General features: G+C 40.4%; 3 protein-coding genes across 6 annotated transcripts; all 3 read left to right on the top strand.

Moving 5' to 3' along the window:
- Positions 1-5,879: 5,879 nt before the first annotated feature.
- Positions 5,880-18,291, top strand: TLR3 (toll like receptor 3). Its single transcript, XM_048304662.1, has 5 exons — positions 5,880-5,990; positions 9,374-9,822; positions 11,020-11,211; positions 12,798-14,623; positions 15,420-18,291. The coding sequence occupies exons 2-5, from the start codon at positions 9,379-9,381 to the stop codon at positions 15,646-15,648; spliced, it is 2,691 nt and encodes an 896-aa protein (XP_048160619.1). The 5' UTR covers positions 5,880-5,990; positions 9,374-9,378; the 3' UTR covers positions 15,649-18,291.
- Positions 18,292-20,242: 1,951 nt separating this feature from the next.
- Positions 20,243-45,676, top strand: FAM149A (family with sequence similarity 149 member A). 2 transcript variants are annotated; one of them, XM_048304784.1, is made up of 14 exons: positions 20,243-20,264; positions 33,913-34,023; positions 34,980-35,112; positions 36,615-36,757; positions 37,540-37,665; positions 37,823-37,999; positions 39,430-39,620; positions 41,030-41,184; positions 42,295-42,398; positions 42,605-42,823; positions 43,136-43,256; positions 43,932-44,060; positions 44,446-44,527; positions 45,370-45,676. In XM_048304784.1, the coding sequence occupies exons 4-14, from the start codon at positions 36,672-36,674 to the stop codon at positions 45,441-45,443; spliced, it is 1,464 nt and encodes a 487-aa protein (XP_048160741.1). In that variant the 5' UTR covers positions 20,243-20,264; positions 33,913-34,023; positions 34,980-35,112; positions 36,615-36,671; the 3' UTR covers positions 45,444-45,676. The 2 variants fall into 2 exon arrangements, with proteins under 2 accessions (XP_048160741.1, XP_048160740.1); XM_048304783.1 differs by lacking the exon at positions 20,243-20,264 and adding an exon at positions 31,964-32,067.
- A 3,560-nt stretch (positions 45,677-49,236) lies between these two features.
- On the top strand, positions 49,237-68,289 carry LOC125326246 (cytochrome P450 4V2). 3 transcript variants are annotated; one of them, XM_048304311.1, is made up of 14 exons: positions 49,237-49,368; positions 49,610-49,719; positions 50,504-50,576; positions 52,849-53,011; positions 56,237-56,349; positions 56,914-56,999; positions 58,509-58,699; positions 59,104-59,173; positions 61,069-61,195; positions 62,976-63,167; positions 64,939-65,041; positions 65,380-65,514; positions 65,679-65,858; positions 67,426-68,289. In XM_048304311.1, exons 3-14 carry the CDS (start codon positions 50,571-50,573, stop codon positions 67,599-67,601), a joined length of 1,542 nt encoding a protein of 513 aa, XP_048160268.1. In that variant the 5' UTR covers positions 49,237-49,368; positions 49,610-49,719; positions 50,504-50,570; the 3' UTR covers positions 67,602-68,289. The 3 variants fall into 3 exon arrangements, with proteins under 3 accessions (XP_048160268.1, XP_048160265.1, XP_048160266.1); XM_048304308.1 differs by lacking the exons at positions 49,237-49,368; positions 49,610-49,719; positions 50,504-50,576 and having other exon boundaries at positions 52,720-53,011; XM_048304309.1 differs by lacking the exons at positions 49,237-49,368; positions 49,610-49,719; positions 50,504-50,576; positions 52,849-53,011 and adding an exon at positions 53,632-53,944.
- Positions 68,290-70,176: the final 1,887 nt, after the last annotated feature.

Below are 70,176 nucleotides of genomic sequence, written 5' to 3'. Positions count from 1 at the left end.
GGAGAGAAGATCCAGCAGGCAGGAATTGTGCAGCAAGATTGTTTTATTTAATTATTTTACAAACTCTTTTATAGACTTTTTTCTTCACAGTCTAATTGGACAAAGGATCAGCCACCCCTTGGGGGTGATTGACTAAAATCCTAAAACATCCATTATCAAAATATTTTTCTACTGTACCATAAACAAGACGTCTCAAGGTTGCAGGTGTTTGGTTGTTTACATAACTCTGCTACCTCTTCTGTGAGAGAGAAAAGTCTCTCATGGACTTAGAAAGTAGCAAGAAAATCCTTGCTAGCAGCATTTTTGTATCTACAATTGACCTTCCTTTTTTTCTTTGTGAACGATTTTCTAACTGTTTGTCTTGCAAAGAGTGGGCTACAATGGCACTGTTGACAATGGACCTAAAAAAGCTGTTCATTGGATTCAAATAGCTGCTGTGTTCTCTTGGATTCAGAATGAAAAATAGAAATTTTAAATACCTGTAGAACACAAGTTTTGTTTTAAGAACATTGAATCATGGTGCTTCATCCTATACTTTTACTGAATTCATAATTTTTGTGTTATATTTGTTACATTTAAGATTATATATGTCACATTTACCACCACTAAAATAAATTCTAACATGTCAAAATTTAATGAGGAAGTTGAAATTATTTGGTATTTCTTCTTCAAAAACTTCATCCAAATGGTGGTTCAGATACCAGAAAATATCTGGTTTTCTAAGGAGTGTTACAATTTCTTTGGCTATCCTGCTCAGCAACCTCAAAACTACAACTAAAATTGTATTATGTTGATTTTAGTAGTTAATCTAAGACAAAAAAAACCTATTGAGAGCAATGTGCAAATGTTCTTCACAATAAAACAAGGCGTTGCCAAAAATCCCACACAGTTAGGTAGAATACACAGAAGAAGGATCATCTGTGTGAAGTCCATGTAAACAGTGATATTTGCAGAAGGCTCACAATCAATATTCACTGCATTTAAAAGCATGCTCATGATTTGCTTGCTACCTTCTAAGTGAAGTTAGATGCAGCAACTTGTGTATGTGTCTGTTGTGATACACCTTAGAAACTTTTTAATACCTAGCAGCTGATAGTGTCTCCTTTCATACCACTGAAATTTGATAGGGTATGAAATACATTTATTTTCATGAGAAAAAAAATCTAAAGAATAACTTCTTGCTACTGTTTCCATGTTTTCATGAGACACATTAGAAAATAGGTGTGGACAAGACATGTACTTGGGCCATTTTAAAGAAGCAATTTTGGATTTGAAGTCAGCTGTCAGCCTGGGGATGAGGAATTAAACAGTGTGGACAATCTGGTGGTGTTTGCACAGTTATTTACTTCTGTGCATCTTACCTTCTGTGAGCTCGAAGGGAATCTGAGCATTTAGGGCTTTGAGGCCACACCGACTCCTCAGGAAAAAAAATCAGTGCAAAAATATACTGGATATAACTGGATAGAGGTTTTAGTAAATGGAAAGCTAAAATGCAGCTGTGGCTCTTTTAAATACAGCTTACTTTCAGAAGACAGAGATTACATTGCCTTCAAAGCATAGTGGGAAAATATTTCTAAAAGTGGTAGGCTTGTCCTAATGTTTGCTATTTGTATTGCAAGTGTGAGTATAAATCAAATGATGGAATTTCTACTTTATTATTAAAGTTTCCTGTGTTCACAGTGAAACTACTTGGCATGGCAGCCACTGTATATAACCTGCAATGGGATATAGATTTCCTGTTGGAAATATACTGTGAAAACATGCATGACAATGTGCCAGAAAAAGGGGGAACAGCAAAAAAAGGAAGGGATTCTGAAACCAGACAACTAAATACTGTGGGGAGATGCTGTTAAATAGAAACTATTGCAAATCAATGTTTAATATGCATGCTTAATTGAGAAATCTGGATAAGAACAAGATTTTAGGAAGGCTGTCACCTTTTAGTGAGAGTTCTTGGCGGTACAAAAATATTTCCACAACACAAGAATATCTAAGTCCTAAATTCTAGCTTCTTTACTACTTCCTTATGAAAAAAGGCTAAAACATTTAAGAGCAATTCATTTATGCAATGAATCCATTGTTGCAAACATGAAACATTGAGAGACCTCTTTTATAAAATGGTGACATAATGAAGTGAAATGTTTTGCCCTTCTTTAATCCTTTTGATCTTCTCTAATCTAAAGGGTTAACTTAAAAGTTACTGACTTCTCCTTTGTCCCGCTCCAGGGTTCTCTCTTTGGGATTAGAATGCACTAGATGGAAAGCAAAGGCATTGACATAATATGTGTGCTAGTATTGATGCATCCTTGCTGGAGCAGTGGAAGATGAAGAGAAAAGGGTTGCAAAGGTTGCTTTTGTAACTGTCCCAATAAAGAGAGGAGAGGTGGTGTTTGAACAGGAATCCATCCTAGAGCTGAATTCTCAGTTCTCTAATTTGCCTCCTGGCTAGGCTGGGCAAAGCAACCTAACTGTAGTGAAATGAGTTTTGTGAATGCTCTTACAGGCCAGAATATTTCAGATACCTGTTCTGCTCAGGTAATGTGACCTATTCTGCAGTTGCAGTTGATCTTTTCAGTCAGTGCAACACATCAGAAAAGTGTACACCACAGTGTCAAAGCTGATGAGTCAATGCTGTACTTTATCTGTGCATGTTCACTAGCAGTTTGAATGTTGCTTCCAGGTGACAAACACTTTAGTCAGAGCCACTGCTCTTGGCTGGCTATAAGATAGTTTAAATCCCAAACAATGGGTGGAGTTCTCAGCTACCTGCCCAGGTCATGTGATTTTATTCACAAACTTTTTTTTTTTTTTTTTTATTCCACAAAAGGAATTTTAAAAAGAAATTCATGGAAGAAATTCTTCTGTCTTTGAGGTTTGGGAGAACGCTAATGAACATATTCTGTCTGTGAATCCTCACATACTCTTTTCCACTTTTGTGTCAACAAAAAGGTAATGAAATTTAATTCTTGCAACACGTAAATTAGCAGTATTGACTGAGCAGCCTTAGAGGAACTATTGCAACTAAAAGTCATGTGACCTGCTAGATACTTCAACAGTAAGTTAACTTAGCCAAATTCATGTAATAACAAGAGAAGAAGCATCTATTCTTGTCTCGGGAGGCAGATCCAAGCTAAATCTGTCTGCCACACTGTCCTCCCTTCTAGCTGCCTTGCTGTTGCAGGAAGTCTCCTGTCAAGACTGTTCAGGTCTGCTCTTTCCTGCTTCCTTTCTCCTGGTAGCTGTGCTCACTTCCAGATGTCTCTAAATTCTGTTTCCATGAACCTGTCCATTGCTGCATAGGATGTCTGAATCCAACCACAATGCTTTCACCTTTTGAGAGGCTGACAGTCACTGGAAGAGTCGACATGGGTTCCCTCATTTTGGGTCTTCCCCCTGATGCTTGCAGCATGATTTGCAGTTTACAAAAACACTGAAGCCCCATCAGCCATGTGCTAAGCTAATACACTTTTTTTGTATCTGAAGATCAGGTAAGATCTGTAGACTTCCTTTTTTCCTTGGCTCAGTTTTGGAGGCATGTTAGCTCCGGGAGTGTTCCGTGAGACACTGCACATACGTCCCCACCCTTCTGTGTTTATAGCCCGAATAAGCTTAAGCTGGGTCTGTGCAGCTGCTGGTTACTCTGCTCTTAAACACCTAAGTGAAATGGCTACATCTCCAGTTGTTTGCCTGACTGTGTTTTGTCACTATTCAGAACCACCTCACTTAAGCTTACTGTGAGCACAATGTGAGAGCCTTGCCTAAGTTTTGTGCTGCTTTTGTATACTAAATTATTCTCTGGACATGTGAATTGCTTGACTATGCCCTTCACTATGTGATGTCCTGTTCTTTTCAGCACTTGAAAACATAAGTATGGGGTAAAGTAAGTTACGCGGTGGAGTTATGGCAACTTGGGAACCTGATGAGATTGCACACCACTGAAATAGGCACGGATGTATCCACTTTGTTGTCTGCCTCAGAACTGCCAACCATGCTTGCTGAATCTGTACTGGTTCCATATGCCCCAGAGTGTAACTTGCACAGTACTATCTGCTGGCTCTTGTAAACCACACTGCAAAATGTTTACAAGAGCTTCATTGCTTTGAAATTTTCTGTACTAAAAATAAATGTTCTTACCCCCAGTGCAAGAGCTCCAAAAGAGTGGAGCTTTTGAACATCCATGTGCTGTTCTCTCCCTGAGCCACTGATATTTTTGTAAGGCTAGAGTGTTGAAAAGGCCTTACTGAAAAAATTAACAGCTTCATCAGCATTAGATGGTTTTCCTCCATTGTGCCTGGGACAACTGTAGCTTCTTAATAGTCTCCTATGTGTACAGGGAAGAGAGGTTTGAGAAGCAATAAACTGTGAGGTGAGATCAAAGAGTACATTTTATCTCTAGTATGAGTAGGGTGTAGGGAGAGATAAAATACCTGACAGTATTGCTATGTTGGAATAGTGATCTGAAAAGGCTGTTAATTATTATGTTTCTTACCATCAATGTGATCTTCTATGTTCTAAAGCAACAGAATTACAATACACAAAGCTAAAATCCTCTTCAGATTAACTTAATGTGACTTCAGGTGGCTGTGCTTCTGATCAAATGACCTTATCCTGACACAAGCCCACAGGACAGCATGGAACAGAAATTTACTCTTCCCACAGCAAGAGGAAAGAGAGGATCAAGGTTTACTCATGAAATGGGAATGAAAGGCTTTAGAGCCTTTCAGCTCCAAAGGAACTTGGTTCTGGTCTCAGTTTGCATCCCAACTCCAAGAATAAAAATTAATTTATATTCGGCAATTGCTGAAAGAATTCAGAGAAGAGAAGTAGGAAGTAAGGGCTGCAACCTCTTAGTCACCCAGCCTATCTCCCAGCCAGCCTCCTTCACAGCAAATCTGTTGATAGATAGATTTAATGGGATAAAGTGTAGAAACCAGCACAAGGTCCCTCCCTCCCCAGAGCTCCTGATGGGCAGGCAGTTAACACATTCCTGTAGGTTATAATTTCAAACACTTCCAATGAAGAATTAAAGCCCAAGTTTATTATTTTCTGGGTTAGTCTGCAGCTACTTGCTCTTCACTTAAAAGGGGACCATGCAACTACCTAAAAATGTAAGCTGACCTCAGGTGTTGGTGTGTCCTAAGTACAGCTGGATGAATTCGGCAGAATATTTATGAATACCAATGTAGTTGAAGCAATAGCACTTCTTGTCATGTCCAGAAGCTGGTACTGAGAAAGTCCCCGCCAGGAAACTGATGGTCAGGTCCTTGGGAAAGTAGGGACACACAAATTCACAAACAGTATGAAGACAACACACATCTGAAAGCTGAACCTGAAACTTTAACTTGGACTTTTAAAAACAATTTGTTGGTTTGATCTTTTTAAATACAAAATATTTTATTTTCTCTCTTGGAAAGGAAATATACTTCTCTCTCACATAATCAAATTCCCTTTTAAAAGGAATACTGTACATGGCTCTGTAGGAAACATTGGTGCTGTGTTTCTACTTTAAAAACTAATATTCCTATGTCAGTAATCTGTTGGTCAGGACATCTGCTTTCAGGATATGCCCTTGAGGATTTTCAGAGACACTGGCAATAGCCAGGAATAAATTGTAACTGAGTTTTAAATAGGATGGTGAGATGTGCTCACTTGTGCACATCTGCATGCTTAAATCGGTTTCCTTGTGGTCAGCAACCACAAGCAGCAGCCCAGCTCTGAGGTTAGGAGCCATCTCTCCCCTCAGCACCCCCGAAACCGTTCATGCCAGGACGGCTCGGGGCGGATGGGGGAGCCGCGGCTGCCGCTGCTCGGGGGATGCTCGTCCCGCCAGCTGCGGAGCCGCCCCCCCGCTCGCCCGCTGCCGACGCCGCGCCCGGCCACACTTTCGGTTTCACTTCTTCCGGCAGTGGGCAGAGTGTTTCCTCATGGTTTTCGTGTGCTGAGGAACTAGTGCAGATGCTTCCAGACAGAAGGAGATAAAGCCTGCAGAGGTGAGTCGGTAAAATTCTTCACTTCTTAGTAATAAATGTGAATATCGAGGTGCAAAGGCAAAGTGCTGCTCAGGAGTTTGGGTGATTTCCTTGATCCTGGATTTTAGCCAAGTCTGTGCCAGATTTTAAAGTTCTTGTTCGTAATGCTAAATCTGTAGTTCTTTCTTTTGCCCATCTGAAACGCTGTCCTTGAAGTTTGGTAACGGATGTGTGCTTTCTTCATTGGATCCCCAGCCAAAGCTAAACCACCGAAAGCTGATTCCAGATTTCTTGCAATGAAAAAAAACAGGAAAAGGCAACCCGTTGGGCCTTGCTGGAAGTCAGCTAAAGAACCCGTTTTGTGATTGTGCAGTACATTTCTTCTGCCTTTCAAACTTAAAGATGAGCTGGCAACAACTGCTGCAGAACCCAGCAGCAATCACTTCTGGGTGATTCTCTGATCACCCTAAAACAAACCCTGAGAATTATGCAGATCAGGATGCAAGCTTCTGTCACAGACAAGCTTCTCTTTTGTTTTCCTTAGTGTTTCCAGCAGTTGGGGTGCAGAGGAAAGAGGTAGGACAACAGTCCTTTGTTTTCTTCAGCTACAGGGGCAGGGATGTTGTGTTTGGCAGCAGCTGTAGCAGGACTGAGAGTTTACTGCTCTTCCCCATTAGCCAGTGGCAGATGAGTGGAGAACCAGGCTATAGGAGCTGCAGGATGTGGGTCACCCTGACATGCAGTACCCAGCAGGGAATTGTTTTTTCATTAAGGTTTATTTTAAACCATCTTTTGTAGTCCTTTGTGTGTGTGCCTTTGCAATGTTTCAGGTCCCTCTATCCCTTGCTTGTATCCCCATTCCCACTGGATTTTACAAATGTTTCTCCTTAGATGGCCAGGTTGCTCCCACAAAGGCAGTCATGTGGTTCCCCTCTGGCCACTATAATGTGACGTTTTGTCACCAGAGCAGTCCTAATGTGTCCCTTCTGAAAAGGCAGGTCAGCTATGGAGTCAAACTCTGCTGGGATCAGACCTGCTCAGCTCCTGCTTGGCTGCAGGTTACAGTGTCAATTCCTTAGAGTGTTTTGTTATGCTAGTGGAAATCCATCTCTTTAGAAAACATCAGTTATGAAGAATTTTTCTTTTTTTCTATACAAATGTGTTGGTTTAATTTCTCTTCTAATTTCTTGTTTCATTGTTTGCTAATGTGCAATACTCTGTCAAGGCTCGATCATATTAATTAAACACAGGTTCCTAGTGTTATAAACATATATTATAATGTTGGCTTCTCGCAAGTATAAAGGTAGATATTATATAATGTTAGAAATGCTTTTTGCTGTGTGGATGTAGTTTTCTCTCTTTTTAGCAAGAATGTTAGCAAGTGTGAGCAAGTAAGATAACCTCCAAGCGAGCAGAGGATGAGGCCCGAGAAGCTGTTAATCAACACTTTGTCCAGGGAACAAAAGGGCCCAAAGGCTGCTCCGCCCGGAGAACGGGCGGCCAGGAGGGTCCGAGAGCCCTTATCACCGCTCTGCCCGGGGGGCAAAGAGGCCAAAGCTGCAATCAGCCCTGACTGTCTGGAGAATTAAGAGATCCACCCTACCATCCACTTTTACCTAGCGAACCCCAAGAATCAAAAGAAATAAAACCGCGAGGCAGAAGAATACGCGTGCTCTAAAAAGGCAGAACCAAGGAGTGGCCATGCAGAACAGCTCCAGGAAAAGTTTGAATATGCATAAAGAGCAGACAGTAAAAATGGTATAAAAAGAACTATCCCCGAGCATCAGGGGTGCTCTTGGCAGAGCGCCAAGGCACCCGGCCGTTATCCCTTTGCTTTATTTTATGTGTCTCTTATTGTCTTTATATTAAATCCTTTAAATTCTCACAGGAGAGTGAACCTAGTTTTTCACACTAGCAAAGGAAAATGGGAGTTGTAGAAGTAAGAAAGCTCACAATTCCTGTGAATTAGTCATTTGAGAAGCTCTTCTAGCTTCCTGTTAAGTCTAGGAAGGTTTATTCCCATCTATAGCCTGTTCTGTACTGGGGCACTAATGGCCTTCTCTGCCTGGGAGCCCATCCTGCTGAGACTGAACTCATTGGTAAACTGAGGTTGTTAGGTAGGTTCCAAGTTTATTGGCAGAAGGCCATACAGATATGTGTGTATCAAAATTGTGGAGACGCTTAAAGCTTCCGAATTGAAATTATAGGCGTTTTATTTTTTAAAAAAGAAAAAATTGAAGACAGGAACCTAAGCTTACTGTGCTCTGCTAAAGCATGAAAAAACCATTCTGCAAAGCACTCACAAAATATGTTGTCCCTCTACTAAAGAATAATTCTGTAGAGAAAAATATGGAAAATATTTTAATTTAAAGATTTAATTTAATTAAAAGAGGACTCTTCTTTTGATTAGCAGAAATGCCATTTAATTAGACAAGCTCTATGACTCAGAAGGCTTGTCAAACCCTTCTGCGCTCTTACAGCTTCGTTCTGGTCAGAATTTATATGGAATTAATTTTCTTCCTTGTGCAGTAGTCTCGTTACAAGATTACCAGGTGAATTTAAATCTAATGGATACTAAATTGTCAGTGAACAAACTATGAAAAAGCCCAAGATTCATTAGAAATGTAATGACCAAACAGGTAGAGCCATTGAAAATTAGTTTCAATGTTGATGTAAATGACCAAAAGATATAGGGTGGAGTATATAAGTTCTCAAATGTGTAAGTTTTCCTGAAAGTATATGGATAAATGTATTGAACCTATGGGCAGTGTCTTCTCTACACCTTGGCTCTTCTCCATTTCTTTCTCTGATTAGGTTTGTACTGATTTATTTTGTGTGCTCTTACTGTCTCATACATGTTTCTATAGCCTGGTATTCCTTCTTTCTCTATAAGATGGAAAGACAGAATTTTGGGTGATTGACTTGTAAAATAAACACTGTCAAGAACAGTAAAAGAAATAAATGGTATACTATGTATTTTTACTGCATATAAGTATAAATATTTTACATGCAGTTAAGCTCAGCTCAATGGCTAACATTGAGAGGCTTGTGTAGAATTTGTCATACTTATTGTATTTTCTGCATGTTAAAGCAATGCAAAATTAATTAGAAAAGAGAAAGTGATTGGAAATTTTCATTGATAATAGATAAAGTTGGCAGCTTTCTGAACATACCTATTTTTATGTAAGACTATATTATTGCTTTTAAATAAAAGTCATTATTTAGAGAGATTATTAAACATAACTCTTCTGCAGAAGTGAATGCGACTGTATGGGTTAGAAACACCGAGTGTTTGCTCAGTGTGAAATTATATAGTTTTTAAGCCTTGCTTGCTTAGCTTTCAGTTTAAGATGCAAGTTGTGTCAAAATGATTGTAATTTGCAGTGTTCATTTTGCCTTTGCAGATAGAATGATGCGAAATGCCATTCTTTGGTGGAGCAGCTTATATGTCAGACTGATGTTTGTCTTCTGGCCATGTGCATCAGTTGGAAAGCAATGTCATATCCAAAATGAAACAGCTGACTGCAGTCACCTAAAGCTGACTCAAATTCCCTCTGATCTTCCAAACAATATAACAATTTTGGACATCTCTCATAATCAGCTAAGACAGCTAGGTCCTGCAAATCTGACCAAGTACAGCCAGCTGGTTTACTTGAATGCAGGCTACAACAGCATCTCTAAACTGCAACCAGAATTATGCCAAAGTGTGCCCCTGCTGCAGATTCTGAAGTTACACCATAATGAATTGTATAAGCTCCCTGACAAAGTCTTTTCTTCCTGCACCAACCTGACTGAGCTCAATCTAGGATACAACAGACTAAATATAAATAATGATCCTTTCAAAACCCTGAAGGTAAGATCATGTAAATAAAATATAAATGGGGAATTTATGGTATTTTCCAATGTGTGTACAGAACTGCTACCTTTGTATCTCAAAATACCCAACATATAAACTTCCACTGATTTTTTCTGAAGCAGAGGATTTGTGGCTTCTTCTGTTAAAGCACGTTGGAGTCTCAGTAATCTTTGTGAGTCAGTGCTCTCCATTCCCTTTTCCCTATTGCATCCTTTTGAGACACCTCTCCATACAGGATATGTGCTGAGAGAATAACAGCAGCAGATGATAACAGCGAAGTGGATGGTGTGGAATCTCAGCTGCCTGGGTAGCTGGAAGCCTAAATTCTCAAGGTTGAGGTGTAATTATTCAAACCAGGAAGGCCAGTGCTTAGGCTGAATGTAGTGTCTGTCAGGACTTCAAGAACTGAGAAAAAGTAAAAAGGTTTTTATTGTACCTTCATTTTCCCTGGTAGTTCATATGGGGTTAAATATTCTTGTCTGTAGCAGAGATTGGGGGACCACCACAGAAGGCAGGAAAGGACTATTCCACTGTCTTTGCACCAGGCAAGAAATCATGCAAAAGGAAGAGCCTAAGGACAAAAGAAAGTAAAGTAAAGACAATGTGTGGGTACTAATTGTCACTCAGTGTTCTAATGAGTGTGCATGTGATTTTGAGTAGTCTGAACTTTTCTGCTAAACTCAGTTCAGTTACATAAAGTGTACCTGCTTGCATTGTAGGACTGCTGACACAACTAAATACGATTGAGTGCAGCCAGCCTCCATGCTGGGAACTTCACCTTCCTCATGTCCGTTTACTGGGCTGGACCACGCTGAAAAAGGGCGGAATGTAATGTTCAGTACTGTGGTAGTTATAACAGCAGCCAGCTGTAGGCTTCTGCATTTATCATTTTATCTGAGGCAGGAGGGCCTTCAGTGAATTAAGGAACTTTAGCTAAAGTAATTTTTTGGTTTCCAGTAGGTACTTTATCAGGTTAATACCGTGAATACCATGAAAGTTACTGGTGTGAAAGATACAGAATACTTCTTCGCAGGAGCTTGAAAGCTGCCATTTCTCTATTACAAATCTAGTTTAAGTGTAGTATTGCAACAAATTTCTGATCAGTTATACTCTAATGAAATATTTCTAAATTCGTTGCGTGTATTATATATATAAAAAAAAATTGTACTTTTTTTTCTTGCATCTTCTCTCCAGAACTTGAATATTTTGGACTTATCTCATAATTCTTTGAAGTCAGCCAATTTAGGATTGGAGCAACAGTTGGAGAAACTCCATGAGCTCATGCTGAGTAGCAACCAAATCACTGAGTTGAAAAAAGAAGACTTCAGTTTTCTTAGCAATACCTCATTGAATAGTCTTGATTTGTCATCAAATCCACTAAAAGAGGTAGGAAGCATGTTAACAGAAATTCAATAGGTGTAAGTATAAAATGAAACTATCCTGATTTACCCTGTATGGTTGTATGGCATTTACACTACAATTTTGATCCACTGAGGTCCAAAACCCATTCTATTTTATACAGCATTACTCCTAACCTCCAGTAGTGATTTAGAGAATTATTGTTTTGCCACTGAAATCATCACAGGCTAGTTTCATAGAGGCTTGTTCCATGTAGATCAGAGGTCTCAAGCAGACTTAGATGCTCTGAGAATCCTTACTGGGTATTTTCTATGCAGAATTTTTTTTGCACGCGCTGAAGGTGAAGGGCTGACATACTCTCCAAGTGGGTAAAGATCTCACTTCCCTGTTAATCAAAGAGAGCATTCACTTGTATCTATAGGAACCCCAGAGAAATAATCACTCCAGAAAAGTATACTCACTCCTTTTAAAAAAACCCACAAGGGTGTTTGTTTTCTCTTCCACCTACCTCACTGTGCTCTCTGATCTGCTTCTTGGTGTTATGATTCTTTGAAGAGTGATGGTAAGTATGACAATTCTAAATAGGTTGACCATCAGCATACAAATACTGAATATACATTGAATTTCCTCGGTTTGTTTGTTTTTTGTTTGTTTGTTTTGCTCTGTTTCCCAGTTGGCTGATCTCTAAAGAATATGTACATTGAACCTACAAGAATATTTTAAGGTAGTGTAAGTTTGTAGCAGTGCTAAGAGTGAATCGCACCATCCTCCTTCACTTGGCCGCTTCATCCCTCCCTCTCTGATACCAGCTTTTATGAAGCTATGCACTGGATCACTGGGGAAACTTTACAGATGTTTTGGCTCAGTTAGCTTGTAGTCACACTGGTTCTTACCTGGTTCACTGTGTGACTTCATGTAGGGCTGTTCTGGCACAAGGATACAGTGTGTGGGTAAGTAAATGGCAGTACTCCTTTCTTGGGCACTGCTACTTTGTGCCACTTTCAGCTGCTCTGGTTTTACAGTACTGCTATCTAAAAAGCAGCCTTTATGCTTTTGAATCATTCTGACAAATGGAGTATTCAATCACTCAGCTGATCTCTTAATCAAGATGAGGGCTGACCACTATGAGCGAAGCTTGTGATCCATATTGTGAAAGCAAGTGTGTAGTATTAGATTTCATAGTAGCTTCTGCTTGCAAAGAGAAAGTGGACTTCTTCTTGTCTGTCTGCTGACCTAATAACTAGTAAATTAGTATACCTAGCAGGTACCAATAAAAGAAGAATGATATCACAAATTTTAAGATACTTCTAGAGAAAGAGTTTCGGTAGTTGGATTCAAACTTGCATCTCACTAAGCCGCTTTCTATCTTCTTCTAAAATAATACTACTCAGATTTATGATAATCATGTTATAAGTGATAGAACTATTGTCACAAGAAGTGTAAACTCCAAAAAGTGTTTGTCTGAACTTGGGTGTGAAACAGTCTGGGTGTAGAAGTTCTATTCTGCTTGAAAATCTCATTTGAAAACCTTTTCAAACCAAATGTTTTGTTAGTCAACTTTTTTACATAATCCCTTTGTTTAGGCCAAGACTTTTTTTCTCTTGTCCTTTCAGTTTCACACAGGATGTTTACATACAATTGGAAATCTGTTTGGCCTCATACTGAACAACGTTGAACTTGGTGAAAATTGCACAAAGAAACTTTGTACAGAATTATCAAACACAGCGATTCGGAACCTCTCACTGAGCCATGTGAAACTTTCCTACATTGGCAAGTCAACTTTCCAGGGTCTGCAAGGAACAAATCTTACAATTTTAAACCTTTCCCAAAATCCTTTCTCTGTCATAGAAAATGACTCATTTCAATGGCTTTCAAGTTTACAATACTTAAACCTGAATCTTAATAATATTAATGTATCTTCACGTTTATTTTATGGATTATCTAGCCTTAAATATTTGAATCTCATGAACTCACATACTGGGAAAATTGAAGATTTTTCTTTTCATTGGTTATACCACCTGGAGTACCTTATAATGGATAATAACAATTTTCCAGGAATTACTGCTAATATGTTCACAGGTCTGAACAACTTGAAATACCTGAGTCTCTCTAACTGCAACCTAAACTTACAAAGAATAACTAATAAAACATTTTCATCACTTGCTAATTCTAGCTTACAGGTTCTCAACCTCACAAAAACCAGAATCTCTACAATAGAAAGTGGGGCATTTTCTTCCTTGGGACACCTGAAAATTCTTCATATTGGTCTCAATGAAATTAATCAACAGCTCACAGGTCATGAGTTCAAAGGTCTCAATAATATACAAGATATTTATCTTTCCTATAATAAAAACTTGACTTTGCAAAGTGAGTCATTCATTTTTGTCCCAAGCCTTAGAAAACTGATGCTGAGGAAGGTAGGGTGCAGTAATCTGGCACTTTCTCCTTCACCTTTTCATCCTCTACGAAACTTGACTATCCTGGACATCAGCAATAATAACATAGCAAACATAAAAGAAGACTTGTTTGATGGACTTGACAATCTTGACATACTGGATTTGCAGCACAATAATTTAGCCCGACTTTGGAAACATGCAAATCCAGGTGGCCCTGTTCTTTTTTTAAAAGGTCTTCCCAATTTGCGAATTCTTAATTTAAAATCAAATGGGCTGGATGAAATTCCAGTTCAGGCTTTCAAGGGTCTCTTTCAATTAAAACACTTGGATTTAGGATCGAATAATTTGAATTTGCTTCCAGCAACTCTGTTTGATGACCAAGCCTCTCTGAATTCGTTGAACCTTCAGAAAAATCTGATTACCTCAGTTGAAGAAAAAGTATTTGGCCCACCTTTCAAGAGCTTGAGAAAACTAGAGATGGATTCCAATCCTTTTGATTGCACCTGTGAAAGCATTGCTTGGTTTGCTGATTGGCTTAATGTAACCCAAGTAGATATACCTGGACTGAGGTCCCAGTACATTTGCAACACTCCACCTAAATATCATGGTTCTCTGGTTTTGTATTTTGATAGTTCAGCCTGCAAAGACAGTGCTCCATTTAAACTTCTTTTTGTGATCTCTGCCACTATTGTGACGCTACTCATTTTTATTGTCCTTACCATCCATTTTGAAGGGTGGAGAATAGCTTTCTACTGGAATATTTTAGTTAATCGAATGCTTGGTTTTAAAGAATTTGAGAGACAACAGGAAGAGTTTTATTATGATGCCTATGTTATTCATGCAAGAGAAGACAAGAATTGGGTGTCTAAAAATTTCGTGTCTCTGGAAAAAAATAACCACTTTGAAATTAGGTTTTGTTTAGAAGAACGGGACTTTGAAGCAGGTGTATCTGAATTTGAAGCCACAATTAACAGTATAAAAAAGAGCAGGAAGATTATTTTTGTTGTGACTGAACACCTCTTACAGGATCCCTGGTGTAAAAAGTGAGTAGGATATAAAATTTTATCTCTACGGGGGAAAATTTCTTAAGAGATAATTTAACAAGATCATTTTTTAACTGTAACTTAATTAAAAAATAGCATTTAATGAAATACACCCATGCAAAATCTACTTTAATATATTTACCTAATACATTGTAGCTTCAGAATAATTCCTAAATTAATAAAGTTGTTTCACACATACAGTAGTGGACATTTGAATACCTCAGTCAATGTTTTAGGCATTTTCTTGGGTGTTTTTTGTGGGTAATTTTTGCTTGTTTGTTTGTTTTGGGGGGTTTTGTTTGGTTTTGTTTGGTAGTGTTGGGTTTTTTGTTGGTTTTTTTTTTTTGTTTGGTTTGGTTTTGGGTTTTTTTTTTTGGGGGGGGGGGGGGGGGGGGTTGTTCTGTTTTGTTTGGTTGGGGGTTTTTCCAAAAGTCAGGCTGCTACCTTTGCAGATTGCTTTCCTTAAAATTACACATTTGAAGAAGAACAACAAGTGAGACCAGTAACATCGAATGATGATTTTTGTTTGCCTTTAAATTAGTCTTTTCACCATTCTTGTGTAGTGGTCTTGTAATGAAAGGAATTTTGCTAAAAAATCTGTATCAAGACAGTAGACTTAGGTTATATTTTTAGAGCATGAATTTATTGTTATTTAATTAGACACAACTAATTTAAGAAAAGTAATAACAATTGTATATAACAAAATAGACACTAAGACCCCTGTTAAGAACTGCTTGACTTTCCTTTTTCCTTCACATAAAAGAAAATATTGATTTTTTTCTTATTTTTGCTTCAGTTTCAAGGTGTATCATGCTCTTCAGCAAGCTATTGAACAAAGTCGGGACTCCATCATACTGATCTTTCTTAATGATATCCAAGATTACAAGTTGTATCATGCACTTCACCTGAGAAGAGGAATGTTCAGATCTCGCTGCATCTTGAACTGGCCAGCCCAGAGAGAACGAGTCAGTGCATTTCATCAGCAATTAGTGATGGCACTTAAATCTAATAGTAAAGTGCACTGAATTTTCAACTACAGATTTGAATTATGGGGTCATTTTATTGTATATTTTCTACCATTGGAAAACTAGCAAGACTTCATGAAAATCTGAAGAAGTTTGTCATTCTGTAAAGATATGTAAGAGTCACTACAATTTAAATTTATTTGTCTATATTCATGTTTTTGCTGATATTTTATTTCAGCTGTACTGAAGTGATGTTAAAAGGGATCATGGTTGATAGTTAGTCAGTGTATTAAAAATGTGGTAGAAATTCTGAAAAGCAATGAGAATGACTGATATTCTAGGAAATTATGTAGGGTAGAAAAGACAGACTCTCTAAGGGGATATACAAAAGAAAATGCATTAATGATAAAACAGCAAATTCTTTGTAGAAGGTAGAGTGGACACTACTGCTTGCTTTTGAAACATGGGGAGATTCAGTGCATCAAGCTGGAAAGCTTTCCTTTTGAAACACAGCAAGTAACATGGCAAATTACTTCTGTAATTCAAACCAAGAAACATAGCAGTTTCAAAGTGAGTTTTAAAACCTTCGTGGTTATGCCTTCTGGGGTGGCTTATACTGTTTGCTATCAAAAAGTGACTTTCAGGCTGATGAGTCAACTGATTTAATAAATTTGGTATTTGGAAAAAAAACCTTTTTGCTATTCCCTGGTGAAATTCAGAGAGCTGGCAGGACATTAATACTGAGACATGTATTTGATTCTTAGAATGCACATAAAACTGCATGTGGGCCTGTACATAGAACTTGAAATCAATGTGAAACATGGCTAAGGCACAGCTGCTGCACCTCTATAAATGAGAAAAGGCATAGATATTTTTATAATCAGAAGACAACTTTGTGGAGAAAGTGGTGCTACTGCAATTTCATTACAAAAAATTTTGTTACTGGTGAAACAACAACAACAAAAACAAAGTCTTCCCAAAGAAATAGTTTTAAATGGTATCAGAAACATTATTGTGACTACAGTTAGAGGGAGAGTGGGAAAAAATTTCAAAACTAGATTAATTTCAAATATTTTGTTTCCTTTTACACATAGTTTTGAATTTGATAGCTAAAAAGAAAACTGTAAAGAAACAGATAGAATTCTGTAGTTTAATTTCTTGTATATTAATGTAGTTTGATTATTTCCTGAAAATTTTTTACAGAAATGTGGGCTTGTTGGCAATTGCCAGGACATAAAGGTTCAAACATACAGGCTAGCAGCTTGATCTGGAGAGAGAGCTGAGACTGAGCAAAATGTGCTTTGCAAGGGTGTTTATAATGTTTAGGACTGGCTAAAATGTTATGGTGAGTCTGAGCACAGGTTATTATAAATTAGACATGAGGCAGTCATTTGTATATTTTTGTTAATATTTAATTGCTGCTTCAAGGACCTTTTAAAACCGTCAGCTTTTAGTAGGTATGTGATCCTTCAATAGCTCAGTAATATTTTTAAATTGCTTTGTCCCCCTAGCATTTCCCTCATCAACTTCAATACCACTATTGCTACAAGAATGCTTTTTTACTGCTTTAGAAAACAACTTGCAAATTGTTCTATACTTAGCATTTTAAACAGCTTTTCTCATGATTTGCTATATGCATAGATGAGGTTTTAATAGGTTTCCTATGTCCCATGATGATATAAAACCTAAACAAGACAAATAATTAGTGAAATAGATTTTTCATGCACTGGAATAGCAAAGGGGATGCAGATGTCTTCACTTACTTGGGAAGTCCTGAGTGAAGACAAAATAGGCTTTGTTTACAGCTGAAGTGATAGGTGATGATTCCCTAATTACAGTAACAGGATTATCCCTATTGTGATGCCTTCCTCTCATCTTTCTGACCTTTTCAGGCAAAGTGACAAATTCTTTCTTCATGCTTAGGCCATGAAAGTTGAGGAGGCAAGTTGGTAATAATGGTGTACCAGGTATGCACCATGTCAGTTGTTCTTTCTCTTATTTAAAGACTAACCTGTGACAGAGTTCCTATGTTTCCTAAATCTGCAATGACACATAGCAGCAGAATTTCTCTTTCCACATCAATATAGATTGTTTAGAAAATGCTAGTAGTTCACATGGATATTAAAAATGACATAAAGGTGAAGAGAAAGCGTGGAGAAATGCTGGGGTGAAATGTGATGCAAGAGGTCAGATGAGATGATCAAACGGCCTTTTCTGACCCTAAGAGCCTGACAAATGACAGTACGTCTAAATTCCTAAAGATTTTTCTAGATACTATGAATGCCCCCAAAATTGGTTTCAGAACAGTGAAAAAAATGTTTTGAATGCTTAGTTTTGTAATATGGCTAAGAATACAAACAAGAAGTACTTGGTGATGAGTGAAAAATCACTTTAAATTATGAAAATATGATGAATACATTCCAAACAGTTATTTCAATACCTAGATTCAGTTTAAAATAATTTACCACAGAAAAAGACATTATAAAGGTTCACAATGAATATTAGACTAATGTTTAAAAAAAAGCGCACAAAAGTAATAATCACAGGGCCAGTGGTAACCATCACTTATACCAGAAGTAAATTTTTCCTATAATTTTTCCCTCTTTTTCTGGAAGTTACCCACTTCTACTCTGCTCCTGTACATTTGTTTGACAATTTTATTGAGAGTAAATAAATGGGCTTACCACAGCTGAGTTGTAAGTACTTTCAGGATTCACAGTCTATATCTGAGCTGGGCAGTCTCTTTGCAGTGGGCAGAATCAGATTTTATTATGCTGATTTGCTGATGAGTTGAACACCAAATAAATGAAAAGTAGTTCCAGACTCGTCATATCAAAGATATTACCTAGGACTAAAGAGGAGCCATTTGTATTGAAAGCAGAATATGTAAAGGACTTGAGAGAGGCAGAATGCTCAAGTCTGGAGGTTTGAAGTGGAACCCGACTGTTTCTGCAGATCTTGAATGACAGGGTGTCACGGTTTAGGAATAGTATTCCCCAATTTAGTGTTGTAAACCATGTGCTGCTCACTCACTCCTCCCTCCCCCTGGCAGCCTGGAGAGCAGAACTGGAGGCACAAAAGGTAGAGATTGTGAATTCTCACCACGTGGAACACGACCAGAAAGGACCCCTGCTCCCTGAGCATGATGTGAGGTGATATAGAACAATCTCAAGGTCCTAGCCATGCCCCTCCTTGCTACTGCAAACATTAACCCCATCCTGGCCAGAACCAGGACACAGGGAGTAATGAACAAGTTACAGACAGTGATGTTCATACATAGCTGAGATAAATATACTACCCACCGACGAGCTCAATTATGCTACCTTCACTGAGGCTCAGTCAGGGGTTTTTGCCATGGTAAGAATAAATGCAGATTGTGCTGCTGTTAGATTTAAGTGTACCTATTCCATAAGGTTTTTTCAGAACACATTTATTCCAGTTTGTGAGAAAAAGGCCAGGAATATCCCAATTTCAAATCTCAGTCCTCTACTTGGTGTTCTGTGTGCTGTCTCTGCCAGCTTATTGCACTCCTTGATGTGCTAGGAAAACAAGGATAAAATTCCTCACTTTGTACCCTTGGTTATTGGGGACCAGCAGCTGCCAACTTAAAATTGAGAGTACAACTAGTTGCTTGATGTGTGATCCTGGGGCTCATATGTATAGAGCAACCGAGCTAATCTTCAGCCTGTATTGTTCTTTGGGGCACTCCAAGGGCCACGTGACCGGTTTTATTCTGAGCTGGCACAATGTTTGCCTTGTCCATAATACCAAGCACTACAGTGTTCCCAAACTGCTGCTGGTGTGGTCACATTTCTCTTCACCCATGCAGACAACCCAATGTTGGAAAGCTAGGGCAAAGTTAATTATTCCCCACTCGTGTGCCTCCAGCTGTCTGGCTTGTGCCACTGACACCCTGTACTGCTCTCCAAACCGCCTAGGATGGTTGGGAGCATCTTTAAAAGCACTGAGTTGTTGCTTCGACACAGCTCCTTTCTGCGTCTGCCTGGCGTGGTGATAAAGATGTGCTGGGTTGAGTCGCTCTCACTCCCCACTTCTGTTAAGCCCTTCCTATTCACAGATGTGTGAAGAGGGCCCTGCTGCCTTGGCAGGTGGCCTTCGTTTCTGTCCCTTAATATTGGATGGTATTCTAACTGGAGGGGAAATCCCACGCTGTATTTTGCCGGCTCGCCGGCCGCAGCAAGTTGCTGCCGGGCGCCCCGCAGGTGCGCAGGCTGACCGGGGCTGCTCTCGGGCCTTCCGCCGGCGCGGTGCTCCCCGCCCAGGGCGGTGCGTGCCCGGCGGGGTTTGTTTCGCTTAGCAACGCCTGCCGGGCCGCAGGCAGCGGGCAGCTCCCGCCCGAGGCCGCTGGTCCCTCGACAGGGCTTGCGGCGCCGGGAAGGGGGTCCCGCCCCTGCCATGAAGGTAGCGGCCCTGGGGGCGGGCGCGCTTCTCTCCAGGCTGCGCCGCGCCTCGCCGGCCCCCAGGCGGCGACCACCCTCCGGCGGGGGCCGCGCCGCGGGCAGCAGCGGCCGCACCCCGCGCCCGACGGCCGGCGCGGCGGACAAGGAGCCCGGGGGGCGGGCGGCGGGCAAGGGGCTGCTCATCACCCTGCCCGACATCGGGGAGGAGGCGGCGGCCGAGGGCGAGGAGGCGGCGGGTATCCCACGGCGCCCCGCGTGAGTGAGCGCCCCGCAAACCTGGGGGTACGGGGGAGGTGTGCGCCGCTCACTCCTGTGGCTTCCTTCCACCTGGCTTTTTTTGCCTCTGGGTGTCCTGAGAGGTACCGAACATCTCCCTGCGCAGGGTTTTCCTCCCCCGGGTGCATTCCATAGGTAGGGACGCGCACCTTCAGTGGCAGGAGCGATGGCTCGCGCGGGGCTGTGTGCAGCAAGGGGCGAAGAGCTGGAGAACGCTCGGGGTTCCGCGTGGAAGGGGACGGGAGTCCGAGCACGGCCCCGCATCGGCGGAGGAAAATTGCTCCGTCCTCACCTCGGGATGCGCAGGGAGAGAAGCCGAGGTCCAGAGGAAGCGCAGGGGATAGTGAGCTTGGGTAGGCATCGTAAAGATACCTCATGTAGGTGTGTGAGTTCTATCAAGTTCTGTCCCGAAGCTGCTGCTGCAAATTAAGGCAGACATTTCAGTCACTGCCTTGTGGAATTCTAAAATGTCAATAACAGGTGTGATACTTGGTTTTGAATGTTTTTGTGTTTAATTTTAAAGTCTCACCTTGAAAAGTTTAGGGTTTGCTGCAGAAAAAAGAAAACTGTTAAATATGTGTGCTTCCGTTTGGTGATATTTTGCTACAGCAAAGGTATACTGAAGTGGTTTCTTAGCACATTTAAAGCAGAAGAGCTGATAAAAGTGAGCAATAGTTGCATTACTGTATTGGTGGAATTTTTCATACTATTACAAAAAAAAGAGAAGCTACTGTACATATTATATGAACATCTATTATTGCTGCTTCTGTAGTACTAAACTGTGCTAATCTCTATTACTGATGATCAGAAGAACAGTAATGTTTTGTTAGATGTGATAGAAATGAATGTATATTTGAATTAAGTTTTTAACTCTTTAGGACTGAAATCTCTTTAGTACACTGTTGAATTTTCAGATGGATTTTGGAACCTCTGCTTTAAGTTCGGTTTCCATGTAGCATAATATTTAAAGTAGGACCACAAATCTTCCTTGGTGTACTTCTTTTATTTCCTCCTACTCCAATCTAGAGCTTTTTATTTTGTTTCAGAATATATTGTAAGCTCTTTCAGGCTTAAACCTTTACTGTATTTGTCTAAAATAGTAGCCTTTTGGGAACAGGGAGGTTTATCTGCTTTAATATGCATTAACAGAGTTCTGTTTATAAGATGTTTGGTGCTTTATATAAACAATACCAGAACAAATCCGTGTTATGTCCCTGTAATTTCCCCCAGCTGCTTTTTTTTTCAGTACCAAAAATAAAGACAAGTAAAATGCCGATGACTTTTATCATTAAAAAAATTAAAGAACGGAGTTCACTCTCAAAACAACCTGATTATATTGGGATGAAGAATAAACCAAATTACATTAAAACTGGTTGTGTCCAGCAAAATACTCATTTTGACTTGCTATTGAACCACTTCTAATTGATATCACCTAATTATCCCCTAACTTATTCTTTTGTATGCATGGTGGCATTTCAAACATTTTATTCATAGCAGTAGAGGTTATACTGATTAAGGTATTGTCTTCAAAAAACCAAAAGCAAACCAGAAAAATGTTGAAGAAGGAATAAGAGACATCCTTTGACACGGAAAGTCTATACCTCCACATTAGCATTTTTTTAATTAGATGGCTTCACTTAAGCTTTTAGAAGAAGCATCTTAATTAAATATTGAAAACTTTAGTATTCCTTGCATAGAGTTGAGATTAGAATTTGTGAGTTATAGAATATGATAATATATTATTGATAGTTACACACAGAAAGCTTTTGCTTACCTAAATAAAGTTCCTTCATGACAAATTTTATTGCTGTTCAAAATGTTTTAGAAGACATCAATGGCCAGTATATTTTCACTGATAGCAATCTATGAGTACTTGGTTAATAAAAGAAAGTATCCATTTTATGTCTTAGTATTTTTTTCTTAGGTACTGACAAACTGATAGCAATGAAAATACTCGAAGAGTACAGAACAGTGAAAATCTGGTACTGATTTCCTTCTATCTTTCCTAGATATGCTAAATTTTCTGATTTCCACAACTACCAACAACTTGTCCTAATAGTGTAGAGGGCTAAACTATGGCAGTACTTTGTGAGAGTTTACATTTACTATTTATTTACCTAGAAATTTCATATTTATTAAACAAATTGAAGGAGGATTTATAATGAAAAATATTTTTCTTCATATTTTAATGGAGAAAAAATTTCATTCTTTTTTACTCTTATTTGAAAGAAAATATATTCTGCTATAAAAGACCATGAAATTTCTTGAAAGGATAAGAAGATGCCTTATGCTACACTTACAACAATGTGCTAATGATACCAAGATACATAGATTCCTTTTCAAAGAAACATTATTATTGCTATTCTAACATTTTGCAATAGGAAGGGGAGATAACAACCCCTATCTGGTCTAAAGATAAACTGGGCAAGGCTTAACTTACGTTTTTTTGGGAGTAGGTAATAGTTTGTAGAAACTAATTTTACTGCTCCCCATTTTCAGGATGATTCTGACACATGGAAAAAAATGTTTGTGAACTTGGTATTAGAAGTATAGCTTTATCTGTGATGTACAGGTATCAAGCTTTGGGTTTCAAAATTATTAACTTTGAAAACATGGATATAAGTAACCTGATGAGCTGCAGAAGAGGGTGGAAAGCCTGATTCCCTGTCTCCTGTTTTACCCACTAAAAGCAATAGATCTCTTTCACACTGTAATGCATACGAACCTAGGTAGGGCATTGTAGTGTTACTAAGCTGGTCACTTCCACTACTCTACTGATCTAAAAGAGTAAATATAGTAATGTGGTGGTCTGCCATGGTCTATTTTTTCATTGCAATTAAGTGTACCACAGCTCAGAAGTAAATTTGAATTTCACATGGTACTACACATTCATCTACACTCTCCAGATGGATGCAACAAAAACCAATTACTAACGTTTAGTAATATTATATATAAACTTTACGTTTTGCAAAACCTTATAGACTTTCAACAAATCAGAGAATCATAGAATGGTTTGGGTTGGAAGGGATCTTAAAGGTCATCTAGTCCCAATCCCCATGGGCAGGGACACCTTCTGCTAGACCAGGTTTCTCAAAGCCCTGTCCAACGTGGTCTTGAACACTTCAAGGGATGGGTCATCCATAATGCCTCTAGGTAACCTGTTCCAGTGCCTCATCACCCTCACAGTAAAGAATTTCTTCCTCATATCTAATCTAAACCTACTCTCTTTCAGTTTAAAGCCTTCCTCCTTGTCCCATCACTACATGTCTTTGTAAAAAGTCCCTCTCCAGCTGTCCTGCAGGCCCCCTTGAGGTAACAGAAGCCTTCTCTAAGGTCTCCCCAGGCCCTTTTCTTCTCCAGGCTGAACAATCCCAGCACTCTCAGGCTGTCCTCATAGGAGAGGTGTTCCAGCTCTCTGACCATCTTCATGGCCTTCCTCTGGGATTGCTCCAAGAGGTTCACATCCTTCTTATGCTGGGGGTCCAAGAGCTAGATGCAGTGCAAGCCAATCAACTAGAGAATAAATGTAAAACAAAAGCAACCACAAAGCCCCTAAACCCAAAGAATCTCATTTAGCTCTAAGTCCTTTAATTGTTTTTAGAGGCAGAGGACTTGTGTTGTTTATAGGCAACTAAGAAGATATGTTTACAACCAGGCATTTTATTTCTGATCCTGTGCTCAATAAACAAGATTACTAAGTCAACCATGAAAAGAAGAGGAAGGGCCCTCAGTCTATGTTGTAACTCTCAACATGAACCCCTCTAAAATTTTGTGAGTTAGGGGACTATTTTTTTTTAATTGTTTGTTAATGTAGAGTTCAGCATGCATTGTTCGTGGGGTCACACTTTCAGTTAAGGTTTGGGCCCATAATGGGCATTTTTTTTCTTCATCAATATTTTTGGTAAGAAAGAAGATTCTTGGATACTGCAGTAGCTTAGTGAAAATTTGTGGCCTTTTCAGTGGCGAGATCATTCCTGTCAGTTTTTTCAAGTGCTAAAGGAATTAGAGATTTCTTGTCTCACAAAATACTGAACCTGGGACTGAATCAGTCAGTCTTTTCTCACTGTTGCTACAGTCTTGTTGGAAAAGTTTCGATGTGGATGTGTACTTGTGCATGTATGTACACTATATGGATAACAAGAGTGGGGATTTCTGTGCTGTTTTGAGTCCATCACTTGAAAACATATGTTCATAATGTTCACAAGTTGGCATGGGATAGTTTTTACATCCTTACTCTGATGATTTCTGTCTCCTGACTAGATGCTGTGTTTTTAATTCAGTATGAAAATGCTGTTGATAACACACTGGTGTTTGGTTGTTGCTAAGCAGTGCTTACCCCAAGTCAAGGACTTCTCAGTGTCCCAGGCTCTGATGGTGAGCAAGTGAGCAAGAAGCTGTGAGGGAGCATGGCCAGGACAGCTGACCTGAACTGGCCAAAGGGATATTCCACACACTAGTGTGGTGAGCAGTGGTACTGTGCAATTGCTTGTTTTTTGTCTTGCATTTTATTTCTCCCTCTCCCTCTCTCTCTGTCTCTCTTTCTCTCTAGTTTTTAGGAAAAGAGTTGTGGTTGTGGGATAAATAAAGGGTCATTACTTTGTTTTTCAGTAGTGCCTTTCTTCCAGTACACCACCATGGAAGTCACATTATAGCAAGAATAGAAGAAAACTTTCAGGTCCTCAAATCTGTTTGATTACAGAAGCTTTTAGCAATATGATGACACATCTTGACACCTCAAGCCAGGGGTGTTTATGGTTACAGAGGAAGGACAAAAGTATTTAGTATGCCTGAACATATGCAGACTAAGGTCTCCCCACACTTGCATTGCTTCACTCTGTACTATAGAATGGTTGCCACACAACATTTCAGATTATCTTTGGTTTTTCTTAAATTCACTGTTCAGAGAGGATCAAGTTCTGCACCTGCTCTCAGTGATTCATTATATATGCAATTTTCTTTAGAGATCAATGACCAGAAGGGAAAAAAGTCTCTATGACATTATGTTGCTGAAAGAAGTCTGTTTTAAAAAAAATATTTACTGGATTTCCAAATTTACATAAAAAGAATACACAGGGAAAGTCTTGTGGATCACTTCCAACTGTTTTGTTAGGGTGCTACTCCCTTCTACTCCCTTCCTGTCTGTTCAGACACTTGATCCTGCAGCAGTAAATGCCTCCTGTCAGATCCAAAGAAATAAAACACCTTCTCTAAGACACTAATTAGCATTCTTTACTATTGCAGTTAATTAAGATGATAGTATTTTTCTCAATGTTGATCCATAATTTATATTAAAAATTCAGATTTACTTCTATAGTATCTTGCACTCAGAAATTGTTTATATTTCCTATAAACAAAAATTATACTTGCAGCAACATTTTTACAGTGAATCAAAATTACAAATACATTTAAAATTATATATCTAATACTTTGCAAGCTCATGCCATCTTGAATACCTTTCAAAATTATAAAGCCTTTAATATTTGCAGAAGAATAAAATTACTATATACAAATAAGCCTGTCTTTAAAATTGGAACAGCTTATTCTTAAGTTGTTTTATAAAGATAGGAACAGAAATCAACACAGATCATGCTTGGAAAAACCTTAAATCTGTTTCAGGATTCAATATGAAAATGCCTAATAGTAGGCATTGCACTTATGTACTACAAATAGTCACCTGAGATGCTGTGCTGTATGTACACAGGTTGAGATTGTATTAAAAATGATGGCCTGCTTTTAGTGTTGTCAGTGGTTTAAGAAAATAATTACATTCACTTCTTTATTAATTTTCTTCACTCCAGATGCAATAACAAGTGAAGACCTTAACCCTAAGGGGAAGCAGGTCTTGGGTAGAAGAGGTGATTTTGAGTGCACCTAGTGAGCACTCTGTGCAGGAGGCTGCCACAGGGGACTGACGAACTGTAGATGGTGATGCAGGCAAACACAGAGAAACTTTCATGCTTTAGAATTCAGCTTCTGAGAGAACCTACTGGTACTTGCAAGCAAAGAGGAGTGGCAGTTCTGAGCTGCAGTGGGCCCTACTCTTAACATACTGCTGACCAAGATTTTTTTTTCTTTTTTTAGCCATTGTGCAATTGTTCCCCCAAAACTGAGACAGAGGATCAAATCCTAGTCTTGGAGGCCATTTGCCTACATAAATCATAGTCAGTGCAGTGTTACCATGGGACAATGAGGATGTATATTAACCAGCAGCATTGCTCTGATGAGCAATGATATTCCATTGGCAAAGTCTTTCAAGATTACCTTCTCTCTGGAGCTTAAGACAATGTATTCCAATGGTACCTACTTTTTGAACCAAGTGAGACTTTCATGTTTATTTAGGAATAGAATTTTAGCAATATATGAATAAAACTGGCATTGTGGCAAATTATGGTAATTTGGTCAGATCAAAAAGACAGTCACCTGAAAAACTGACCAAGAGTTCAACTGTATGAATGCTCCCCAGGTAGTTTGATCATCAAAGCATCAGTAATCCATACATAGCTTCAAAGACAGTAAGTGACATTTTTGTAAAAGGAAAGGGCCAATCAGGTGGTATGATTAAACACTGTCAGTGGAAAAACTCAGATAAAGATTTGTATTTTCATGCTTCAGATATAGTAAGTACTTCATTGACCAACAACCACGTGACTGAAAGCACTGAAACACTTCTGGCAGTGCTCGTGAATAGAGATGAGAGCAAAATGAAAATTATCTCCAAGTCTGGAGTGACACTTACCAACGGAGACATGCTATCCGTTTTGGAGTGTATTTTTGCTAGCTGTCAAGCCTCTGGCATGTTCAGTAACAGTAATGGTAAATATGATGTGTTGCTAGAAGCTAAGAATGTCAACATTTACTATATGACCTTTCAAGGCAGGTTTTCTTTTTCCTTCTCCTTACTGAGCCATGTCATTTCTAAGCGAAGAAGCCAAACATATTATAGCTGCCCTAAAATAATTTTCTGCAGAAAGCTAGATGAAGGTTCTATTAAATTTCTCATGATTCTGCTTCATTTACAATGCACCTACTGGAGTTACGTCAGCTAAACTATTTCAGGGATGCCTTTTTAAGATATGCCACAATCATCTTGACTTTGAGAAAGCTGAGGCAGAGAGGCTATAAGCAGGGACAGGCATTGTTTTCATCTACCTGGATTTTCTTTGTATTGCTGCAATAAGTGCTTAAATGGTGAGCCAAACTAACTGCTTTCATGAGCTGTAAAAGTCACTGGATATGTCTCATAAAAGGTCCAGACTACTGAAGGAAGAATTTGGTGCTGCTGTATTAACCAAGTGTAAGAATGCTCAACCCTGAGCACAGATCAGGGTTACATAAGAGTCTTCAGAAAGTACGACCTCCTCTAGGATCTGCCAATGACATTCAATACTGTCTGTTATACTTGGCAGTTTGTGGTCACTGAAGCTGTTAGAAGAGAGTAAAAGTGCTCTTATCTTCCTAAAGATCCTATCAATCTTGAAAAAAATGTGTTTTTTCAAGCAATAGAGGGAGATCTTACCATGGTTGACTGCAAACAAGTTGGACAGATGACTACCTGACCTAGAGGGAAAAGGATGTGTGTATTTCTTATGAATTTAGGCTTTTCTGTGGTATAAATATTCAACTACAATACTGTGATGCATGCCTGGAATGTCGTACATCATGGATGTGGAAAGTAGTCATGTCACGTCTGCTTCTTGCTTGCTCCAAAGATGGAGCAGCATTAGCTGGTGAACATGTGGAAGGACCATTTTGTGCAGTGATGGTTTTTCAGTGTTGCTTGTAACAAAGTTTGTACATTCTGCTCAGTGAACAAGACACTGACCAGGAGTGGTCTATTCACTTCTATGAAAACGCCCCTGACAGGTGGGCACTGTGTTGAGAGTAACCCTTTACGGAGGAATATTTGAGCAGGCTGGATTTGTGGAGTGACAGCTTCTGTTCACTATACCACATCAAAGAAGAATAAGAAATAGACTTCCGTGGTAATTGTCCCAGACCAGCGTAGGAAAGGTTGATGGGATTTCAAAATCTATTTTTTCCCACAGATGTATTCCCACATTTATGCTAGAGAGGCTAGAGAAAGCTTATAGTTTGATTTTTTTTTAATATTCTCACTCATATCAAAACTTTATAGAAATCTGGCATAAAAATAATAGTTATCTCTCGGTTTTACAAACCAAGTGTGTGTCTTGATTTGAAAGACAGGTGTCTGCTAAGGAAGGCAGAAGCCTCCCTTGGAATGGCAGATGCAACCCCCTTCCCTCTGAGTTATTATAATTTGAAATCAAGGGGCTTTTAGGCAAAGATGTGGGAAATAGGAATAACAGTTCTTTACTATTATATATATAACCAGTCAAACAAACAGCAATAACTACGGCAGTAACAGCAAACAATCACAAACCCAGTGCCAGCCTTCTCGGCTGTCAGGCCCTTTCCCCTCGGGTGCAGTTCCGCTCACAGCCGGCAGGGGCGCTGGCGGCTCCCGGTGAGCAGGGCAGGTGCGATGGTTCCCCCGCGGCTGCAGGGGGCGCTCCGGAGCGAGCTCGGGAAACCCGCGGCTCTGGTGCCCTGGGATCCCGGGAAGGATGGAACAAAGGCTTCACAAACCCCTGGGCAGCTGGCCCCGGTGTCCGGCTGTACCCTCGGGAACAGCAGGCTGGAACGGCAGGCTGGAGTGGCAGGGACGAGCACAAATCCCGGGTGGCAGACGCAATGTATCCAAACGGAGAACCCCGCCCCGGCGGTCTGGGCAGGCAGAGCGAGCACGGCTATAACGTAGCGAAGGCTCGAAGCAACAGTGGGGCAGGGCGGCCACAGCCCAGCTTCTAGCGGGGCAGGGAAGGCGGGCTTTGAGATCGCAGGGCTTCTCCCGCAGAAGGACAAGCAGCTGAAGAAAAAGCAGCTTCCCTCTCTGTCCAAACGCTGAGACCGACTGCCCCCACACACTCAGGTGAAAACAAAAGAGTAGCCAGATGCGCCCCACTCTGTAGCCAGCTCTTTTGTTTTTCTTAACTACCCAGCCATTTGCTCCCCATGCAACCTGTATGGGCAAAATTCCTTTAACAGAAGAAGAAAACCAGGAGAGCTCCTAACACCCCAACAGTGTGGAATAGAACAGCAAGCGGATGAACATAAAATCATTGAGGTTGGAATAGACCTCTAAATCATTAAGTCCAACCATTAACCCAGCACTTATGTGCTCACCATTAAACCATGTCTGCAAGTGCCACATCTACACTTCCAGGGATGGTGTGATTCCACCGCGTTCCTGGGCAGCCAATTGCAATGCTTGGGCACCCTTCCAGTGAAAAATTTTTCCTAATATCCAATCTAAACCTCCTCTGGCACAACTTGAGGCTATTTCTGCTCATCCTGTCACTTGCTACTTGGGAGGAGAGACCAACCACCACCTGGCTACAAACTGTTTTCAGGTAGTTGTAGAGAGCAATAAGGTCCCCTCTGAGCCTTCTTTTTCTCCAGGTTTAACTGCCCCGGCTATAAATGGTAGGTTAAAAGATAAAGCATGTCTCATGTTATGAGAGCATGATGTGGTTAATATGTTTACATTTGTTACAAATCATGCTTCCAAAATAGTAAAGAACATATAAAGATGTGAAATCTGAGAAAATGAATTATTTCAGAAAACAAGGCAGCAACTTTATTAGAGATCAGGATATTATACATTGTTGGCAAGGGAGCCAAGCATAGTAAATATTTTCTATCAGAGGCTGTGACTACAAAATAGACTTTGAACCATCTGTTAAAGAGGTCTCATAGAATGTATGACAGATAATAAAGTTAGCATTTTTCTCTGTTAATTTATTTTTCTAAACTCCTCTGGTTGAATGCTTTTTGGCATGTCCTTTGATAGTTCTCTCCAGTTTCAAGTTAGAGTGATGGGAGTAGTATTAGTACTAATAATATACTCCTTCACAATTATTTATCCATGTAATTATCATTGTGTTGATGGAAAGGAGGAAGAAAGGACTTGGTTTAGAGAAATGCAAATGATATTGTGGGTTTTTGTGGTGGTAAGGTGTGGGGGGTGACCAATGGCTGAATCTTGTTACTGCAATGACAAAAAAGCCTTCCAACAGGGTTGCACTAAATTTAACTCTTGGTCTCAGTCTTTACACTGTGGAAATGTAGGAGAAGGTAGAAGGTTAAAATAGCATTTTCTTAACCAGGACATAACTTGCTATTCTAGATTTCATCTGCTTGGATAAGTTTTGCTTGACAAAGGACTCTATTTTCCTATGTGGTGCACATGTGTCTGAAATGTTGGACAAACCTGCTCCTGTAGAAGAAGGATTGCTAAGGATGATAAGATTGGTCAATAGTTAACTCATGTAAGCACAGTTAACTATTGGGAGACAGCAAATGTTGATCACAAAACCTAAGAAGAAGGATTCACCTTAATCTTGTCAAGATAAGAGGATCAAGAATTTACTTGAAACCAACACAAACTGCTGAATCATTCTACAAAGGACTGCACATGCTCCAGAAATAAAAGTGAAAAGTGCATTGTGATGAAGACTACTGACCTTCATCAGAAAGACCCCCGAGGAAGAAGAGGAGCCTTCCCCAGTGCGACCACCAGGACACACCACGCACGTGTGACACATATGCTAATAATATTAATGACTTCCAAGAACTAATTTGTATAACCACTCCTATCCCAAGGAATGTGATGACTATTCATGAATTTTACCCATAGTATTGTGTTGTAGGAAGTGCCGTGTGTGTTTGTTAGGAGGGGCGATTCCCCACGCACCCAGCGCCGAATAAAGCAAATATCCGCTTTCTTGGACTCTGTGTCCGAAGTGTCTCTTGGCCCGGTTTGGGCTATTCAAAGACGAGGAAAGTTGTTTTTACACATGCATGATTTACTGACACAGAAGAATGGGGCTTTGAAGAATGTGGAACTTTTCTTACCAAACATAGGTTAAAAAAAAATGTTTTATTATCAGACAACAAATGCATAGTCATTTTCTGTATACCTTCCTTAGTGAGTAATGTTTTGTTTGGTTATGAAACTTTAAATGTCATTTAAATGCTGCTCTTTGTTTTCCTGTAAGGCAAGGCTTCATATGCCATGCTTTTTCAGTCTTAATTTTCAGCATATTTAATGTTGCTTTTCTTTTCTTTTATTTTGTCTTTCTTTTGTTTTCTACTTATTGGCAGATCTGCTTCCTCCTTTAAGAGAGGCTTTCCGCAAAATATGCAGACGGCAGAGTTTTTATGTACTGGAGCTAGAGATGAATGGAGGTAGTGGATTACTGGAGCTAGTGTAAATCTGCAGCTGACAGCCTATACTGTGCGCTGGCACATGTGCTGAGGAAGATCGGTGATGTGCAAACGGGTAGTTCAGAGGAGAACTCGATTAACAAGGAAAAAATCTTTATTTAAGTTGGCCAGCACTGCATAACCCTGCTCATCTACGAAGCCGAGGGAAACCTCGGGTCGGAAAGACCAAGCTCGGCGTTCTTTGGCTGCGTGTTGCGAGGAGAGAAATGGGGGAGATTGCACCGCTCCCGCCCAGGCTGAGGCTTTAGCTTTTTGGGAGGAGGCCCGGAGGGATGCGAGGCCTTGCCGCGGCGCGGGGAGCCCCGCGGGCGGGCGGGCGCTGGGAGCGGGCGGTGCGGGCGGGCCGGCTCTCGCCGCGCTGCCGCCGCCGCCGGGGCGGTGCGAGGGGCGCCCGCGGCTCCCGCCGCGCCCCCATGCGCGGGGTGCGGGGACCCGGCCCGCCGGGGGGCTGCGGCCGGGGGCTGCTCGTCCTGGGGTGAGTGTGGCGGTGGGCCGGGCGGGGAGAATGTGGTGGCGGGGCGGGGGCTGCTGGTCCCGGGGAGAGTGTGGCGGCGGGGCCGGGCGCTGTGGCGGGGCCGGGGGCTGCGGCCCGCAGCGGGGCGGTGTCCGTGGCCCGCCTGCCGTCCTCATTTAATGCCCGTCACTGCGGAGCTTTCGGTGAGCAGCCGGGAGCTGCTCCAGTTCCTGGCGTTCGCTTACCAGGGCAGGGGAAGTGATGCTATAGATATGATGGGAGGGGTTTTTATTTTCGTTTTATTTTATTGCAATAATTTCCTGGCACACCTAATGGCATGTGATCCAAGGAGTCAGGAGATATAGTACAACAACATGCAGTGGAAAAACGTGGCAGAAACACTATATTGCTCCATCTCACATCAAGACAAGAAGACACAGCCTCAAGTTGCACCTGGGGAGCTTTAGCTTGGATATTAGTAAGCAGAAAAGTAACAGTAAATGGTTTCCTCCTCCAGTGGTGTTTCATGGGAATCTGACCTGGGCGGTTTGAGCAGGAAAAGTCATGAGCAGTGAAGTGTGAAACCTTGGTGGTGGTATTAAGCTGTGGAAAAATACTGAGAACAAGGGTCAGCTATGAAAAAAGTTGAAAGATCTTATAAGGCTGCCTGAACAGTAACAAGACAAATAAAGACAGAGAGGGATGTACAGGAACAGAAGAAAACATGTAGAAGATGGATTGTGAGCTCACTGTTACTTCGTGGGAGATAGATCTTGGTATTACCACAAAATGAGACTCAAGTCATGGGACTGGACTGCATGAATATTCATAGAGCCTCCTGGTGCTTACTGGCCGAAAGCAGATGCCCAGGGAATAGATAGGATATGTAGTGCAAACACATGGAAATGCTTTCCACTGCTGTTGTACCAGCCTCCAAGAAATTGAAATTTAAGGTCTTCCCTGATAAGAAGTTCAAACTTATGGTAGGTTTTTGGTGTCTTCATAACCGAGACATAGGAGTTGGATGTGTGATTGGTCCATTTGAGTGGGGAGTTAGATTTTGACATATGTGTAATGGCAAGATAAATATCACAAAGGATAGAAAGAAGACAGAGCAATCCTAACTGTTGCAGGGCCGCTCTACAGTTCTTGTCTAAAGAAATGAAGAAAATTCCTGAACTGTGAACTGTTTTCTTGTAGTTACTCATTCATGAATGTACTTCAATGGAATCATGCTACTGTGAGAGTTTTATGGCATGAAAATAGGTGAAGCAATCTATTGTTGTAGAAGTGTTTCCAAGGAATGCTCACACATCTGTGTATGTTCTGAAGAGGTGGGTTTAGCGTATTAATGACCCAGCTCCACATATCAAATGTAATATGTAATTATAAGCAGTTGTGTAATTATAAACAGTTTCCATCTAAAAAAAACCCAACAAAAAGCCCACCCCAAACAAAGTAAAAACCATTCCTTCATTAAACTGCTGTATGGGCAATTACTGGTTTGTGCCTTTGCTGTTGCAGTAGTGAGGTGCTGCTTCAGTTGTGTGTGTACTTCTCGCAAAGTTTGAACTGCAAAATCTAAGGAGGATGCCAGTGGAGTAAAAAAAGTCTCAAAGTAAAAGTACTTTGTTTTTTTTGAAACATACCTTTGTAAGTAAGGTAAATAAAAGCTATTTTAAAACAAGGTAGTTTGTTTCAAGCAAATGCTTGTCTTGATGGATAGGATTGAAAAATTGAAAAATTCAACAGAGTAGCTGTCTTCCTCCTCTCCTCCTCTCCCCTGCCCACCCCAGCCCCTCTTCCAGTGGAGATGTGAATTAACTTTATTTAAAATTATAGAATATTGTGTTTCTGTATTTATAGGAAAGGACTGTCCAGAGGTTCCCCAAATCGGTGTCTCTCTGGAAAAAGTGGAGTGTCTCTTCCATCAGTTTTTGCAAGAAATGTGCAAGAAGCCATTGACAATTATACTTGGTATGCATGTACTTCTGAAATAATACTTAATTAACTCACTTTTGACTTAGATATTTTCAGATTGGAATTAATTTTCACTAATCATTCTTTTAGTCATTCTTATGGATAATAACTATTGTACAATATAATGCAGGATACAAATTGACCTAACCTGCTGTTTAAAGGGTTTGAACTTTACTCCCGGTTTGTGGTATGGATTTGAGTATTTTTAGACTGTAGTAGAGGACACTCATTAGCTCTGTAAGGGAAATCAAACTTCTTGATTAAATTGAAATCATGCTCACTAATGTTGCAGGTTAGTTAACTTTCAAGAAGTTTCAATCCAGATGACACTGGTTAGGATTTGCCTGGCCTGCACACCCAATTGCCATTGCTTTCCTGGCATCCCGGGGTGGGTTGTAGCTGGAAGGGACCATCTAGAACTTTGGGGGCTTGAATTGCTGGAGATCAAATTTTAAAGTGCACATAAAAAACACTGCATAGAGACATATAACTCAGTGCTATTTGAAACATTTGTAGAGATCTTGTGCTTAGTTTTGCAAAAGTTTTCTTGTGATAGCTTTTAATGTTAAAGAGTTAAAGAAAGCTTATGTTATCTTTAATGTGTTTTTCATGTGATCACTTGCTGCTGTGGAGAAACCAAAATAATTGTTAGAGCTGGAAATATAGATACATGTGTATATATATATTCAAATACATACATACACTTTAGGGTATGCCCATACAGTTACAATGGTGTATATACATACAAAAGCTTAGTAATGTAAAAGGAATCGCCTTTATGTAAATGGTACTAATAGGAGCATGTATTCACTCTGCTTGAAAATATATGCTTGCACCTCTTCCCCTCAACAGGAATACGTATTACTGGACATTTATTTGATTGGTTGCTTTATTTAAAAAATGCTTATACAGCAAATAATTGTATTCTTCATTTTAATTTCTCATCTTTTCAGTGAAACACTCTCACCACTTTCATGTAGTGGTTGTACAACACCCACGGAGTTGAATAATTCTTGGTCTGGAATAAACAGCTATACTACTAGTTTGTCTACTGAAAGAAGTTCGGTTTACTCCTGGAGAGATGATGTATGTCATAGAAACTTTTACAGTACTCTTTTTCTAAATATTGTAGAAAAAACTAGTTTTTAGTGGTATTGGACAAGTAGCACCTCATCCATAAATAGCCTTATGATTAAGTGCATTAATTGAATATTTAAAAAAATAGTTTTGGTTGCGAGTTGGTATTGGTGCAGCTAATGTGTAGCAAAGGAAAACGGAATAAAATGATAAATGATGAAGTTTGGGGAAAACAAACCTGTTTCACTGAAGAAGGTAGGCTTAGGTTTCTGAGTCCAAGTGAATGATAAAACATGCCTTTTCAAACACTGCATAGTGCAGGCAATGTCTAAATTGAACTGTTCTCAATGTTTTCAGTTATAAAGCACATTCATGAACATACATATAAATTTCCCAGTCTTGGTAAATATTTAGCTCTTACGTAAACTCAGTTCTTTTTTGTAGATGATGCAGAGAGAGGTCGTACCTGTTATAAAGGCTGACCTCTGAGGCATACCTGGTGCAGGCTGGCAGTGTTGAATAAATCCAAAAGCATTGCAGTTGTTGCGACTTTCATTTTAGAAAGCCTTCTGTGGCTTGTAGCGGTAGTTCTGCCATTCTTTTTGCATAATGTCCTAACTTTTAGGGTACTGACCCCATCTGTCACTGTCAGTCCTTCAGGAGAAAGTCTGACTGGATTATACAGTAACCTGTGTGAGAGTTATTTTCTCATTCCTTTTCAGTGTGATCCTTTCTGTAGCTTGAAGTGCTTTAAGGCATTCAGCTGGAAGTGAACAAGCATAATTTGGGCCTTGAGTATTACCAGGTTTTTTGGTGTATGATATTATCTAATGTAAGTGGCAAATGTCATTACGAACAGTGCCCCAGCTGAGGAACCCTCAGCCAAGTGCTTGTCTCCTCATTACTGGATAAAATCAGGCACTTCCCTACTATTTTCATTTGCCTCTGTGTTAACCTAGTCTCTAGTTGCACTGAGCTGTAGGTTCAGTGAAGAAGTATGGAAGAGCCTTTCTCACACTGACAGCTGTTTCCTAAGCACCAGACTGAGTGACACAGGCATAAGGTGCCTCCTCTTTGCCCTCTTAGCTGTGGTACTCAGAAAGGAAGAGCGCTTCTTGAAAGAGCCGGGAGCTTTGGTGTCCTGGGTCCCAGAGATACAGTGTGTGTGCTTCACATTGGCACAGGGAACAAGCTCAGAGTTCAAACACCTTATAACTGTTTCTTTTTTTTTAATGGGGGCTAATCCTAGGCAGCTGTATATGTTAATGTCATAGAAATGTAGTCTTGTAGTTCCTTCTTGCCAAATCAACTTGCTCAGGCCAGCTATATGGGATCTTTTTGGGGCTTTTTTTTGGCATTGTGGTATATAAATTGTGTCCAAAATATATAGTCTGAACATGCATTCTGATACTCTCAGCCAAGTTGATTCAAGTTGTTCTGTTCTTTAAATATCATGGAATTTTTAGTATACATGCATATTTGCTAACACCTATTAACTTTATAAAACATAGGAATTTGATAAAGCTAACACACAGAGAGTGCATCAGTTATTTTGGGAGATTGATGAAATGCTGTTTGAAGGAAAAGTGACCTCCCAAACAGAGAACCTGGAGGCAGAATGTGCAGATTGGAGTGAGCAATTTCCTCATATAAGGTAAGGAAATTTTTGCTAATACTAGTTTTAATCAGTTACCATTCTAATTTGAATTTTTGGGGTACCCTCGTATGATTTGGGCATCAGCAATACTTGTGCTTTCGGATCTCTATCTCTGGGGCTGAGCTGTGCCATAGGTGTTCAGTAAATCTGGGCAGTGGTGCTTTAGCAACTGATGCCCCTTATTTTGCTTAATAAAATGATTTCAGGCAAAGGTGTTTACAAATTATTTTATAGCATAATTTTGTGTGTATTTATTAGAGTTGCTTTCACCTTTTCTCTGTTCCTCTCTACATCATGCATGTTGGAGTTTGCGCATTTTCTGAACTTTAACTGTAGCCTTAACATTCCATGTAAACATTTTTGATTCGCCCTTTTTACTCACACTGATGGATACTCGAGTTGGATAAGTGATGTCACAGCAGGCGATATTTGTCTTCTGCATCCATTTTTAAATGTATCCTACAGAGTTTTTTGATAAGAAAGGAAGTGTGTTTACTTTTGTCTGCCTTTAGAACAATCTAACAAGTTTTACTATTTGCTCTTAAAATTTATAAACTAGAATCTCATTCTTGTGTAAATCAGCTTAACTTTAATGACTTAAATACTAGGTGATGTTAAGGTAGTACATGAGGCTCTGGCCCCTCCATGAGTTGCTTTTCAAAGCAGATGTAAGGCGTGCTTTTGCATTGCCTCCCATTTGCAGGTGTTTGTATTCTGGATATTTGCATATGGCTTAGGTTTTCATCTAAGATACTGCTTGTTCTCTCCTTTTTATTCAGGGTTCTAGGAAAGCAGCTCCTAGTGCCAAAGGATGAAGGCTTTCAGCATTTTCAAAGCAGAAGTGATGCCCATGTTGATACTAAGTGTGTGCCTGGCCTCCTTGAATGTACTGGTAATACAAAAGAGTATGTTAATTTTTTTCAGTTTTCTTTTTGGTCTTCCCCCTTCAGAAACATGTACAAATATTACTTTTGTATTACTGAAATGTGTCAGTATAATTAAATATGCACTTTCGTCTTTCTTTGAATGTTTAGTTCTCATTTTCTTGATGTTTTTTTTCAGGCTCTGCATCTCAGGCTCTAAACTGATCCCAACAGCATCTCCAATACATAAAACATCGGATTCAAGTTCCACTAGGATTTCTGCTTCAGACTCAGCCGTGTATTCCTTCCTGGAAGAAGAAGTTTATGATGAGGATGGAAAAATAGAGGAATATCTTGCCTTTGACAACAAGGAACTGTAAATAACAGATATATGTATTTTTTAAGAATGTAATGAAGAATTATCAGTGAACTGAGTCAGGGTTCATAAACTGTGTTTCTCTTCTGTAAGATACAGTTCCTTCTGTCCCTGTGTTCGGTAGCAGAGTGGTCAGAACTCTTACTGGGCATGAATGTTCCAGGAGCTAGGCTTCTGGGTGGATGAAAGATCAAAATGTGCTGTTTTCTAAAAGGCCTGTCTATAAGGGGAAAACTTTGGTAGGACTAGTTGGGCACAAAGCACAGCTTTTTGTGCTAAGGCCTTATGCACACTCAGAACAAAGACATGGTTGTTCTGAAAACCTGAGGAACCAGACAGAGACCCTTTCAGTGCTCTTTTGGAAAGAGAAGGCTGGGGTTGCTGCATTTTTGGGAAGCATTTAAGTTTAAGAATGCTCTCAAGTAGTCCTCTCTCTTTGTTTTACTGAGTAAGTGAACTTAATTTGGGAGGGAGACTTGTGTGAAGGTGTGTTTCTCTCTTTTGTGTCCCTCATATGCTTCTTGTTTCCTAAAATTCTGAAAAATCTTGTTTTCCATAACTAAAACATTAGGTTTTAGTTCAGTCCTGACAGGTTTAGTTTAGTCCTGACAGGAGAACAGCTTCGTCATTTTGTCAGTTGGAACCACTCAGCCACATCTCACTTAGAGTTAAGAATTATGCAGTTTGGTTTGAGGAGGAAGTGAAGAAGTGACAGAGAAGAGAAAGGGAGTAGAAACTGGTAGGAATTTGAAATCATCTTTGTGATCACAAAAAAAAGAAAAAAAAGCATTCCTTAGAAAAAGATATGATGGCATTAAAAAAAGAAAAAGGTTAAAACTTTCTTATTGAGAGGGTGTATTAGGAGACCAAGCTAGGAAATGTTGCTAAAACATGCTTCCCTAGATAGAGAGAAACAGAAAAAAAATTAAAAAGCATAACTGTCCTAGCTGTAGTGAAGAATGTATGTGTAAGGCTATGGGCTCTATTATTCTTGTCAAGCTGAAGAAATCCTTTAAAGTTATTTCATCTTCGATCAGTGGTGGAAACTTGCAGATGTGTGCAGGTACACAGGGCGTGCTAAGAAAGAAATTTTCTATGTGAGAATCCTCTTGACAAATACAACAGTTGTTACCTATGTTATTGTAAAAAGCAGAGGATTTAGTCTCAAATATAAAACTTTTTCCTAGACCTGCAGATCTTTCTGTTGTAATGCCCTGTTGGGATTTTTAAATTTTTCAGCGGCAAGCAAATGAAAGAGAAAATCATTATATGTATTTGATAAGTTCTCTTCCCTTAGGTGAATTTGAGTTTGAATTTTTTGGTAATCTCCATCTGACTGCCTTTTCTTCCATATGTATGTTTCTGTATTGAAGGAGAGGGGGAGAAGTCAAACCCCATGGGAATTCTTTTGAATTTGTTTCCTTTATTAGTGACGATGAGATTTGGGAACAAAAGAAAATGCGTCTTTCTGAGAAGAGGTGTAAGCGTGGCATTCCCCCTGTTTCTCCCAATGCCTGTATCAAAGATGCTGTGGCTTCTGAAGTATTTGATCATATCTGGAGTAACGTCATTGGAATATTGGAGGAACTGATTAAAAAAATTTGGGAAACTAGTGTCCCAGGTATTTGATATTTTCATTTGAAAATATGGTATTTGTTGAATCTAATTCAGAAAAGTCTTCTTCTCCTATCCCCTTAAATTAAGCAAATTTTCCAAGCTTTAGTTAAGATAACCATTGCTGTAGAATGGTAACATATGTAATGACTTGCCATGAGAATGTGTGCACACACATGCACCTAAAATGAAACTTTCTTTAAGATTTTCAGGGAGTTTTGTATGAGAGGTGTAAAAAGAAAAATACTGACTGAAATAGCTTCATTGCAAGAGAACATGTTTAAAAAAAAATTAATCACTGGCTTGAAGATGCAAATTGATGCTGTTAGCAGGATATCACTGACAATGTGATCTGAATTTGGAACCTAGGAATCAAAGTCTCCTAGTCCTCATTGTTTAAGCTTTATTAATAAAAAGAACCCTTGGGTAGTCAGACTGTTGAAGTGAGATAGACAGTCTTGCTGATGTGCCAGACTTCATGAGTTTACCATAGGATGAAGAAAAGGTGATGGATGTAATTTTATGTTATGTTTTCATATTCTAACAGACTGTAGCGAGGAAAAGAAAAAGCTAGGAAAATTAACTAGAAGTGAAAACCTATTCAGTGGGTATGTGTTATCTTTGGAAGCTGAGGGAAATTTCAGTTCTTTCAATGTATTTTAGAGGGACAGAAGTAACAGAAGAATACCTGAGGGTGGGTTTTGGAAGTTACCTCAAATGTAAGGCACACTCAGGCTCAAATATAAGAATACAACAAAGTGAGAAATGGCAAAATTTCTCTGAATGGTTGCAGCATCAGAACTTAACATTTCAGGTTTTAGTGTAATTTAAAAGTTCTTTTTACACCGCAGGTGGATTGTTTAGCTTTCAGTATTATAGTTTAAGGAGGATTGTTTAGCAGTATTATGATAGGTTTGCTCTTTTATCCTTTTGGAGGTCATAAGCTTATGACAAATAACTAGTATTTCAACTAGGAAGGAAAAGAATTTGGGTTTATAATAGAAATAAGATGGTAGCATATACCCAAAATGAAACAGTATACAGCTGCTGTCAGACAAGGATAGTATCAATAGACTTTTTATTAATACATATTTTTAATTTTTTTTTAATACTTAAAAAAAATGTCTGGGGATTTTTAGACAGCATTTCTAGGGTCTTAGCTGTATTTTTTTTAAAGAGGCACCTCAAAATCTACCTGTATAGGCTAGCTTGTATGTCAGTGTCAGAGAAAACATAGACGCAAAAGGAAATGTTTTCAAAAGCCCATAATTTATTTAGATTTTTAAATATCATGGAAACTTAAAGCTATATGAAAGTCTTTATTTACTGTGTAATATTGTTTGAATCCCAACAAATGATGGCTGGTAAACATATAAAATACTTCTTATTCCCTCTACTTTTTTTGCTCTTGTGCAGAGTGTGACAAACAAATAGAAAAACTGAAGACTGTTACAGCAAAACTGCCGCATTTGCCTGTCATTCATATTACAACAGATGCTGGGAGCATTCCTCTTTCCAGAGGCTCTGAAGTACGAAGTGTATCTTTTGGGGCTCATTCTATTTCATCACAGGTAAAAATAAAACAAACCTTTCTGTCAAATGCTATTCTTTTTTTCTTCAAACCTTGGACAGTCTTAGTTGAAACATGAAAAGGCTCCTTGTCTTTATTTCCTCTTTTTCTTCTTTATACCAATTAGGTGTACTTAAAGTCATCTGATTTAAAATGAGGTTTAATTAAATGTTCTTTATTTTTTTTATTGTCACTTGTTTTTCTTTGGTGGTCCTTAAAGGTACAATTTATCACTCAGGCATTGCTCCCATTGATTTGCAAAGTCTTGTTAAATTCTATTCTGTCCTTAAAAACTAATTTGCTTTTATTGTGGTCCAGTCATTTCTTCATGGTAAAATTAAGAAGACTAACTGGGATGTGGAGTTGCAACTTGAAGTGCTTTAATCCCAACCCTGCGAGTTTCAGACTCTCCCATTCCTTTTCTTTTCCTTTGCCTCTCGTGAAAGGGGATTCTGCAGTACATCCACCAGCACATTGGCACAACGCATTACCTGTCTTTGTGGAAGCTCATGCTTATATTGATAAAATGTCCTATTTTGTCCTGCTTGCTGTCTCCTCCCTCTGTCTCCTGATTCTTGTTTAGCACATTTGATTCCTTTTTCAGCCACTGCTTCTGTTTGTTTTTTTTTCTCCTGTCTCTTTCTATTGAGTTCAAGCAACTTCATTCTCTTCCATTGACTCTTTTTCCATGCTTGCTAAACAGTGAGATAAGGAACACAGAAAAGATAGCACAGCAGTCTTGGTTCTCCCCATTGGCGTGCTTTGTTCTGTAGCGGTCTCAGCAGCCAGAAGAAGTAAAATGCTTCGATAAATCATGCCCCTGTGCTGAGGGAGAATGGGGAGTTTGAAGAATCAAACTCTGGCTTCAGCTGAAACTTATACTGTAAATCGAGTTGCAATTCAGTAACTAAATTACACAAGTTGTGTTTACAAAACCTGTTTAAAATAAGCAAAAGAAAAAAGGATAGTTATCCCATCTACTCCTGAGAATTGTACTGAACCATCTTAAAAGGAACTTTTGTAAACAAGTAAAACACCTCTTAACTATGTGCTTTTTGAGGTTTTCCTTCTAAAAAAGTAAAGCTTAACACACAGTTGTTTCTTTTAATAGGGTCACCATTTCTCCAGCAACTTCTGTAATGATTTGGATGGTGTGATGACAATTCAAGCAAAACCACTCCAACAGAGGCATGCTGCCACAGCAGAAAAAATACCGTGGGTGCTGATATTGACATTTTAAAAATGTGACATAATTCACATTATATAAAAAATGTTTTGCAATTAGAAAAAGGCAATAAAAAGGCAGTGATCTTGTTTGTGTGGATCACTGATATGACAGTGATTTGCAGAGGTTGAAATGATGCACTGTTAAAGCCTTGCTTTTCTTGATCCTAATTCCTTATTTCTTTCTCTTTTCCTAGGAATGAGCAAGAAGACAAACAGCATAGCATTACCTCCTGTGCTCCAAATTCAGCACATGCTAGGCTGGGAAGAATTTCTGATAACAGTGTTCTTTCATCATCTCCGGCACTGCTGGCATCTTCTAGGAAACTACCAAGGTTGCCTTCTCTCACCTCTGACCAGCCCTGCTCAGAAGTTCCTAATATGTACAATGATGAAATCCATAAGGGGATGAAATTGTGAGTTTTTCATTTTATTATTTTCTTTTCTCAAACTTTACTGAAATTTCACCACTGAAGGATTTTGCAAAATACTTGAGAACTAACCCATGATTTATTACTAATTGTAGAATTCAGAGGGAAGAAGAAAGCAAGCAGAGCCCTGATATTTTGAGGAAAAGCATTTTTTTTTTTTTATTGCTGTATTAGGTGCTGTTACTTTCTGTAGCTGAGCTTTATACAGAAATGTGCTACTTAATAATTTCATGTTACTTCAATGAAGAAGTCTGTAATGTGAATTCTTCTAAAAGAGGAACCCTTAAAATTCTGTAGGGTTGGTGGCTGGGATCGTTTATCTTCTGCTCGTGTGCCTGCAACCCGGAACAAGTTACCACCCATAAACTCTGAGGCTGTTGAACAGTATGTTTCAGTACCTCGAATGCAACCCAGCTCTGTAAGTTGTGTTCATGTTTTTTACTGGTGAAGAACTTCAAACTATTTAGAAATAAATTACTCTATGTCACTGCTTGATGTGAGTAATTTTACAGCTTGTGTTGGCTTGTATTTAATACATAGATTTAACGTGCTAATGTGTGTTACATTGGGGTACAATCACAATGCAAGAGAAGGCAGTGTAAAACCTCACGTCACAGACAGATCACAGTGGAAAGACTTCTCTGACAACAGAAAAATCTGATTAGAAAAAAAAAAGATAAAAAGAACCAACCAACAAGATAGTAACCTTGCACTTCTGTGCATCTGGATTTAAATAACTCTTTTCAGTGTTTTATTCACTAATGTTAGATTATAAGAATTAGAAAATTATGCTAACTGAAGTAGAAAAGGATACCAGCTGAAAAAAACAGATCTTATATTGGCCTATTTTTGAAGGTTGGGGAATTAATGAATCACCAGAATGAAAGTAAATTGGCATGTTGATATGTGAATGTGCCAACATAGAAACAGTCTAACAGCTGTTTAAGAAACAGGCAAACCCTTAAATTGGTGCTTTTGGTTATTGAAGATGTGTTTTTCTTTCCTTCTTGTGAACTTTTGTATGTCAACAGAAAAAAATATTTTAATTTATTCAATTGCTGCATTCTCTTAATGTTCTTTTTAATTCTCTCAGCGTCAAGAACGATATGCTCATAGCAGAGTGTCAAGTGCAGTGGCTGGCAGGACAGAGCAACATCCACTTAGAGAAAGAACTGTTACTGTTGATCAATTTTCAAGGCCCAACACAACTCATACATTCAGGGTATGTTACAGTATATGTAGAGACATGGAAAAGGGAAGAGGTTTTCATTCATGCCTGCAGTTGGTCTACAGAAGGTCTCATTTCTGGGTCTCTCCTGATTTCTGATATACAGGGATTCCTGCTCCCTATAGAGAGGAGGTTCTTAAAAGTCTTGAGGAGGGTGTGGGACTATTGTATGAGGAAGATTTTTTTTTCGGGTCTAATGCATCAAAGTTTTCCTTTGAGGATGTCTGTGTGCTAGAAGTGTGCACTTTTCGTGCTGGTTGGAGCTTTGTACTTTGGTAGGATTCAGTCTGCTGGACTAGATAATAAAAACCATAACCAAACCATTTCAGTAGATAAGTGTATCACACACTAGCTAAGAGTATATGTTTCTTTTTTACAGAGAGACACACGTCAGAAGAAGTCACTGACTCCCACGAATTTTGCTAACCACAGAAGGACGGGTCAAGGATTTTTGATAACAGGTAGGTAAAGTACAAATCACTTGGAAGGTAAAAGGCCAACAGAACCTATTAACCCATCATACCATCAAAAAGTGCAGTGCTTAGGGAGAGCTATCTCAGCATAAAAGAAGAATAGATTTTTCTTGGCAGGATCTTTTGAGTTTGGTTCTGAAGTTTCTTCTCACTTGTTCTGAGGTTGTCCTAACTCTTATGGGTAGGAATCCTGTGAAGCTTCTTTTTCTTGTTATGACATGGGAGGAAAAGAATTCCGTCTCATCTCTTCTCATCTCATCTCATCTCATCTCATCTCATCATCTTTTTTTTTTTCCCCAGTGTTTTGACATATTTACAACTACAGCAAGGGTATGTGGTGTACAGGCTAGATATTTCTGCAGTTGCTAGAGTGGTAACACAATTGCATGCTTGTGAGCTGCTCATAACAAATTTTATTTTAGCTCTGAAATTAATCAACTTTTTGTGTGAAGAAAAAGCAGATTTGAATATGTGCATTTTTCACAAAAATATAAAGCTCTCATAAAAAAAAAGCCCCAGCATTAATTTGCAGCTCTGTCTTGAATTTGCAACACCAAAAAAGAGAGCAACCCTATGTGGCTCATTTTGTTCCATTTTTACAATAAAGCTGGCTGGCTAGTTCCTGATGTATATGAATCCTTATATGTAACCTTTACTTGTTTGGAAGTTCCTTGAGTTTAAATAATTATGTAATTGACATATAACAGGTGATGTAAGAATAAGGGCAGGTTAGCAAATATTGATCTGAGCACATTGGTGGAAGTAACTCATACATAATCCTGGAGTGTCTTTCAGAAACTACAACAATTAACAACGTTTCTATTTTCCAGGTTCACAGAATTTCTCCAGATCCTTTCAGAGAAATCCTCCAACTTCAAGGAAGAAATTTCAGATTGCTTCTTAACCTGTTTTAGGAAGAAATAGAAACCCTCTGCACTGAATGAAAGACTGAAGCACTAAATTGGCCACTTAGTATCTTGTGTAACAAAGAAGGTGTGCATTATGCCGGTGTCTGCTGAGCCTTGCAATCCTCAGGATGCCTGCATTACCTTCTTTTAAAATTATTTGACCAGAGGTTAGATTAAAATTTGGAGCAAAATGAAATAAATGGTTGAGGTGTCGGCTCTGTTGGCAGTATCAAGAGACTGCGGCTGCACTTTCTTCTCAGGCATTCCTCCTTTTTCTGCCTTTCCCAGGGAATTATTTTTCTACCTATCAAATAAGATATGTTTAGAACATAAAGTGCTGTTCCCACTTTTTTTGTTTCCTTAAAGATGTTCTAGTCTATGTAAATATCAGTCATATATAAAATTTATACTTTTAAACAGGAGTTTGCAATACTTCCCCTTTAACTGCTGTTTTAACAATTCTTCATTTTTCAGTCTGTCTGCTTATTATTATAATAATATTTGATCTCTTAATACTGTCTGCACCTACTTTTTCTTCTTCCTTTAATTCTTTTGAAATCTCATTCATTGCCTTTACTTATGCTGTTTTAATCATTAGTAGCTGTAGGAACTGCTGGGATAAACTTTGTTTACAGCATGTAATGTTTTCTCTGCCAAGCTAAACATGTTTATAGATGCTGAGCAATTGAACCAGCGTGCTGACAAGTCTTTTAAGACCATTCCCACTTTTTGAGATTTCTTGTACAAATGAAGAGAAGAGCAGAACAGTAGGCATCTGCTTCTGCAGCTTAAAAGGAAAGATTTGCTAATTACTAGAGCAGCAATGGATCACTCTCAGGTGGCAAGAGAGAGGGAAGAGGGATGTTTGCTGTCTACCAGAAGTATTTTAACACTTCTCTCTTTTGGTCAGTTTCTGGGCACCTGACAGAATCACTGGTCATCTTACATCCTGATAATCATTATAGACTCCTTCCAGTTTGGAAGGGACCTCAAGGATCATCTGGTCCCTGTTGGCAAAAGCACAGTCTGGACGAGATGGCCTATCATCCTGTCCAGCTGAATCTTAAGTGTCCAATGTTGGGGAAGCCACCACTTCGCACATAATGGAGAGATTATTCCAATGGCTAAATATTCTCATTGTGAAAAGTTTTCCTCTTGTGTCCAATTGGAATCTTTCCAGGCATAACTTGCACACATCACTCCTCACTTTTCCATAAGATTCCTTATGAAAAGGGAATCTCCCATCTTCTTAGCAGCCACCCTTCAAATACAGGAACATGGTGATACGGTGTGCCTAAGCTTCTTTTCTCCAAGCTGGCAAATCCAATTTTCTCAGCCTTTCCTCACATGACAGGCTACCCAGTTCTTTGGTCACCTTTGTTGCCCTTTACTGCACCTTCTCCACCCTGTCCACATCTTTCTTGTATAGCTGGGACCAAAACTGAACACAGCATTCCAGATGTGGCCTGACCAGAACTGAGTAGAGTGGGATAGTACCTTAACTCTCCTGGTGTTGATGCAGCCAAGTCTCATTTTGGCTTTCTTTGCTGCAGCAACAAACTGTTCACTCACACTGAGCTGCTTGTCCACCAGGACCCCCAGGTCCCTTTCCATAGAGCTGTTCCCTAGCCTAGATCCCCAGCCTGTGCTGCTCTCCTGGATTATGTTTTTCCATGTGCAAGACCTTACACTTGTCCTTATTGAACTTCATAAGGTTCTTGTCAGCCTAATTTTTCAGCCTGTCCAGGTGCTCCTGCAGGGTGTCTCTCCCTTCCAAAGTGTCCTCTGCCCCACTCAGTTTGGTGTCACTGACAAACTCCATCCAGGTACACTTGATCCCATAATCCAAACCACTGATGAAGATACTAAACAGCATTGGGCCCAGTATCATTCCCTGGGGGACTCCACTTGTGACAGCTGCCAGTGTGAAAGGGAGCAATTTACCACCACCCTGCAGGTGTGGCCGGTCAGCCGATTCCCCACCCACCTCATGGATCACACATCCACACCATCACATGCACATTTCTGTAGGAGGAGGCTGTGGGAAACCATATCAAAAGCCTTGGAGATATCCAGGTAGACAATGTTCACTGCTTGCCCCACATCAACCAAGCAGGTTCCTTTGTCATGAGAGGCAGGCAGGTTTGTCAAGCACAATTTGTCCTTGGTCAGTCTGTCCTGGCTTTTCCTAAACATGGGCTTCATTTGACTTGTAACAGCCCCCAGGAAAATTAGTTCCATAGGTTTCCCAGGGACTGAAGTAAGACTGATGGGCCTATAATTTTGTGGATCCTCTCTTAAGTCCTTCAAGTAGATAGGAGTGACATTAGCCTTCTTTCGGTCTTCTCGGATGTCCCCCGAATTCCACAACTCGAAGATTATGGAGAGTGGCCTCGCAGTTATATCAGCCAGCTGTCTTTGGTTGGGTGCTGCCAGAGCCCATCAATCTGTAGAGATCAAGCTCCTGTAATAGTTCACATACCAACTCTTCCTTCACTGATGATAGGTCTGTGTTTGCATCAGCCAGAATTTTTGTTCCCAAGGCCTGGTGCTGGTGAAGGGACACAGGTGAAGAAAGTGTTGGGTATGATGCCATGAAGATTTTTGCCTTTTCTTTTTTACCCCTGTTATACCCCTGTTATACCTTTTTACAGCTTCTGTATTCCTAGTGCTTTTTGCCTACATTCTTGGACTTGTTTGTTAAGCTAAGAGACTAAACATTTTAGAGGCTTCGTAGCTAGGGATCAGTGTGCCCCAGACCCCAAGGTCCTCTCCAGAACATATTCTGTAAACCAAGATAGAACCATCCAGGGGAAGGTTCCTTGGGGAGGGGGGGCTCACTTGAACCTCTCATTGGGGAATCTTTGATAGATATGCTAATTAGTAAAGCCTATAATGTTATACCCAATATTGGGGGAGGATTAGGATACACACGAGGGGACACACACGGAAGAAGAGAGACACAGAGACACAGGGAAAGACTCGGTGGGGTGCATCTCGATGCATATGACCTGGACGTGTACACCTAAGGATCCTTAAGAATAAATACCAAGGTAAAATCCCTTTTCCCCTTCTAACCGTGTATGCCTCTTGATTTTAAGACCAGGAAAAGGCATCAGGTACCTCTGCCTTTTCAGCCTTGTTGGTGACTAATTAATCTCTCCTGTTAAACAGCAGGAAAATACTTTCCTTCTGTCTCTGCTTGCTTACATACCTGCACTGGTTTCAACTGGCATAGAATTTATTTTCATCCTAGTACCTGGCACAGTGCTGTGTTTTAAATTGATATGAGAATAATGTTGATTACACCCTAATGTTTTAGTTCTTGATGTGTTGTGTTTGCCCTACATCAAAGACTTTTCAGTGTCCCGTACTCTGCCAGTGAGAAGGTCCATAAGAAGCTGTGATAGAGCATGGCCAGGACAGCTGACCCCAACTGGTCAAAGGGATATTCCATACCACAGAAGGCCCTGCTCAGTATATGAACTGGGAGGGGCCTATTGCTGCTCAGGGGTGGATTGGGGTCAGTGGGTGGTAAGCAATTGTTTTGTGTAATTGCTCGTGTTTCTTGGGTTTTATTCCTCTCTCTTCTTTTCCTATTTCCATTTTACTTTACTATATTTCAATCATTAAACTTTTCTTACTTCAACCCATGGGTTTTATCTTTGTTCTGATACTCTGCTCTGTCCCACCAGGGTGGGGTGTATATGCATGGTACTTCGTCGTGGTCTGGGGCTAAACCATGACAGTATCTGAAGAACCCTTTCTTGTAGTTTTTGATATCTCTGACAGATTTCTGTTTGAGCTGAGCTTTTACTTTTCTAACTGCATCTCAGCACACCCTCTCAATGCCCTTGTGCTTACTTGGATGTAATCCTGAAGCTCAGAAGAAGGTTCAGAGAGAACTGGACGAGGTGTTTGGTAAGTTTTCCATTCCTTTATCAAGATTGAAGAAATGGAGATAGGATTGTGGCATGTGGCCATTCTAGGGTTTTAAGTGGCTAGAGGTGGTTGGGATGGGTGCTGGAATGTCTGCAGGATAGAGTACTGAGAAGGCTTCCCAAGTAAAGTGTAGGGTTTTTCTCTTTTTTTTCCTACGGTGAAGCAGTTATAGACAGCTACTTATTTGCTGTTGTTTTCTCCCTTTCCCTTTCCTCCTCAGGAAGATATCAAGTATTGAAAGGCACAAATATTCTTGTTATAATTTATGCCCTACTGAGATTTTCCCTGACCTGGAGAAGTTTAGTCCTGAGCGATTCTTCCCTGAACATTGTAAGGAAAAGCACCTGTATGGTTTCCAAATATTTAATGTTATTGATTGCATGCATCCATCATTTTGGAACTGACATTTCTGGTCTCACTAGGGGGTGATGTGAAGGGCATTTCACCCCTGTTTTCCCTTTCAGTCTTGTGATTGTTTCATGGTAGGCTTTTCAGCTGAGTCTAGGTGTCTTTGGTGTCAGCAGGAGGGCTGCTGCTGTGGTGGCCTCTCTGAGAAAAGGCTAGAGAGGAGAATACAGTTCCTCCTGGCTCCACACTGGATCCACTGCAGGACATAGCAGTGGAGCAGTGGCACCTCTGTGAAAAAGTATTTACAAGTGTACAAAAAAATTCTTAATAGACAGCAGAGTGGGGCAGAGCTGGGGGGGAGGAGGGGAAAAAGGGGAAACAGCAGTGCAAACACCAAGGTCAGTGAAGGGGAAGGAAACAGTGCTCCAGGCTCCAGAGCAGAGATTCCTCAGCAGCCTGTGGAGAAACCAGCAGCTGGAGCAGGAGAAAAGTGTGAAGAGGGAGCACTAGAGAGGAACTTTTGCCTTTGTTTCTAACTTCCTCATTATCTGTTTTTAATTTTCTACAAATTAATTTGAATTTCCGAAGTTGAGTCTGTTTTGCCCATGATGGTAACCAATAAGCAATCTTCCAGTCTTTATTTTGACTCATAAGCTTTTGTGTCCTGTTGAGGAGGGGAATGAATGGGTGGGTGTCTGAATGCTAGCCAAGGCTAACCCACCACACCTTCTAACAGGCTGTACTTTTCTGACTGTGTTATGTGCAGGCACATCAAATGTGGACAAAGAACCTCATAGAGAAAATACTAGTACCAAATCTTCCATGCTGCAAGAATGCAGGTAGCAATTTGCAGCACTGTGCTTCTGTGACCTACAGGTTTTCCCTGATCTTAAACTGCTCTGTTAATTCATTCTTCATTACCTCTGGCTTACTTCATGTGGTGTATTGCATGCTGCTAAATGCTTTCTTTTAACTTGCTGGAGTTTAGCAAGGAGGAGGCTGTGTAGAATCTAGCCAAATCACAGAGAAGTAGGTGGAATCTTCACTTGTGACCTTGGATGAGTTGTGATCATTCATCTTGGGAGCGTGCATTTTCCTTGACACGTTGATGAATGAATATAGGTGTGGTGCTTTGGTGGCTACTTAGTGTTAATGTCTATTAGTTATTACAACATCACTGATTTTCTGTTATTGAAAGACATATTATCCTGGTAGGGAAGATTATGGTTTCTTAGGGGGCAGGCTTTGTATTCCGTTTGGCATAATTCATTCATGCAAAATGTCTTGTAGTGAAGGATCCCAAATGATGGCTGTGGAACAAAGCAGTTGTTGCTGTTTAGTGAACACTAGGTTGCAGAAACCAAGCAAGGTATGCTTGATAGAGGTGGCATCAAAGCAATCGGTCTGTCTCTGAAAAACAGCTATGGTCTCTGTCTCACAAATGCTGTTAATCTTCTATACCTGTGTGAGAAAGAGTCCACAGAAGGATTTTAAGCTGGAGTCTTCCTCAGGATTTGTTCTTGGAAGCCTAGATTTTGGGCATGAAGCTATAGTAGCCTAGTTTGGGCATGAAATTTAGTATCAGGCCCTAAAATTCCTCTCTGATGACTGGGGAGATCTCTGAGCTCTGCAGCTGTCCAGCTGATGATATATTTTGAAATTGAGACATACTGTGTTATATTTTTTTTGTGTAGATGAGGGCTGTTGGGGACTACAAATAGCCTGTTTTTTTTCAGAATAGTTTTCTGCATAAAGGTTAATCATGTTGTGATGGTGTGTGTTTAGAAAGAGAGAAGCTCTTGCTGAGAAAAGCCTTTCTTAAGAAAAACAGTTTTTCAGAATGAGTTGTGTACTTCTTTATTGTCCTTCTGTTGCATCAGATCCACTTTAGCCTTGTTTTGCTTTTTTGGTTTTTTTTTCTTGCTGTAATTGATGATTTTATTGAAGAATCCAAGCTGCATTCTATGGACTATCAGAAGCCTGTCTTGTCATTGTGTCTCTTGGCTGACATAGCTGCCGAACATGTTGCGTGTCTTCTGTCAGCACAGGCAGATAGGCTTCCACTTAGGCAAGAGACTGAATAAAAGTGGGTTTTCACTGTTACAAGCATTTGTAAAAACAAAGATTCACTAACCAGTGGAGTGCTCACAGAAATCCAATACTGAACACATAGCTCGCTGGGTGAAAAGGAAATGCTAATCACAGTCTGGTAGAAAACTAATTTCCTAGAGAACATCCTCCAAAGTTTGTTATGATGCTAAGTCTCGGTGACATAATTAGGCCTCAAAGATGCTAGACCTCTAATTTCTTCTTTCTTGGGTATATATCTTTCTGTCTCACTGCAATGTTTCTGCTGCCTTTTATTAACATCATCACTATTGCCAGCTGCTGGCAGGATGTTGCAATGTTTGTTTTGCAGTGTTCCCTACTGCTTTCCCAATGGCTTTTCATCTTCTCCTTGGTGTCTCACAGGTGTTTTTGGCGTTTGTTTTTTTTCCTGTAGAAGGAGTAACCAGCAGTTAGAAGTACAGATTTTTGACTCAGAATCACAAATAGTCACTTCATCTAATTATTGGTCCAATGAAGGCAACAAACTGCAAGACTTTTTGTAAATATGAGGGTATAATTTTTCAGCTGATTTCCATTTTAAAAAGACAAAAGGTGAGTCTTCATCCTACGTGCTTGCCTCCTTCCTAGGATATCACCTGAACAAAAGAGGGGACTGATGATTGTATAATTTTCCTATGTGTTTGCAAGACTGGTTATATATCTGCTGCTTTCTGTCACAAACCATTACAAACATTAGCAAGAGTGACAAAGTTCATTTCCAGTTGTTTACTGTGCAGAAAGATGTAAGTCAGCATTTATGATAAAGTCTCTGCTGGGAGATTACAGGAACAAAGTGCCAAAATTTACTCCCCTTGATGCCAAGGGTCACAAAAACCTTACTTTTGATGTTCTGAGCTTTCTGTGTTTTTTATATTAGTTGTTTTATTTATGCTGCTTGTTGATTTACTAAAAATACTTGTGCAGTCAGTGCAGTCGTTTTTGGTACAAAGCAAAGAGGTCAAATATGACTATGGCCGTAAAAACCATTTGTGCTTTATTCAGGGGGTGAAGTTTCATGAATTGGCTGTGAACCATGCTGCCTCTACCAAAACTCTGACCAAAAGGTTTCTGTGCACCCACTTTGAGAAACAGATGCTCAGTAGCCCTGCAGAAGTGAGAAGAGACCCTGGATCCTCCCGAGGCAGGAGGGGAAGCAGTGTTTGTGGTGGGTTTGGTACTGTGTCTACCCAAGCACTTTACAAGTTGAGGCACAAATACTGGCACTGCCAGTTGTGTTATTGGCACCCTTGAGCCTGTGCCTGAGCATTCCACAGTTAGATCCGTAAAGGCCATTTGAGCTGAGAAGTGTCAGTGTGCTTTGCAGTGCTGCTGTTGATCAGAGGTCTGTATGGGCTCTGGTTTTTGTAAGCCCTTGAAGCCATCAACCCAGCTGAAAAAAGGTATTCTCTACTTGGCCCTTCAGTTGTCATGTTGGACAACACTGGAGCAGTTCTCTGTGGCAAAATGGTGTTGAGCACCTGAAAACAGATTGAGAAAGATGATACCGAGAAAATCCATCTATCCCAAATCAGCAAAAAGGTGTTTTTTCTCTTGATGGTGCTTTGTCTTTTCCTTCTGAGGTGTGCAAAGAAGGTTCTCACTCCTCACTTGGTTTGAGCCAAGTGAGGGCAGGAAAGTAGCACTGTTTCCTCTGGCTGGCCTGCCATCAGGAAATGCTAGCAGGCAGCCTCTCCATATGAGTGTTTTTGACTCTGTGTATTTTCTTGGCAGGAAGCTATGCCAGTGGCCTGCGTGGCAGCTCCGCCTCCTGCTCTTTCTGGCCAACTTTTCTGCGCACTCAGCTTACTGCAACTGCAGTGCTGGGTACAGGCAGCGCCAGTTCCGCAGCAGGGATCAAGGCTCAGAGCAGGAGGCTGAGAGGCGATGATGGAGGTCATGGAAGTACTCTCAGGGAGACTCCAGCTGCTTCCCTGGGGAGCTGGGGTCATCGCTCTGCTGTTGACAATTGTGACTGTGTGCTCCCTGCCCTCCCTGATGGAATACTGGAGGCGATGGCGGATGATGAACCCAATCCCGGGTATCAGCCCCTGCTATCCTGTGCTGGGAAATGCCCTGCTCTTAGATGGGACAGGAGAAGGTAATGCCAACTTACACTGTAGCCCAGCTGTGAGGCCCCTGCACTGCTTGGGCTTGCTGGAGGAGCCAGTGGTGGTGAGGTGTTTGTTTGGCTGAGTTGTGGCTGGCTGGAGAAGGGAAGTGGGGTGTCAGAGGATATGCTGTTGCCTTTAAATCTCTCTGGGCCTGTGGGCAATCTGCAGAGGGGAACAGTGTAAGGAGTGGGCAGTGAAGAGGAAAGGAGAGGAACTGTGTAAATGTGGCATTATTATTGGTCTCAAAGATTAACTAGAGGTTAAATCTGACAGCAGCTGCTGCTGGGCTCAGACCGTTAAGTTGTTGGTAGGGTGGAGCATGAATGCTGCGGAATGTGTTTTTGCGAGAGGGAGGTGTGCTGGGGGCTCTTGCAGGAAGTGCTGTTTCACAAAATTAAACACTGTGTCCTCATGACTCTTTGCTGTGATCCAAACAAAACTTGAAACAATTATCTTCCCCCAAGGGAACATGTGCAAGGGACTTCAGCATGCCAAGTTGCTTTTACCCAGACTCGTTTCCAAATCATCTGTGACTTAGATTTATGTGTTAGATGCAAAAGAACTTGCTGAGTATTTACAGTACATCCCTCAAAGGCAAATCTTTTTGTTCTGGTACTGATTAATGGGACCTTCTTTTTGCCAGGTGCTTGAGAGAGCACTAATGTGCTAGATGTTCCCTTTCCATTTGGTACTCATTTTTTAACAGGAACATATTTCTTAAGGAGTTTGTGGTATGAAAGCATTTCTGGGTCTGCTGTCAGTGGCCCACACTCTTCTGTGTGTGTTTGTGATGCCTGTGTAAGTCAGTTCTGCTCTGTGCACATGTGTTGCTGGCTGCTGGCTGTGCTGCCATGTATGCTGCCAGAAAAGAGAATAATGGGCCATGGGGGCATGGTGGAGTCAAGTGTGAGTACAGCATTGGCAAACAAATTGCCCGGTGCTGACCCATGCTGAGACACAGTGCCTCTGTTCACAAGGCACACTGTCATATCTGTCCTCTGGATCCAATCCCATATCTAAGTACAAATATGAGAGATCTGTGGTGGATGTGAGGACAAGCAGCTTTCCACAAAGTTGATTTTGAGGAAGCAGTAGGAGGATCATAAGATGTACATACGAGCTGGACTGAGAGATGAATCTTTTTTAATTTTTTTTCTCTTTTTTAAAAATCTTCTTAAAAAAACCAAACCAGAACATTGCTCTCTCTCCAGAAAGCGTGGAAACTCTGATGTTCTGTGTAGTCTCCAATCTCATTTGTTAGCAGGAATTGCATAGCTCCTATGCTTTAATTAAGGAATCACAAAGCTCCCATGTCCAGCCATCTTTGTTCTTGTTTATTTATGTAGAAGTGAGTGAAGTTTGGGGTTTGTAGTCTTTTTCATTAAAAATATGACAAAAAAACCTTTAAAAAAGGGTAAGGTTTTATAACAGAAAGGAAAATAACTTTTCCCATGATGGGGATTTTTTTGTTGGTATTGGTAGACAATTTCTGGAAAATGTGCTATTTTAATCATGGCAATGTTAGGAAAAATATTTTAAAAATAGCAAAATAATCTGACACTCTTAATCGTGTTGGATGAGGTGTCATTAGAACTTTTCCTAAGACTAGGGAATAAGCTGTATGTGGGCATCTGTTAGGAAATTTCTTTTTTTTCTCCTTTTTTTTTTCTTCTTTGATTTGGGGACCTTTGAATTTTCAGCTCTGCAGAGGCTTGTAAAGGTATCATTTGTTGTTTAAGCTTGTTTCTGAAAGGGCAAAGAAGTGTTTAATCCATGAACATTCAGAGAGTGGCCCCCACCTCTAATATTGCAGAATGAACCTGAATTGTCCTCTGTGATGAGATAGTATCAAAGGCCTTTTTGAATCAAATAAAGCACCCTCTACTACTCTTCCCTTGCCAACAGATTCAGCTATCTCCCATGCTTTCTGTATAGCTAAACTGACAAGACATGGAATGGATAAGTGTATAATAATGTGGGAGGAGAATTCGCTGGGTTGCTGAGCTCACTGGTATGAAGTCCAACAGGCAGCTGGACAGCAGTGGTATCCCTTGGGTTGATCTGTGGCAGAAATGATGTTGTGAGTCTGTCCCCTAAGAGATTAGGATACCTGGATGGTAAAATCCACATTTGCAAAATATGATGCTGCTTGGTCATAGCAGCAGGTTAAAACTACAACAAAATCAAATTGCAAGGCATGTGGTATAAAAGAGTTCATTACAGAAGCCTTATTTTATAAACTCCCCTTGTTGAAGCTCTACTCTGATTTTCTATTCCAGGTTTTTTTAAACAGCTTCAATTTTATTCTGAAGAGTTCAGAAACTGGCCATTGTTCAAACTTTGGATAGGACCATTGCCTGTCATGGTTTTGTATCACCCTGACAGTGTGGAGGTGAGTGTGCTGGTCTCCTGTCTGTTCCACTGTCATGCAGAGCGGTGTCCAAGCTGTTAGTTTCTGTTAACATAATTTTTGTTAAAAAGGGCTTGGACTGATTTGCTTTGGGGTGGTCCTCTGAGTTAGTGCTAAAGAAAGGCATAAAGGGAAGGAATATAAGAAGGCCTAGTCAGAGAGGATTGGGGGAATACTGAAGATGACCAGCACCAAAGCAGCATCTCCTTTAGCTTTGTTTTCACATGTGTGAAAGCTTCTGCTTGCGAGATCAGACCAAACAAACAGATAGCAGGGAAGATGGGACCACTGAAATAAGGATAGAACATCATGAAATTCAGGTTGCTATGCTTGTGTCTCTTTGACAGACTTCTGCATTAGAACTTGGTGGGTCTGTTTTGATGCCATGAAATGTAGTCATTAGTTTTGCTGCTGACAGTGATTGTCCTTGCACTAGGAAGACAGTATTGTTTCTCTGCTGGAGTGTTTATTGAAGAAATAATGAAGAAATCTCTCTCCATCTAACAAGTGATATTTTTTCCTCTCCGTTCATTTTTTTTCTGACAGGTTATTCTGAACAGTTCAAAACATATAGAAAAATCGTACCTGTATGACTTCCTGCATCCATGGCTGGGCACTGGACTTCTGACAAGGTATAATGTACAATGAAATGCAGGGGCACTGCTGTCTTTTTGAAATGTTCAGGATATATGATAGGAAGAGGTCTTGGTGGCAGGAATGCTGTGTGTATTTCTGAACAAAGAGATCGTGTGCGTTGCTTATCTCAGCTGGTCATTCTGCAGACCAGTAGGATGGGCCTGAGGTTGGTGATGCTTTGGGTTAGGATCAGAGAGTGCACCCTTTCCTTCATTTCATTCATGAAGTGGAGGATCATGAGAAGTGAGACTGAGTAAGAGCATAAGTCAGGAGTGGAGAGACGGAGGAGCAGTGGTGTAAGGGTTTGGTGTCCTCCAGTCTTGGAAGAGTAAAGGAAGGATTGGTCTGGATGATGGAGATATTCAAGAGTCAGAGCAAGGTGAGTATAGAGTGGCATTGGTACCTTTGAACCTTGTCTGAGTTTTTGCAAAAAGGTCAAGGTCTCCATGTTAGTAGTGAAGCTTTGTTGCTTGTTTGGAGCCCTCAGAGATGGATTCCTCTCTTTTTACAATACCATGGTATTGTAAAAGCCAGCCGTGATCATGTGGTGTGGGAAGTGCAACTTCCTGTGCGAGGATGAGGCATGCGTTTATCCTGAGTTTTGTTTACAGCCTTTAGGAAGGCAGTAAGTAATCAGTAGCAATGTGCAGAGGTGAGGTCCACGGGCATCAGGCATGGTTTATCCTCACTGTTCTTCCTTAGTCGTTGTTTTTTCTTCCATAGACTTACAGAGGTATTTTGGCTTCCTTGTGCTTGCAAAAATGTAATGCAGGAGAATGTTCCAGCCTCTGCTGGTTAGGGGCAGCAGTGGCAGACAGCAAGCAAATAAGCTGGCCTGTGGAGTGCCTCAATAGCAAGTTAACAGGGGCAGTGGTGTGATGGTTTTACCATGTAAGCAGAAGTGCCAGCTGTGTGCCTGTGGGGCAAGTGATTTAGAAAAAGTGAACAAGGACCCCAAGGAAGCTGGTGTCACTCACTGTGGCTCCATGCTTGTCACTGGCATGTGGGAAGTGATCGCTTGTCTCCAGGAAGTAGATTTTAGCCAGGCCTTGAGGCAGTCATTTTCACAACTTCCCTAGGCCCTAGTTCTCTGCAGGCCTCATTTCATGGTCAGCAGATAAAGACAAGCACAACTATTGATTCAGAGAGATGGTGGGGTGGGTTGAGGCCTTGATGCTGAATAGCTCTTTTGGCCTCTGGCTGGCTTCTGCTTGGTCCCTCTGAGCCTGTACACTGGCCAACAAGGATGTATTGTCTGGAGGCTTGTTGGCATCTCTGTTTGTTGAGACCAGCTGGAGAAATGGTGGCTTTTGCTTCCAAGAGATCTGAAACAAGAAATATTTACATTTGCTTCTTCTGTGGAGTGCTATGAACAGCTTGAAGAGACATCTACAGTGTGTCCACCTCTTCCAGGCTGCAGTATTTACTGTGTACTTCCTGTAATGATGAGGGTTTTATTTTTGACTCGGAGTTTTTTGGCCTTCCTTCTCCCCGTTAATTTACAGCACTGGAGACAAGTGGCGGTCACGGAGGAAGATGATAACTCCCACATTCCACTTTGCAATCTTGAATGACTTTCTAGAGGTCATGAATGAACAAGGAAATATTTTGGTGAAGAAACTTGAGAAGCATATTGACAAGGAACCATTTGATGTCTTTATGGACATCACTCTGTGTGCCCTTGATATCATCTGTGGTAAGTCCTGTTCAGTTATTGTGGTGGGACTGTGAATGATGCAGAAGGTCATGAGTTCAGCTGTGCCAGTTTGTGTAAGATGATTGAAGAGGAATGTCCCTGCATATATGCTAAATGCATTTCCATCCTTCCCAGCCTTTTTCCCAGGGTTTATTAAGCACATCTGAGCAGGTGAGTTTGTGGGATTGGCAGGATAGAGGTTGCAGTCCAAAGTAAAGTTGTCTTGAGGAGCAGGATTCCTGGATATAGAAATACAAAGAAAGTTCATTCCCTGCAAAGGGATATGTGTATTCACTTGTCGAAGGGATGGTGTGATGATAGATAGAAGCTGGGAGTAGTAGCAGCTTACTGTTTATGCTTGCATTCCGCTTTGCACTTGTGAGATGTTGATGTTTTCCTCCTAGAAACAGCAATGGGCAGGAATGTGGGTGCTCAGAAGAATAAGGATTCTAACTATGTTTCTGCTATTTACAGGTAAAGGCACGTTTTCCTTAGTTTGTAGCTGAGCTGGAGTTGATGCTGCTGGTGTCAGGAGGGAAGGCCAGGGGGTCAGAGAGGGAGGGGTGTAAAGCACTGGAACAGACTAACCCTGAGTCACTAAATACCCTGGAGGTGTTTGAAAGACATGTACCTGTGGCACTTAGGGTTATGGTGTAGCAATGGACTATTCTGGCTTAACACTAGGTTAATAGTTGGACTCAATGATCTAAAAGGTCTTTTCCAACCTAAATTCTATGGTCTCAATGCTGACTTTTGATGGAGCTTGTTGAGACAGGTATGATACAAAACGGGAGTAGACCCGGAGGGTTTGATTATCATCGGTTCCTTGGCCTTTTCCAAATTGTACCACAAGTGGTCTTGAAGTTGGTAATAATTACTCCTCTGCAGCTAAAGCATGTGCAAGAGCTGAATAGCAATGACAATCAGCCCTTCCAAATATACTCCAGTTGTGTTTGAGCATTCTTGAAGTCTCATATTGTTCATTTTAAATACATTTTAAGTGCTTTTACATGTGGTCTGGTATCTGGACATTCAACTAGGAATGCAATGCTCTCAGAAACTGTTTGAGTTCTTGGGGCAGATTATTTTGGAAGCCTGTCATGAGTAGTTGTCTCGGTTTTGAAAGACAGGTGTCTGCTAAGGAAGGCAGAGGCCCCCCTTGAAGTGGCAGATATAACCCCTTTTCCCTCCAAGTTATTATATTTTGAAATCAAGGGCCTTTAGGCAAAGATGTGGGAAATAGGAATAACAGTTCTTTACTCTATATATATATGTATATAACCAGTCAAACAAAACAACAACAACTCTGGCAGTAACAGCAATCACAAACCCAGTCCCAGCCTTCTCGGCTGTCAGGCTATTTCCCCTCGGGTGCAGTTCCGCTCGCAGCCGGCAGGGGCGCTGGCGGCTCCCGGTGAGCAGGGCAGGTGCGATGGTTCCCCCGCGGCTGCAGGGGGCGCTCCGGAGCGAGCTCGGGAAACCCGCGGCTCTGGTGCCCTGGGATCCCGGGAAGGGATGGAACAAAGGCTTCACAAACCCCTGGGCAGCTGATCCCGGGCTCTCAGGAACAGCAAGCTGGAATGGCAGGGACGAACGCAAATCCCGGGTGGCAGGCGAGATGTATCCAGATGGGAAAAACCACGGAGGCCCAGGCAGGCAGGGCGAGCAGGGCTACAGCGTAGCGAAAGCTCGAAGCAGCAGCGGGGCAGGGCAGCCACAGCCCGGTCTCCAGCAGGGCAGGGAAAGCGGCTTTTGGGGTCCCGGCGTTGCTTCCAGCAGGAAGAAAGAACGGCCAAAAAGAAAGCAGCAGCAGCTCCTTTCTCTGCAGCTTCTCTCTCCGGACGCTCAGAGCGAACTGTCCCCACACCCAGGTGTAGACAAAAGAGTAGCCAGGCCCGCCCCACTCCCCTTTTTGTCTTTCTTAAGTACAGCTATTTGTCCCCTAGCAACATGCATATGGGAGAAAATTCCTTTAACAGGAAAACCTAAGACTAAACTAAAACCCCAACAGTAGTCTTTACAACGTGGCCAGTGCTTTACTGAAGTGGGGTGTGACTGGACTGGATGACTTAATAGGACTGTTTCAAGAGGATTCCAACTAAATGAGAATATGCTGTCCTTCTCAGAAATCAATGCTTAAAGATATAAAACATGGTGATGCTGGGACAAGTAATATAAATTTTGAGATGGTGTAAAATCAAGAAACAATTGTGAATGGCCTTCCTTTCAAATTAGGGGTTTAAACCTACACAATATGTTAAGTTCTACTTCATTAGGGTGGGTAGAAGTTTTTTTTTCTTCTTGAAATGTGCTGTAATTTGGGGGTTTTTGTCAAGTAATGTTACATGATATAATTGTTTTGCCTCTAGGATGAGTGATCTAATCCAACAGCGACAGAAGAGCCCTTGGCTTTGGCCTGAATTTTTGTATATATTGTTCAAAGAAGGAAGAGAGCACAAGAGGAACCTCAACATCCTTCACAATTTCACAGATAAAGTATAAAGTCCTTTTTAAAAATTTTTTTTATAATGATAATTTTCATTGTTGGAGCAAAGTTTTGCAGTCAGAGCTTCCAAATGAGGGTGAGGTTCAGCCTCCTTGTTATGCTCTCTCTCTATTGGGATGCTGAGGAATTCCCTGAAAAGAAGGCAAGAGCTGACTTCCCTTTCAAGATTTCTGTTGAATTTAAACAAGGAATTAGACTACTCCAAGGAAGTGTCAGAACTTGCAGGTCCTTTGCAACTGAAACGAACAAGAGAAATTCGTGGAACTCTTGTGCTGCCCCAAAAGCTCCACATCTGGATCACCCGCAACAGCTCACTGCCAGGTTTGGAGCAGTAAGCATAGGGCTCTGCATGGTAGTGCCATTTAGTCCAGCCCTCAGAAACTGAAGCCTGTATTCATTTTCCCCTGTTCAGAACAGAACTGCTGAGACTAGCAAACACATGCAGGTTCCCACATCAGCAGTAAGGCACTTTGACACAGAAATCATTAAGCATGCATCACTCACTTGGCATGAAATGAAGTTTTCTCTCACCTTGTTAGACTGTGGAAGTAACAGCCCTTTCTCTCACCAAATAATTCCTATGTTATTCTTGCCAAAGTTTGCCCTCCCAAATCTACTACTAGGATGTTACCAGAGAGGCTGCTTTCCCTATGCATGTACCCCATGATGTCATTGTATCAATGTCTATGACAAAGGAAAGAATCTCTGGACTTTGACTACGTATAATCAGCCACATTGACTGTGTTGTTTTTAAGTACTTCATGTTTTGCTTCCTTTTATTGGAAGTTGCAGCAGTGAGGCATGAGAGAGGCTCTTAAGAGGACCTAAGGTAACACTTGCACTCCTCCCATGCTGGGCTGGTACACTGAATATAAGAAGCCAAATCTTAGAAGATGACAAAGGACCGTAAATAGTAATGTCACGTGGTGTAGGAGCCGACAGCAAGCACTGAAGGATGGGTCAATACGTGACACATGTGCAAGTTCAGTCAGGAAAACAGTGTGTGTAAATGGAACTGTATTTTTTTCTTCCATTCAGTGATTCCTCCAAACAGAATTGCATACTCCACACCCTTTTAAAATATTTTGTTGGTTTTAAGAGCAATGCCAGTTTATTGAAGGGTTCTGTTTTGGTTTTGCAACAACAGTGGCAACAATAAGAAATTTATGTCTGTTATTGGGTCTGTACTTTGACATAAAAAAGGGAAATTCATCCATTTTTTTCATACTGGAGAAAATTTGGGAAGCTTTAGTGTAGTGGGTTCAGCGATACTGTGTGTGGCCTTGATGCAAGGTTATGGGATACCCTGTCTTCTCTTCTGAGTTTTTCAGAGGTTGGAAGTGAGAACTTTCCTTGGTTATCAGATAGGATAGAGAGGATCTTATTGCTAATTAGCATGTTCACACTGTGGTGATTTTTTTGATATGCTGTTGCCATTGTTGGCATTCATGATTGGCATGTTCCAGATACTCTGGACATGTTTACACTTCTTGATGAGCCCCAAGTTGTTTATGTAGTTTGGCTATCTATTTTCTTGATCACACGAAGGCCGTTCAAGGTTTATTCTGTTGCTTGGGGCAAGAGATATTCATTACTGATACAAAAAGTCAGTTAAATTTCATGACCTAATGCTGACAGCTGTGCTAACTAGCTCATGTAGATTGCTACAGATGGATGTTGTTGTTTTGATAAGTTAGGACAAAACTGCATGAGGCAGATAGCACGCTTGTGCTGAATTTGTCATATCTCATGTAATGGTTCTATTCTCAGGTCATTGCAGAAAAAGCTGAAGAACTTAAAAGCACCAGGCAAAACAAACATGATAATGATGGCAGCTCTGAAGAAAGTGGTCCCAAAAAGAGAAAAGCATTTTTGGACATGCTGCTGAATGCCACAGATGATGAAGGAAACAAGTTGAGCTACAGGGACATTCGTGAGGAAGTGGATACTTTCATGTTTGAGGTAACTAAGGAACTCATTGGTTTATTGCTCCTTTTTTTTTTTTTTTTTTTGTTTTGGATGTTTTTGTCTGTTGGGGTTTTTGTTTGTTTTTCTTACCTCCAAACCCGAGATTCTGAATTTGCAGGGGGTCACTCTTGTCTTAGTTCAGGAGGTTGCTTTTAGCATGATTTTATTTTAGCCCTGGAAGCCTAAGAGGAAATCTGAATGATAGAAGCATTGATGTGCCCTGGGAAAATGTTGGACAATGCATATGTGGCAGGCCCTGCCTATGTGAGCAGGTTCTACTCATGAAAGCAGGTGAGAAATAAAAGCTTAGTGGCTGACATGGACCGTGGGCTCTTGGCTTTTGTTGCAAACCTCATTAACACTGAAGAGAGCTCTAAATAGTTTCATTTTTTTGACTTGCATTTTGTCATGTTTCCTCGCATTTTTCCCTTGCTACATTTGCTGCACTCTTCTGGTTCTGTTGTCCACCGTGCATCAGTGCTTTGTCTTCTTGTAGAATCTTGTCATAGAATGGCTTGGGTTGGAAGGGACCTTAAAGATCGTGTAGTTCCAACCCTCCTGCCATGGGCAGGGATGTCATCAACTAGATTAGGTTGCCCAGGGCCCCATCCCACCTGGCCCTGGACACCTTGAGAGACAGGACATTAAAAATTTCTCTAGGCTCACTAATCATGTCCTCACTAATCTCTGAGTAAAGAATTTCTTCTTAACATCTAATCTAAATCTCTTCTCTTTTAGTTGAAAATCATTCCCTCTTGTTCTATCATTATCTGCCCATGTAAAATGTCACACTCCCTCTTTTTTTTTTATAAGTCCTCTCTAAGTACTGAAAAGCCACAATTAGGTCTTCCTGGAGCCTTGTTGTCTCCAGGCTGAACAACCAAGTCTCTCAACCTGTCTTCATAGGAGATGTGTTCCATCCCTCTGATCATCTTTGAGGCTCTTCTTCTTGTCTGATTTCCTGTCTAATGAAGGATCTAAAGAAGATTTTTGAGTTTTCCACACACTTCCATTAGATGGACCTGAATTCTATCTCAGAAGAGCTTAATTCATAGAACTGTATTATTGCTGTTGTAACCTAGAGAAACTCTCTTCTCATTTTGCCATTTCTGTACTACAGCTGCATCCTGAACTTCACAAGTGTGCTTTTTTAGTATCAAAATCCTTTTTTGGTCAACTTTTCCCTTTTCTGTTTCCCCCTTTTTTTGTTTTTTTTCCCCCCTTCTTTTGTTCACCTTTCATCTCCCCTTTCCTTTCCCCTCCTTCCCACAGTGCTGGGAACTAGTAGTTGATTCCCTTCTCATAGAAAACCAAGTATTTTCTCCTATGGCTGCTGTACTATATATCATTTGACCATTTTTAGATAGTTCTGTAAAGGTTGTGTCCATTGTATCTCTCCTGTGATAGTCACTGGCCCCCCCCAGATGTTGACTGGACAGTAACCAAAAAGATGAATATGCATCCGATTTATTGTGTAGATAATTATAGTTCATGCAGCTCCTGAGAATCAGAAGAGAGGGATTTTGCTTAGGTTATTTCAATACTTTTCCCTTTTGGTCTGTTTTCAGCACAATTGTGGATCACCTTTTACCTTGATAGTTAGTGTGTTGAATAGAGTTATTCATTCTTGATTCTTGTTTTTCTCATGGTCATGGGACTAGTAAGTCTCACTTTTCATACTACCTGCACACCTAAGTATTTACGAAGCCCACTGGTGCATGGGAATAGAGTTGAAGTGAATGTCATTGTAAATCTGGACCTGTAGGGCCATGATACAACAGCAGCTGCTATGAACTGGGTCCTGTACTTGCTTGGACATAATCCGGAAGTTCAGAAGAAGGTTCACAGGGAATTGGACGAGGTGTTTGGTAAGTTTCCATTCCCCCTTCACTGGGATTTTGCTGCATTTGTGAGTGCAAATGTGTTAAAAGCCTAGAAGTAGAAGGGGATTTAAGAGCATGCCTTGTGGCCCTTCTGGAGCTTTCAGCAGCTAGAGGTGGTTGAGATGGTTGCGGGAAGGTCTGTAGGGGTGTACAACCAACCTTATGTCTTTGGGGCAAGATATGCATGTTCAATATATTTGTAGCACCTTCTTGTATGTAGTCTTGGTTCATGATGAGAGTTTCTCAGGAGATCCAGGATGAGTTTGTTTAGCCAAAGATGGGGAGTTTTGTTCTTGGTCATCCCTCTATTTGTTTTTGGACAGACAACACTGAGCGTTCTGTGACAATAGATGATTTGAAGAATCTTCGATACCTTGAATGTGTCGTGAAAGAAGCTCTTCGTCTCTTCCCTTCAGTTCCCATGTTTGCCCGTACCTTGAGAGAGGATTGCTGTATTCGTAAGTAGTGTTCTGTGTTTGCCATTTCCCCTCCTGTTAGCATTTCTGCATTGTTTCCCAAATAAAGGGCAGCGTTGGTTTTTTTTTACTGTTCTGCTGTGTATAGGAAGTCACTTGTTTGCTGTTGTTTTGACTCTTCTTCTCCCTTTCTCTCTTCTCTTTAGAGGGATACCAAGTACCGAGAGGTGCAAATGTCCTTGTTTTAACTTATGCCCTGCACAGAAACCCTGAGATCTTCCCTGAACCAGAGGAGTTCAGGCCTGAGCGATTCTTCCCTGAAAATTGTAAGGGAAGGCACCCATATGCTTATGTGCCCTTCTCAGCTGGTCCCAGGAACTGCATTGGTGCGTATCTGAAGAGGAAGCCCTTGTAACAGTTCTGCTTTTGGATGTGGTAACTGAGACAGCAACAAGTACTGTTGGTATAGTGTTCTTCCTCACTCCCCATCCCTGAATTCTGGGCACTGTGTGCCCTGCAAGCCTAGTATTTTAACTACCAGATTTGTTTCTTCCAAGAGATTTCCTTTCTTCCTAGGGACCAGTGTCTATCTTGCTGATATTTCTTCCTCACTGCCTCTGCAGCCTGGAAGCATGTTATTGGGCTCCTGTGTTAGGACATGATTGCTTCCAAATTTCTCATCCTTAGTGTCAGCAACACAGAATGAGAGAAGACACATGTCCTGCCCCTGCTTTGCTCTGGAAACACCTCATCTGTCTCTCTCATGATCTTGGATGTCCCAAGCATGCAATCTGCAACTGATGTAGTCTTTCCCTATTTCTGACACTGTAGTTGGTTTGGTGTTTTCACGGTCATCCTAGAACTCGTTAGCACTTCAGATGCCACTGAGACACTTGGCATTTATGTGTGCTCCAAGTAGAGGCATTGTTGTTTATATTGTAGAACTTGTGAAAAGACTGTTCCATACGCTGATTTTAAATGCAGATGGGGAACATCCAAAGGTTATCATGCCACATACAAGAATGGGAAATATTACTTCTTTTGGTTTCTTTGGTTTTGTTTGTTTGGTTTCGTTTCTGTTTTTGAGGGATGAGATTGATTTGTTTTGTTTTGTCTCATTGGTAGCAGGTGCCCTTTTCCATAAGAGCAGTAAACTAGGTCTTTCCTTGTTCTAAAGAGAAATCTAATTTAATATACCATGTCTAGCTAGTTCCTGAGTATGCAGGATGATGTGCAGGAGAGGTGGCTCATTAATATCATTGCAGAAGTGCATCGTGTATTTGTGTGTACGGACTTCCATCTGTGTATATGATACAGAGGGGAGAACATAAAAACTTCTGAGCACTGCATTTGTGTCCTGTCTCCATTTTTTAGTTTTTGTGAACTGTCTGGGTTGTGGCACTTGGTTTGGTTTCCCTCACATTTCTCTGTTCTCATGTTTCCTCCTTCACCTATGCTGAAGTGCAAATCGAACTTTGCCCTCTGTGCTACCAGTCTGTGTGAGGCTTAATGAGCATTGAAGGAAGGTCTGTCTGTCATTCTGTTGCAACTGCATTTCCTTTGCTCCTCTCTACATATATAGAACCATGAGATTTTTCTCTCTCCACTGTCCCTGTGCTACATCTTCTGCTCTGGTGTGCCATCCATGCCCCCTGCGTAGTCCATCCAAGAGACATGACAAGGCTGTGTTTTGTAGTAGTTCCATATGAAGTGTTGACTCTTTCCACGTTGCTGTTTGAGTTCTTTGTACTATGGGAAAGAGGATGTACTGTGGATCCTTCCAAGAAGGCCAGAGTTTTCAGGCAGAGAAAACTGCTAGTGTTAGTTGTGTCCATATGAACTCAATTTTGGCCTAAAGCTAGTTCTGTTCTGAAGTCCTGTGAGCATGCAGGTGTAGCAACAGTTGATGCAGCCTGACAATAACTATTTTTTTGTCTGCCCTGTAACTCATAGGTCAGCGCTTTGCACAAATGGAGGAGAAAACTATTCTAGCCCTCATCCTGAGGCGCTTTTGGGTGGAATCATGTCAAAAGCCAGAAGAGCTTGGTTTATCTGGAGAATTGATTCTTCGTCCAAATAATGGCATCTGGATTAAACTGAAGAGGAGACCAAATGCTGGATCAGAATGAAAGGAATTTCAGGAGTTTACTTCTGAAAGTTTTCAATCTATTTAGGCTGAGACATATTTTAAAATCAAATATTTTGAAATCAGTCCAGCAATTTGTTAAAACTATTTGTTACTGTTTCATTAAAGATGTATTAATAGTCCTAATTGCTCTAGTTTTTTAGTGCTTGTGAACGTCATGTTAACCTTTGAAATGCAAGTCTTAAAACCTTAAATTTTTGTGCCTTATCTGCTCAGATGAAACAATTCTATTGCCACAGGGCCCCAAAAACTTAAACTGTGGTAATAACAACAGCAATGCCTGGGGTGAAGTGATTAGCTTACATGCCATAGCATTTTCCAGGTAACTGGAAGTCTCAAGTATTTGTAAGATTTTCAGGTTTCTTTGGTTCTGAAAGATACAAGTGATCATTCTTCCTCTTGGCACAATATTTTTTCTTTTTTTGGTGATGACTGCCTCTGTAAAGACCAAGCAAAAAATCTCTGATAATTTCACTCTTCCTTGGTAAACATTTACAGTAATTCTTAAGAAGGGAGCACTCTGAATTATTTTTTAGCAAACTGTACCAAAAGCATTAATCTGTATAACCATAGCAGGAACTAGACAGTGTGCAAATTACATGCAGGATTTCATAATGACAGAAGCACTGTATTATTACGTACTTTAAGAATAAACATCTACTATGCCTCAATGTGGACTGAAATTGTATCTGTTGAAATTGCGTGCCTGTGTGCAGGTGAATTACTGATAGATAATTATTTCTTAGCATCAGTTCCTCTACGGTGATCAATCAACTAGATTTTACTGTGCTAAAGCTGACATGATGAGCCAATGTTCTCTTGCCTTCTACTGCCCTGAAGGCAACATACAGAGTTTTTTGATAATTGATGTTGAAGAGGAATTACAGTGATGGAATGAGGTGCCTGTGAAAGTTTCTGTCTGATTGTACCTTCAGGACAGGTAAAAATCTGCTACAGGCCATCTGGAGAATGGACTCTCCATGATTTTTGCAAGCTCTGAAGAAAAAGGTGGTGCTAAACTAAGCTGAGGTCCTCTAGCTGGTCTGGCCTTTACTTGTGCCCTATGCTTTGGGGCTCCTTTTGGCTGGTAATGAGTTGCTCCAGCACGATGCCTGGTGCTGTACAGAGAGGGGTGCCCACCGATAACCACACTTGTGTCTTTAGCTGTTCTTGCCACTTGGTGGTGAGGGCTTTTCGTGTGTTGTTGTTTTCAGGTTGTTCTTGGGCTGTGGGCAACCTGCATAGGGGAACTGGATGAGAAACTGGAGGTCAGAGCTGATACAACTAACATGGACTGGTCCACTCTAATGATTAATGTGTTACAAAATAAGAAAGGAGTAATCTGTCCTTACTGGTTTTGCTGTAATTTACAGATTCTTTCTTTTGTCTGTTTCCATGTGCCCTTTTAACAACACTTAGTCATTTAATACCTGGGATACTGCTGTACTTTGCAGAATATCTTAATAAAGAGAAAATAATTTCTATGTTTCACAAGTAAATTAGAGGTTTCCTTGAACCTGACCAATTCTTTATATTCTGATAAGCCTATTTTTTACCATTTTCTGAGGATCTTCTAAAAAGAAACTATTTAACTGATTAGTTTACGTAAATGAAATCACAGAGCTTGCAAATAGTCTATAATTGCTACCTTTATTTTACCATTAAGAAAAAAATGTCTTTAACAATAGTAATACTTGCATTCTTCAGCCTTCTTTTTCAAAGATAGGTTTCATTGCTGTATAATAACAAGAATTTCAGTTTACAGGGCTGAATGTAAACATTGTCTTCTTTATAATGAGATAACTTTTGAGATCATCTTCATATGTTAATGCATACAATACAAATGACACGTTTTCCAAAGAGACTCTAAGTTAAGGAATTATTTCATGCTTTTGGGTACTTGGCAGTGTGAACTTTCAAGGTAAAAAAGATTGGCATCCAGAATATGTTTGCCAGGAGATTTGGCATGTAGTTGAAATCTGGAGAGGTTTCATAAGCTATGAAAGCTATGTTCTTAAGTTGAGGACTTTCAAGACAAATGAAAACTAATATTACTTCCTTTTCTTCTGTGGGGTATGTTTTGTGGAAAAGGTTTGTAAATAGACCAAATGGAAACAATTTTTTCCATAAGATAATTTTTATGACTTCTATCTACACTGACCAATATTTTTTCTTGCACTTTGCTTTTGTACCATGTTCTTCTCACCTAATGTGTGTATATCTCATATAACTTCCTTATACTCTCCAAAATGAGCAAGAAAATAATTGAGACAAAAACTGGATAAAACTATAATAAGAAACTCATTATGAAAAGTGCATGGGCTCAACTGCTGGCACAGGGTTGCCAAAGTGAAAAGTCCCTATTTATTGATGCACAAAGTATCTCTGCCAAGATGAGCACTAATGTAATCCTGTAATCTTTGTATTCTGAAATGGCAGTGATCTCTTATCTTCTGTTGTGAAAATTTGTTCTGAAGCAATCTGAGGCTGCTAAGGAAATAAATATTGGGGAAAACAGTACCAAACATACAGGGAACTTTGTGCCTGCAGGGTAGCTG

The sequence above is a fragment of the Corvus hawaiiensis genome, chromosome 5 (assembly GCF_020740725.1).
Source record: "Corvus hawaiiensis isolate bCorHaw1 chromosome 5, bCorHaw1.pri.cur, whole genome shotgun sequence".
NCBI classification, from domain to species: Eukaryota; Metazoa; Chordata; class Aves; order Passeriformes; family Corvidae; genus Corvus; species Corvus hawaiiensis.
This window is presented reverse-complemented; position numbering and strand designations above follow the sequence as displayed.

What these genes read in the sequence shown, in the direction of transcription:
- TLR3 (XM_048304662.1), top strand. Translation starts at nt 9,379, where the DNA reads ATGATGCGAAATGCCATTCTTTGGTGGAGCAGCTTATATGTCAGACTG. An exon ending in ATCCTTTCAAAACCCTGAAG is followed by an intron (nt 9,823 to 11,019) that starts GTAAGATCATGT and finishes TCTTCTCTCCAG; the next exon opens with AACTTGAATATTTTGGACTT. An exon ending in CATCAAATCCACTAAAAGAG is followed by an intron (nt 11,212 to 12,797) that starts GTAGGAAGCATG and finishes TTGTCCTTTCAG; the next exon opens with TTTCACACAGGATGTTTACA.
- FAM149A (XM_048304783.1), top strand. Translation starts at nt 32,006, where the DNA reads ATGCGCGGGGTGCGGGGACCCGGCCCGCCGGGGGGCTGCGGCCGGGGG. An exon ending in CTCATTCTATTTCATCACAG is followed by an intron (nt 41,185 to 42,294) that starts GTAAAAATAAAA and finishes TTCTTTTAATAG; the next exon opens with GGTCACCATTTCTCCAGCAA. An exon ending in ATCCATAAGGGGATGAAATT is followed by an intron (nt 42,824 to 43,135) that starts GTGAGTTTTTCA and finishes AAAATTCTGTAG; the next exon opens with GGTTGGTGGCTGGGATCGTT.
- LOC125326246 (XM_048304308.1), top strand. Translation starts at nt 52,735, where the DNA reads ATGCTGCTTGTTGATTTACTAAAAATACTTGTGCAGTCAGTGCAGTCG. An exon ending in TTCACAATTTCACAGATAAA is followed by an intron (nt 61,196 to 62,975) that starts GTATAAAGTCCT and finishes TTCTATTCTCAG; the next exon opens with GTCATTGCAGAAAAAGCTGA. An exon ending in TGGATACTTTCATGTTTGAG is followed by an intron (nt 63,168 to 64,938) that starts GTAACTAAGGAA and finishes CTGGACCTGTAG; the next exon opens with GGCCATGATACAACAGCAGC.